This window comes from Scophthalmus maximus, chromosome 2 (genome assembly GCF_022379125.1).
Source record: "Scophthalmus maximus strain ysfricsl-2021 chromosome 2, ASM2237912v1, whole genome shotgun sequence".
Lineage (NCBI taxonomy): Eukaryota > Metazoa > Chordata > Actinopteri > Pleuronectiformes > Scophthalmidae > Scophthalmus > Scophthalmus maximus.
The window spans coordinates 3,476,310-3,536,762 of record NC_061516.1 but is presented as its reverse complement, the minus strand read 5'-3'; the positions used below and the strand labels follow the sequence as shown (position 1 = coordinate 3,536,762).

General features: G+C 41.1%; 3 protein-coding genes across 5 annotated transcripts; 1 reads left to right on the top strand and 2 right to left on the bottom strand.

Moving 5' to 3' along the window:
- Positions 1-640: 640 nt before the first annotated feature.
- zfyve16 (zinc finger, FYVE domain containing 16) lies at positions 641-33,860 on the bottom strand. Of its 2 annotated transcripts, XM_047337268.1 has the most exons (18): positions 33,503-33,859; positions 28,556-28,666; positions 23,476-25,577; positions 21,154-21,250; positions 13,878-14,054; positions 13,631-13,770; positions 13,152-13,365; positions 7,917-8,039; positions 7,637-7,792; positions 7,310-7,534; positions 6,620-6,702; positions 5,277-5,381; positions 4,766-4,916; positions 4,528-4,608; positions 4,225-4,387; positions 3,925-4,030; positions 1,497-1,673; positions 641-1,398 (listed from the first exon to the last, which is right to left on the bottom strand). In XM_047337268.1, exons 2-18 carry the CDS (start codon positions 28,623-28,625, stop codon positions 1,240-1,242), a joined length of 4,329 nt encoding a protein of 1,442 aa, XP_047193224.1. In that variant the 5' UTR covers positions 28,626-28,666; positions 33,503-33,859; the 3' UTR covers positions 641-1,239. The 2 variants fall into 2 exon arrangements, with proteins under 2 accessions (XP_047193224.1, XP_047193225.1); XM_047337269.1 differs by lacking the exon at positions 13,878-14,054 and having other exon boundaries at positions 33,503-33,860.
- Positions 33,861-38,018: 4,158 nt separating this feature from the next.
- LOC118300119 (ubiquitin-conjugating enzyme E2 L3) lies at positions 38,019-49,516 on the top strand. Its single transcript, XM_035624223.2, has 4 exons — positions 38,019-38,172; positions 40,475-40,570; positions 47,936-48,122; positions 48,320-49,516. The coding sequence occupies exons 1-4, from the start codon at positions 38,146-38,148 to the stop codon at positions 48,472-48,474; spliced, it is 465 nt and encodes a 154-aa protein (XP_035480116.1). The 5' UTR covers positions 38,019-38,145; the 3' UTR covers positions 48,475-49,516.
- A 290-nt stretch (positions 49,517-49,806) lies between these two features.
- On the bottom strand, positions 49,807-59,357 carry ckmt2a (creatine kinase, mitochondrial 2a (sarcomeric)). Of its 2 annotated transcripts, XM_035624221.2 has the most exons (10): positions 59,251-59,357; positions 56,942-57,131; positions 55,724-55,922; positions 55,218-55,313; positions 54,878-55,099; positions 53,813-53,898; positions 52,426-52,549; positions 51,808-51,942; positions 50,357-50,482; positions 49,807-50,185 (listed from the first exon to the last, which is right to left on the bottom strand). In XM_035624221.2, the coding sequence occupies exons 2-10, from the start codon at positions 57,088-57,090 to the stop codon at positions 50,069-50,071; spliced, it is 1,254 nt and encodes a 417-aa protein (XP_035480114.2). In that variant the 5' UTR covers positions 57,091-57,131; positions 59,251-59,357; the 3' UTR covers positions 49,807-50,068. The 2 variants fall into 2 exon arrangements, with proteins under 2 accessions (XP_035480114.2, XP_035480115.2); XM_035624222.2 differs by lacking the exons at positions 53,813-53,898; positions 59,251-59,357 and adding an exon at positions 52,982-53,067 and having other exon boundaries at positions 56,942-57,471.
- Between the last annotated feature and the right edge of the window lie 1,096 nt (positions 59,358-60,453).

The following is a 60,453-nucleotide window of genomic DNA, read 5'->3' as shown; positions in this document are numbered from 1 at the left end:
GTTTGTGAATACAAATCACCCACAGCGCTGACCATATTTTTGTGAAAGAGACAGGCCAACAAAGAGGGCTATAGCGAAACAACCCCCCCCCCCCCCCCCCCCCCCCCAAAAAAAAAAAACAGGATCATTCAGCAAAAAAGTTCAATCTGGACAAAACTGTTCTGCGTTGGTCACAGTATTGGTAGATTACTTTGTACTGTGAACGCTAAATTCCTACTGTTTGGGCAATCGTTTGGGGGTCAAATGACTGCTGCTGTGATAACTCTCCAGAGTGACTACAAAGAGCTGTGCGGAGATTCGGTATCTGAGCTGGATTGATTTCTTACTCAATCTGGACGTCGTGGGTCGTATTTCATGCCAAACCGGTCCCTGAAACAACACACCCACATCAACACAGCCTCTTGCTTTGTTTCACGCAGCACATGGCAATTTGTGGGCGTCATTTAAGCCAATGATCACATATCACAAAGGGGCACGTCCTCGTGATCAGGAGGGATTGATTGTGTTAAAAACAACAATTTACTGCAGGTTCGTGGAGAGTCTGGTGACTCGGACTTCAACACATCAGGGGAATAAGGATTCAGGATTAGAAAAGGAAGAAAATGCATAAGGCCCATTTTTTTTCCTGTGCAGTTTCATCATAAACCAGCATGTGAAATGACAACAGAGGAGCTTGGTGAACTTTTTTTTTTTTCTTTAAAGAACGGGGCCAGCTACGAATGGGAAGTGACTGTACAGAAGCACCTGATACTGTACTGCAGTCAGCAATGTTCTTCTCTTTAATATCATCATTTCATTCAATACACCCATAATAAAATATAATAAATGAGACATTTCGATAGTGTGTCTGGGGGAAACATTCACTGAGGTGCTCTGAGCTGACAGAGGCCAGCAGGAAGCCTGGAAGGCAGATCCGAGGAAAACGGTTTGAAAAGTTTGGTGTATTTGGTTTATATGGTGGTGGTTGTCGCATCCCTTGTTTAGTGTTTGGCTTCTTGTATTAAAGCAGCTTTGGTGAGCACGAAAACGCACAAACAACGGTTCCTTAGCCGATGGACAGTATTATATCAGTTTACATCCCCAACCTCAGAGCGGGAATGTTGTGCCAGCTGCTACATGTCCTCTGTGACTGGCTGCAAGTCGAAGTTAGCGGCTACTTTAGCATCTCCTGCCACAGTCAACAGCCTCTCCTCCTGTACTTGATACTTTGTATCACTTTGGGACACTGTCTGATTGTGCTTAGATGGCGTGTGAGATGTAGAAGATGAACTCCATATCCATGGCTGTCTGTGGTACACTAGCGCTACCTCCATGTATGACAGGAATCAGAGCGCTGTCCAGCTCATTCATGTAGCGCTGAGGGAGGAGCCTGCCTCCAGAGCCAGCCTGGTACTCCACCTGACAGAAAACACATACAGATATTCTCACCGCACTGGAATTTAACTGAACGGAAGACATTCTAAATGCTGCACTGGGACACAAAAATAGTTTAGTACCATGTCAGCCTGCGTGGAGATGCGAAGTGAGACGGAGTTGATGCCACTGGAGGTGAGAACAGCCAGGTGAGGAGTCAGAGCGCTGCAGGTGGCCAAAGCCATCTCCTTCTGAAAGACGCTGCACGACGACAGCACTGACGAAAGGCTACAGTCAGGACTCTTCAGCTGGTAGAAAACCTGGGGGGGGGGGCATTCAGGTAAGTTTACGCCCCCTGGGACTAGTTCTTCGTACTGTACGTGGATGACAGAGTCATCTAGATTAGAATGTCGGTGAATTGTTTTGGTTCTTCAAAGCAGGTTTAACTGTTTCCAGAGCAACACTGTCCTTGGGTGCAGCTTATTGATAGATTGCTGGATCATGACCATTACATATATAAAGGCCTCAGTTTTGTAGATTTATGATGAAAGTGTGTTGATATAATTATGAACAGAACATAGTGACATATGATGAGAACATAAGGCTGTTAATTAAATATGGGAATTTTTCACTTGAACACAAACTTATTCTACTTAAATTACTGCAGAAATCGCTTAATTCATTAAAAGCTGTTTTTGTCCACCCGTCACCCTGAGGTCCTCAGACCAAAACTTGATGGCTGTCCCTGTGCTAAGATTTAAGACTAAAAGTGGTCGTACCAGTCTATGGGCCGTACCTTTGCAGTTGGGGCACGTAGGCTCTGGGATGACCTGCATGAGGCGCTCAGACTTTATGTTCTCTTAAAGTGCATAAAAATACTCTGCTCTGATTAATATTTAGATTTAATATGATTTTCACATATGATTTTCACATATAGGTTAACAAAAAGTCTGGAACCACATCTAACACTCTCTCACACTTCCTCATTGACAAACTCTGGATCAGGCCTCCACCACCACTACTTGTGATTGGTTGACCAGTGAAAGAGCAGCACATCTCAAAATGGCTAAAAACATTTCAGCCAAACATCTCAAAGGGAGAGAGATATGTTCACACAGCGCAGAGCCAGAGTTTGTGTGAGTGTATATGATTGAAATTGCATGAGAGGGTTTATTATTGCATGTAAATATGGAATGGTTTACATGCAAATACATTAATTGAGCAAACAATAGATTTTTATTTTGCTAAAACAAAAATATAATTTTGTGCTTACATATAATATATTTTCCTGTGCTCTGTTTCTCAAGTTTCTCCCTCAGGAAAGAGGCACAAAAATAATGCCATACATTACTTGTTAACTTATGCAAACTCTTACTCGATGTACTGACAAGCTTGCTCTGCGCTGGTGATTTCTGGATTTCTCTTGGCCTTGCCTGCAAGGTGTCGAGATTGGTTTCTTAGGTTATGTGTTGTATGTGACCCTGTTTTTAAGACTGGTAATGGTTACCTGCAGTAAATGAAGCTGGTTGCTTTTTTTGTTCATGTCTTGTATCATATAAAAAAAAACACCATGCCATCATGGTAATAAGTTTAAGAACTTCATTTTCTTTGGGAGGGATCTATTAAAGGTCCAGTGTGGAGGATGTAAGAGGACCAATCTGCAGAAAAAGAACATTCATAATAATATTTCCATTTGTGTTTTAATAACCTGAATCTAAGAATGATTGTACTTTTTGTTTTGTTTCTGAGAATGAGCCCTATATATCTACGTCAGGAGCGGGTCGCCTTCCAAGGAGTCCACCATGTTGCATCGCCATGTTTCCACAGTAGCTCGGAATGGACGAACCAATCACTGGCTCTAGAGGACCTTTGACGTTATTATATTACCTGCAGGCCACCATAGGTTCTTGGACACACTTTGAGGGGCAGTTGGCTGTAATCTGCACCCTCGCCGCTAGATGTCACTAAATCCTAAACACTGAACCTTAAACAAATCACACATATTTTGCATCTGCACTTGATATTTAACATGTTCTGTATGTTGTGTATAAATCAATTTGTAACATTAGTGCTGATAGGGGCTTAATTAATACACTTACTTTATTTTTAGATTTCATTTTCATAGAGGGCTTTATGATTATCATATAAAAGTCTCTTACATGTCCATTGGAAGGAACCTTACCAGTCATGTGAGAGAGTGTGTATGACCCAATCCTGAAGCAGGGGGAACAATAATTTTGCCATGGGACAAAATGCATGAATGCTGTCAATGTTTTTAACCCTACTTGTTTTGCCTTAATTTCAAAGTAAGAGTGACTTCAGTATCATCATCCAGAAATAACAGATCAATCCTCAAATTTTGATTCAAAGAAACAAATTAGCTGGATGGGAATTAAAAGGATAATTTTCTAACCTCTCATGATGTTAGTGAATTAGTTAAGCCACATCTGAAGAACAGTGTCATGGACTGTTAGATAAACCTAAAGCTCAGCCTGGAAATGAGACCAATGCCTGGTATATGCAGTGCGGGAAGTAGGAGAGAACAATCATTTAATGAAAAGTGAAGTTCACCTCAGTGCATCTGATGGTGCGACCATCCAACTTGAATTCTGTGTCCTGCTGCGTCCTCACACTGCGGACGCCATCCAGAGGTCTCCCATCAACACCACTTTTTTTGCTGTAGAGGAACATTGTAAGAGTGCTGTTAATATGTACATTAAAGTACATTAAAGGCTTAAAAAATGCCCCCCCCTCTGTCGATTTGTAAACCCAGGAAAAACATCTGATATTACTATTGGAAACTCTACAGCACAAACAGCTACTCCCTGAATGAAGAGCAGGATTAGAGAAGTTGTGTGGCACTGCCATTACCCTGTGTTGACAGGTGAACTCCAGTCAACCCAGCGGACAGTGACGTTCTCTCGGAGCTCCCCACCATCATTCCTGCCGCAGGGTATGTGAAAATCTGTCTGCTCCCTCAGGGCAGAGCGCAGAGACTCCATGGTCTCTGGAGGGATTTGAACCATCAAACCATCTGACACACAAAGACAAAATCCACTTATTCTGGGCCAGCAACAGTCAAGTATTCTACAATATGAATTAGGCACGTTGCTATGTTCTAGCTTGATTCACAGATTTGATGTGATGAAATGAGACTCAACAAATCAACGTTACCTTCAACAATGCTGGACTTTGCGATGAAGCCTGAGGAGGCTTTCAGTGCTCCATTAAACACCACAAAACTGGCCCCAGTCACTGCAACAAAACACAAACCTCCACAGAATTAACATTCTTCATAATATACAGAGAGTCAAAAGACAAGTTAAATGTCTTTATTGAGCTTATTCATCCACAAACAGTAGACAGAGGAGTATTTCATTGAAAGCAGCATTTCATTACTGATGCCCTTCACCTGTGCGGGTCTTCCCGGGCATGCTGTTAGCCTGGGTCTGATAGTTCCCCTCCTCGTTCTGGATACACACCAGGTGAGAGTCGGCCTCCGAGCTGAAACTTGCTCCAATACTGATGACGTGCTCGTTAGATGCATTTACCACCTTCTGCATCTGTAAAACAGAAACCATATAATTCATAATGAACCTCTGTACTACACCGGTGTGTTTGCTGGTATTTCAAATTTGTTGTTTTCACGTAAAGCCGCATTAAACTTGAAAACCATCCCATGCTCACAGTTCTCCTGAATTTGAATAATTTATATATATAGTAAATTTTCTTTCAGACATTATTTAAATATGCTCTGCTTTATTAATTATATTCTGCAATAGCGTTGTTGCCTTCTTGTCAATGTCAGATGAAATGTCTGGCTATTAAATATGAAAACATTTGAGGGGTATTGATCTTCTCAGTGAAGAAGTGAAATTCTTTTCCGCAGAAGTTAGAATCATTCCTTTAAGGCTCCTTCATACCTCATTGAAGCTACTTTTGGGAATGTTGATGTAACTGTGGCCCATCTCCATGTGGATCCTCAGGCCCTCCACCACTGATAGGCTGTACTGGTAGTTCCTCAGGTCCTGGGGGCAAACAGTTTAGAGAAAATTAATCTTGTCTGTAAAGTAATTTATATTTCATGTTAGGTACCACAACGTGCAGCTGCTGTTATAACTAATAGAATTCAAGATTGATTCCTAAGGTAATCATAGGAATCCTTATGCTACTTATATCGGCTTTCATCCAAACCTCTAAACTGTCTGGGAAACAAATATTTTTTTATCTTTAGAAGAATCAACTGCATCAAATTCAGAATTTTTCATTAGAGGTGGCTTAAAAATATGTACTTATTTATAATTTTACACTTGCACAGTGAAAGTTATTTTCTATTTAACTTCACTAGTCTTCCATGTCATTTGGGAAGTTATGGGGAACCTGATTTAAAGGAAGGGAATAAAACAGTCTTAAAGAATGTGCTACCGGTGGGATTACTCCCACTCTGCTAATAGTCACGTTTCCATACAAATCTGTAGCAAATTCGAACAGAAATCACTAAAATGGCAAAATTAAAATGGACATTTACACAAATTCCAACTGTGTATATTAGGAGACAAGTGCATCAAGATAATCACAGGGTGGAGACAATTCTCAGGTGCCATAAAACCACTGCAGAAGAAGAGGACACAGGGAGATTATGTGAATTGGACTTATCCCTTTGTATAAAATCTATTCACACTCACATTCAAACTCACACCTAGAGTCAATTTGGAGTCTCCAATTATCCTAAACTTCTTGTCTTGGGACTGTTGGAGGAAGTCGAAGTACCCAGTGAAAAGCCACATACGGTAGACACGTGGAGAATGTGCAAACTCCACACACAAAGGCTGGTTCGAACCTAACACCATCCTGCTGTGATGCGACAAGTGCTAACAACTGTACCATGAGGGCTCCAGCTCCTCCATGACCCACAAAAGATAACTGGTATAGTCGATGGATAGATAGATGGATGGATGTTCCAGTCTTCTCTTGCTTAAGATAGATCTGATATTTTGGTCTCTTCAGTAAAAAGATTCAGAGCACATTTAAGTCACGTTTCATAAGATGAGTCTGTTTGGGTTACACTTGTCACATTTTGCTTTTATCGATAACATTTCCATCTCAGGCAACAGTAAAAATTTGTGATTTTTTTTTTTCTGGAGTCTTTTCAGAGTTATTGACATTTCCAGTTTTCTCTGCAAATTAAAAATTTGCATAAAACTGTTGAAGAAAATGCACCTATTACACTGTCAACAAGGGCATCTGGTGGTGTTATAGTACTTACAGCCAGTAAATTCATAATGGTGTGTCCTGTCTCTCGATACACAGAGTCCCGAAAACGAGCACTAGTCAATGTCGTGGGATACACTGAAAAAGAAAAGCTTTAGTAAATTATCACTACATAAAGGTATTAAATTACTAGTTAGCAACACTGTAATTAATCCTTATTATTTGCAACGTATAAACAGCATAAGAATGAAGTTTGTCGGTTTGTTTGTTTGTTTGTCAGCAGGATTACACAAAAACTACTAAAAGGATTTCCGCAAAATTTTGTGGAAGGATGGAACGGAAGAAATAATACAATTTTGATAACACCGTGAGGCATTGTTTTTTGTGTTTTTGGTTTTTTTTACATCTTCACTGATTTCCCGGGGAATAATTGATGGATCTTGAAGAAAAAAAATCTGGCATATTAAGGGGACTGATATCTGAGTGTGTGCAATTTGATGCAGCTCGATTGGATTGGTGGGGCTTGGCAGAGGTATGCGCTCTACTGAGTGCCATCTAGTTTGGTCTATAAAATTGCAGTAAATAATTTTTGCAGTAATAATTTCTCAAATCCAGACATTACATCTTTAATTTGCTTCTTTTATCCGACCAACAGAATATTTTCCGACTTAGAATATACAGAAATACACATGATTGGGTTTTTGTTGGTTCTTGTATGTGATGGGAAAGACAACATTTAACACACCACTGTATTTAGCTCCAAGCCGCAGGAGCAGCCTGAGTGGAAAGACTTTGGCCCAGGGCACCTCCAGTTTTTGGATGAGCAGGCCAAACAGGAAAGGCTGAGGGGGGAGAGTGAGGTCATCTAGAGGCTGACAGGTGTGAGAGAAGAAGAGGATCCCAGCGTGATCCTTACTGCCCAGGAAACTGCTTGTGAATGTGATGTTGTCAAGTTCCTCCACAAACCTTCCTGTAACAGAGAATACTGAACCTGTAGTCCTTTTTTTTTCATGAGTAAAACATTCTGTTATTAAAAGCTAAATAAATGGCCCATATAGAGCTCTTTGACTACCTTTCTGGGCATCTTGGTAAATAGTGAGATACAGTGTGAAGAGGTCTTTTGGAAGAGTTTTTTCCTCTGGCAAACACTCCAACAAAAACACCAACTCTTTCTGTCCCAGAGCCTGCAGACCATTAGAACCAAAACACCAGCACTGACGACTGGAGTCTGACAGATGAAGCAAAAACAGAGTTAACGGCGTTTTTTTTGTTGTTTTTTTTACATACGTACGTCCAAAATACGACGTACGTATGTGCAACACCAACATTTTATATATATATATTCTACTCACATGTTACCAATTTGACGTTGATAAGCATGTTGGCGTTCAGGACAAATGTCAGAGGTCGGGGTCCTCCTTCCTCTAATAAGTGTAGAATCTGGCATGGGGCAGGACTTTCCTCAACCAAAACATCTGAAATAAAAACAGCAGACAGGGGCCATGTTACTAGGATATGATTTAAATTAGAATATGTCATCACATTACTGTTTTTATCAAACCGTTAAGGAGATGGCATGACCAAATTCTCTTTTTAAGACCTTTTTAATAGCACAAAGAATCCAATTCTAAAAACTAGTCCATGCATTTGGCACTTCTAGACTAGACTACTGTAATTCGTTACTGCTAGGATGCCCCAATAAGTCTGTGAAAAGCCGCCAGTTAATCCAAAATGCCGCAGCACAAATTCTGACAGGAACTAGAAAAAGAGATCATATTTCTCCAGTGTTAGAATCTCTGCATTGGCTTCCTGTAAAATTCAGAATAGAGTTCAAAATCCTGAACCTAACCTACAAAGCCCTTAATAATCAATCTCCATCATATCTTACAGAGCTCATAGTTTCATATCATCCCACTTCGCTCTGTAAATGCAGGACTACTTGTGGTTCCCAGAGTCTGTAAAAGTAGAATGGGAGGCAGAGCCTTCAGCCACCAGGCTCCTCTCCTCTGGAACCAGCTCTCAGTTTATGTCAGGGAGGCAGATACCCTCGCTACATTTAAAGTTAAACTTAAAACCTTCCTCTTTGATAAAGCTTATAGTTAGAGCTGCTCAGGTGTTTAATAAACCATTTCTTTTTTCAGCTGCTATAGGCCTAGACTGCTGGGGGAACTTATAGCATGAGCATCTCTCTCCCTCTCCAACTCTCTCCTTCTCCCTCTCTCTCTTTATATCTCTCTCCTTCTCCCTCTTTTTCTCTCTCTCCCCATGTATTTACATTACACGTCACTAACTCTGTTTTCTCTCTCTCCTAGTAGATCTCTGACCCCAGAGCTGCAGGATCCAAACCCATCAATCAATTTTATTATTATTATTACTAATATTATTATTAATAACATCATTGCATTTATAAGTGTCAGTTTTCCCTTATATAAGTTATATATAATATAATAATATATATATATATAATATATCAGTCTGGTGCAGATTAAAGCAACTGTTATACAAATCCCCCCCCCGATATGTTTACATTACATGTCACTAACCCTGTTGGTGTTTTCTATCTCTCCTAGTGTATCTCTGAACCCAGAGCTGCAGGAGCCAAACCTGTCATTATTATTATTATTATTATTACTATTATTATCATCATCACTAATAATAACAACACCTTAATTGTATTTTTTAATTATAAGTATCAGTCTGGTAGAGATTAAAGCGGCAGTTGTACAACTGTCCTCTCTCTCTCTCTCTTCTCTCCTACTGTCTCTCCTCCCACCCTCTTTCTGCCCACCTCTCCTCTCTTCCCCATTTCTCTCCTCACCCCAACCGGTCGAGACAGACGACCGCCCACAACTGAGTCCGGTTCTGTCAGAGATTTCTTCCTCTTAAAAGGGAGTTTTTTCTCTCCACCGTCGCCAAGTGCTTTGCTCATTGTGGGATCTGTTGGATTTTCCCTGTAATATTGTAATATTGACCTCACTATGTAAAGTGCCTTGAGACAATGTATGTTGTGATGTGGCGCTATACAAATAAAATTGAATTGAATAACTTTTTTCAACGTAAGGATGGGAAAATAAGGCCTACAATCATTTATTTAGTAGAAACATCTATTGAAATTTATAGCACACTTTTTGTGAGTACTTCCCTGCCATATATAACAATATATTCTAGTGATATAATCAATAATTCAACTTGACTTTTGGACACCTGGCAGATAATGGAGTGATGTATTAACAAATTAATAATCAAATGAATTAAATTTCTTAATGGTATGTGTTTGCAGTATATATGGCCCTGGTATGCAAGTGGGCGCAGTACCACTGGGGAAAGCGTTTGTGATTCTCCTACCTACTTTGAGGCCCAACAGTACAGAAGCATTAAATGACATTAAGTTGTGACTCATTTAATTCACTCATTTGCTCATAGGCTGCATCTGATTTTTTTTCTGTATGTTTACAGATTGCACAGTTCAAAGTTGAAGATATAAGATGGAGACTGATCTCAGATGTTTCCTCAGCCAAATGCTTGTGATCAGATCAGTCAGGACGGATGTTAATACTACGAGAAAGTTAAACATACCCAGGATATCTTTTCACTATCTAGGCTGACCAAGCCTAACATTATCCGTGCTGATAATCTGTACTATGAAGCTACTGGGCTTTCCCTTCAAACTTCGAGCATGTTCATGTGGAAGAGGCAGAGACGTCAATTACTAGCGACATCGTCAGAACCGTGTATAAGCACAGAAATTTCATTACGTTTTTTTATTTAGTATTTTAGCTTTTTTGTCTGATGATGAACAAAAAGATTTGTATATGTGAATATACATCGATCAGCCATAACATTATGACATGTATCAGGAATAACATTGATTATCTGGTGTTGCTGCGTGCACACCGGACGCGACGCAGACGCAACTTGACGCAAATTTCGCTTCATTGAGTCGGGCGACGCGAATGGCAAGCATAGGAATGGCACAGCGCGAAGGAGCAAGATCTGCTCGAGTTGAAATATTTGAACTCGGGCGATATATTCGCTTGAAGTGTTGACGAGATGAGCCAATGAGTGTTGAGATCCTCCCTCCGTCACTGTCGTCAGAGGGCCTCTCATTGTATCAGGCATGGAGGATCACTACAGTCGTTGTGTGTGTGCAGCCCGACTGGGTTGCTGTTTGCATCGTGACTGAGTGAAGGAGAGGGTTCGGCAGAAAGTGAACGAGGAAGTTGGACGCTAGGTTTAGCTCAAGTTAGCACAACCGCTTTGTGTAGCTTTGCCATGGGCACTCAGGGTCTGCCTTTTTTTTCCTACAACAGTTCATGTTGACCTGCATGTATGTGTTTGTCTTTGTTCGCGTGTGTTTGTTCAGATGAGGTTTGTCGGAGAAAGTGGAAGGAAGAACGGGCAAATTTTTGCGTGAATGACACAAATAAGCACACGTTTGCTTGTGACCAAACTCGCGTAAATGGACAGTTTTTTTTGTCATATAGACCACTCAAAGCACTTTACAGTAAAGTCACATTCAACCACTCTCACAAATTCGAACATTGCTGCTATTAACCGCGCATTTTTCTGTCACATTCATACACTGTCGGAAGAGCCGTCAGAGGCAAGTTAGGGTTAAGTGCCCAAGGACATGACGGCATGTGGACTGGCCGAAGCTGGGATGGAACCACCAACCTTCGGGTTGGTGGACGAACTCTACGTCCTGAGCCACAGCCGCCCCTGAGCAAAGCAACGTGAAAATTTGCATCGCATCCAGTGTGAACTCACCATTACAATGGCACCTGTCAGGGTGTGGGATATATTAGGCAGCAAGTGACTATTTAGCCCTCTAAGTGGATGTGCTGGAAGCAACAAAATGGCCAACGTAAGGCTCCCAAAAGAGCTACTGTCTCCTCAATACCTGCCTAATGGTCATAATGTTATGGCTGACTGGTGTATACATGTGCGCAGAGCTCCAGACAAAAAAAATGATGAAAAAATGAAATGATGAAAAAATGAAATTTTCAGGAGCCAAAATATATCGATGTCAGAGTACAATGTCTTAGGTCTCCCTTACCTTTTCTTTCCCCTCTGTACTGTCTGCCTTTGTCTGCCCTGCTTCCCATAGTGTGCACAATGTATTCTTTGCACAGTATGTCCCATGTCCTATATGCTTCAATCTTGTTACCATACATACATAAATATCCAAAAATAAATAAACTAAAATGAGAATTTGAATGTTGAAATATTTATATACTCTATTGGTAATGCACTTTTAGGTAATATATTCATGGTTGAATGCACTTATTGTAAGTCGCTTTGGACAAAAACGTCTGCTAAATGAATTTATTAATATTTTTTCGTTTACGTATTTCTTTTTATGGCCAACGTTATCAAACTTTGTGGTTAGCTACATTTAACTTATAAATCAAAACTCTAGACAAAATTATATCGAAATAGCCTAAATAAAACACCTATGACACCACTTCAAAGTTGTAAAATGAAAAGTGATTTTAAACCGTCCTCCCGGTGTTGCGCAATAGCGACGGGAGACAAACAGCGGTTGATTTCAGGCTGGTAACGTTACAGACTGACCGTAATGTATGTGAAACCAAAACCAAAGCCAGTCACGCACGGCAGGTAGATGCAGGCACGAGGAAATAAGAGTTTAGCGGGTAACACAATGAAAAACATGACCATTTCTATTTTAATTATTTATTTCTATGAATTGTATATTTGCGTCTTGATAGTCGAGGTTAGTGACCATTTTAGTCGCCATCTGGAGCCCTGGTGTTATGAGCTGACTAAAAAGGTTCATTTATAATCATGGGGTATATTTAACAGTGTCTGGATAATTTTTCTAATAAAAGACATCAGAGGCTTAAGTATTTATCCTCATGTTGTTCTGAACTGGAGTGACAGAATAAGAGTAAAAGCATTAACACTGTGAGGGATCAAATAATCTTTGTTGAATTCAAATTTAAATATAATAGATCTGATTTATTCATATAGTGTGATTGACTCTCTCAGTTTGTTAGAAGCTCTATTTTAAAAACAGCGTGGTCACATGATGAGACTAGAACAGCAACATGACTCAACTCATCAATTACAAATATCTATTGAACTTTATTATTCATCACTTTACTGTAAATTATTTTGTCCTCACCAGGATCCTGTAGAAGGACTGTTTTTCCAGTGATCTGATTGGTCAGTAGTTTGACTGTTGATAGTTATTTGATCTGTCATCTTGAACACAACCTTCTCCGGAGCAGATTAGCAGCATAAATTACCATGGTGATTGACCCCGTTAAGAGGAGAACCCACTTTAGCACTAAAAGCCCAAGTTAAACCTGAAGTTACCTCTAAACCGCAGATCCTGCTGCATAGAACAGGCCCCTGGTCTGAACAGGGCCTCAGACATGTGGTGTGCTGCAAGTGTTGCAAAAGTGATAAAGGAGAAGTTTGCAGTCTATTCACCTTTACCTAAAATAGACTTGGATGTTTGTTCAAACATGAGACCAACATGCCAACACATTTACACAAAGAGGGGCATGTCTAAATGAGTTATAAAAAACACTCGAACCATGGCAACACAAATGAACACACACCTCCTCCTTCATCCTCGCCGGTGGTGAAGAGCAGTGGAGGGAGCTCTTCCTCGTTGTCTGGCAGTAGACTGGGAACCCTCCTAACTGAAGAACTGATTGCAGTAAGCAGGGCATAATCCCAGGGTCCAGACATCGGAGGTCGAACCACTTCTACAGCGACAGAAGCTTCGGAAGTGGAGCCACCGACTCCAACCTCTGACCCTGCTGGCCCAGTCTGAAATGAGAGGATCATTCACTGTGGTACCATTCGCACCAAACATCAGTGGATTGAGTCACTTTTACTGCAGACAATTATAAAATATTTGTAAACTATTTTTAGACAGTTTAGTGAAGCAGCTAAATTGCGTATTAAACACATCAGAGCCACTTTGACTCAAACCAACTTTCTCAAAATAAGGTTATGGTGAATAAGTCATAAAAACTGAGTAACTAGTGATTCCCTGTAGCCTGGCCTTGTGGATGACATATCCATGACTTACTGTTGTTTGGTCTGGGGTGACACTGCCAAACTCCTGGGAGCTCCTGCGGCTCGTCACCGACAGCATGCTTGTGTCAGCCACCTCTCCGTTGGGCAAGATGCCATCTGCAAACCACACACGCTTCTGCTCTCGAGGACAACCTGACAACGCACGGAAAACAGAGGTCTTTTCAAGGGTACAGTTCAGGAAGGAAAAACCTAGCAACGGCAAACTGCAGACTGAGTACATTATATAAGAGTGACCATACTGTCGTTGTTAGGGTGTTTGAGAACGGACACAGGCACCATGACGGTGGGTGGAGGCGAGTTTAGAGTGCCAGCGGCACGAGCCTGCTGCAAAGGGGGGATGGTGCTGCAGTACTCAGATGGGATGTTGGGGTTTGGGCTGGGACCCGTAGGACTCATCATCCGCTCCAGGGCCTGGGCTACAAGGAGATAGATGTAATTAGACCTATTTTCATTTTAAACCTGACTTTAATCTCTTAATTTAAATATAATTTCCAAAGCTAGTTCTCTTCCCTCAACTGATTTTCTAGCCATGCTGGTTACATGGAAATGGGGAAGGCAATGTCAGCTGTTCAGAAGATAGAAAATATGAAGCATGATGCCTTTGGTACACCTCTGACTTTGAGGTTTATCATGAACAACTATTGGATTGGCTGTCATGACATTTGGTGGCAGTATTTATCAATTTTGACTAATTCTGTAAAATATCTGTACTCTACTGGTCCCAAGATGATGTATGTATTTTAGTGAATTATATCTCAACAACTACAGGATGGACGGCCACAAAGTATATTTCACTAATTCACTCAGGATGAATTATAACAGCTTTAATGATCCCTTCATTTAGTCATCGTCAGGTCTTCATCACATCTTTACCTGTTTAATTCTTTATTGCAATTTTTTTTTAAATTGCACGCTGACATTCTGACTAAGACCATGTTCAAACCAGGTATTTGCATACATTTCCAGTAGTGTCAGTTCACACCTTGCATTAGAATGTGTGTGCAGTGACCACTTGTGACTGGACATCACTTCCCTACTCTACATGCAAATGCTGAACACGGCCAAAGACCATGTTAGCATTTAGATCAAAACATCAGTGTCTAAAAAAGCAGTGTCACAGAACGTCTTTGTATGGCTGTAAACTTTTAGTTTTTACTGTTGAAGAAAGAAACTCAGTCATGTACCTATAGGTGTTGTTTTGGTGAAGTTTCTCTTAGCTTAGATAGACCAGTTGTACACTGGGAAGAGAAACTCTTTGCCAACACTAATGGGAACAGCTGCTTCTTTTGGATGTGTATGAAAAATTGTTAGGCAGGTTTGCTTACATGTGACTTTTGAAAACTAGATCATTTGATAGAGCGGTAGATAAGGTCTTGTTGCTGTGTGGTAGTTGTACTTTTTATGAAGGCCACAGGCTTTACAATAAAAAACAAAGTCAGTTCTTTAGAGACTCAAAACCATATTACATCCTAGCCAATTCCTTCATTATATTCAACTAAGCGCTCGGGCCCCATTAATTCATAAAAACTTAGTTTTATTAATTCTCGTGTCAGTGTCAAGTATCAACATTGTTGGGAGTCAGATCTTTTAATATATTTCTCAAAGAACTTTAAAGTTCATTAAAAAGAAGATATAAAGTATGCAAGAGTGTTTTTGTTGTTTTCCCGGTAAGCAGGTAATTTGGGTTTTTCATGGTCTCATCTTATGTCTGTTTTCAGCAAACTGAAACAAGAGTGTGACAACACTCACTCAGGTGACCTAAACAGTACACACCCGCCGTGTTACAGTGACCAAAAGACAGTGACTGTGATTTGTGCTTGCAATGTTAATGACTAATTTGTGTTTGGGAACTGCCGGTCATTGAGCTTTAACAGTAGCCCGTGTCTAACACAACACATTATATTTGTATATTCCTAGAGCAGCGTTTTGCCTTTTACAATAACTGTAATTGAAAAGGCTCATTTTGTGTCGTTCAGTCCTGAACAAAATGAGACATTTGAATTTGATGAAAAACAGTGAAGAAGCTTGTTGAAAACTGGACAATTAATTACTGTAGATAAATTGGTGCAGATGAATTAAAGTTATAGCAAACAGTAACAGGAAAGCTGGTTACGACTGTGACGCTTTCTCAACGCCTTCCCCTTGCACTCCCAGAGCATGCTGATGTGGCACTCTTCTACATTATATTGATTAAACGTCGTAGATCTTTATCGATCTGGTGTGTACTGACAATGACTACAACGTGACAGAAGCACAAGAACACAGCCACATCAGGAGGTAGGTGGCATGCACAGCACAAAGACATGTGTTCAGACCCTTGTTTATGGGGGGGGGGGGGGGGGGGGGGGGGGGGGGGCTCTAGACAGTAACACAGGATCATTATGAGGATAGAGGTTTCACCTTGTTTTGCAAGGAAAGGATGACATGGCACAAAAAGTCATCCTGGGCTCGAGGCAAGCTGCTTCAAGTACAAGTAAAAATATATTGATCACGCCATATTTAATAGTGCACTAACAGAAAAAAATATCCCTCTTAAACCAAGTCAAAATTGCCTTTTGCATGTTTTGCAATGAAAGTAAATAAACCAGCAAAACACAATAGCAGTACACAGTTGCAAGTCTACTTATTAATAAGGCAACTACATCTTACCTCATCCTCATCATCCCATTGACTAAAACCCAACCGGTCCAAATCATTGCAAGTCTATTCCTTAGTCTGACATTACACACTCGCATCACAGGCTCTCCTCAAGTGAACCCTTCGCTTATTTCCACCCGTCTACATCTGTTGTTATTCGTGATAGCCTGTTAGCTTTCAGCTGGGGTGCGTGTGATAAGCTGTGAGAGATGGAGAGGGAAGAGGGAGGGAAGGAGAGAAAGAGGTGACAGAGGAGAGGAGAATCGCATCACACTGCTCAAGCACCCTGCAGCCACCTAAAGTGGATCACCTCTTTTCTTCTTAATTTAGACAGTGTGAGCGTCACATGTCTCCTGCGTTAGGCGGGTCCTGTATCACACACACACAATCAAGGACAAATGCCAGCATCCTGCTATAATTCTCCTCCCTCTCTCCCTCCATTTCCCCCTCCACTTACACTCTGCGGTCTTTAACTATGAAAAGGTGCCTCTGTCTTTTGTCATCAAAACAGACAAGCAAACCACAGAAATAGAAATAAAAGACATTTTATACAGTTTCTTATTTATACTGCTTAAAATGGGAGACAATGACACAATTTGTTTATGGATTTTCAGTGGGAGAAGAGAAAGAAAGCCCCTGAGCCATTTTGTACAGGACATTTTTCTTGTTACGTTTCTTAAATATTTATCAGCTGCATAATGTAAAAATGTAAGTGTGATGTTATTAGGTCTTGACTAGTGAATTAAGGTTTTGTCTGTTCCTGAGAGGGAATGAAAAGCTCACACTTGGACCACTAATATAACGAATATGACCCTTAGTAAAACAAATTTAGTTATATTCACCACCAAACAGAAACAAAGCAATCTAATGAAAAAAGTTTAAATGAAAAAACATGAAATATTAAAGCTGCTAGAATTATTCCTTTGGTAGTATTTTGGATTTGAACTATAATTATAAGATTGAAATCATCTAAAGTTGTTACAGCATTAATTAATTAATCAGCATTAATTTGGAGTTTTGTTTGTGTCCCCCCTTCTACTCTTTCGACTTGGCAAACTACCATTTGGTTGGTGCAAGACAGGTAGGGTAGCTAAATGATTCTATTTTTTTTTTTAATGAGAGGAGTTTGGGCTTCGTCTTATCTAGGGGTGGTAACAGAAAGCGCCGATGTTGTCGGTGCTGCTTACGGTATTGAAGAAATGAATGCATTCGTCTATGATTAATTATCGCTTTTCCCAATCCTGAGGTGAGGTCTGAGTCCTTGTGCTGTGCAGGGGGCGTGGCCATCTTCCACTGTGCCGACACACGCAGCACAGACACAGCAGAGAGTTAAGTCTATTTGAACTTCACCAAAATCAATAGAGACTGAGAAGAGGATGACTGAGAAGAGAGTGAATGAGTTCCACCTCGCTGTGAACAAGTTTATAGTGAAAGACCTACACCCTTTCCAACAGTAAAGTCCAGGTTTAGGTCTGTCTGTATATACTGAGTTGTGTTACCCTTTTCCTCTGACAGGCTTTATGTTAGTCTCGTCACTCAACACACGACAACATCATGTACTTTATATTAATTATACGTTCAAAATAGTGCTGTTCATTGTTCAACAATGTACTGAGTACAGTATGAGAAACAAAACATTGTTCCAGTGTTCATTTTGGCAGCCATTTTAGTCTAAGTCGTTAGACGAAAATGCTTATTAGTTTAAGTCATATTTTAGTCGTTTATTCTTCATAGTTTTAGTCGACGAAAACTGAAAATATTTTAGTCGACGAAAAGCCATGACATTTTAGTCAACTTTTAGTCAAACTGTTTCTCTCCTTAAAATCAATAAAATTAGACTGATACAACTATCGGAAATTGCAATCAAGGTGACAGTGTTGAATTTCGTAAAATAAAATTTCACTCTGAACACTTTTACTTATGTAATATCTGAAGTCTTCCCCTTCTTCAACATATTAAATATATAAGGCTGCCCTCCACTGCTGGATATATCTTACTAATCCTGCAAGAAGTGTGTGTGTAAAAGTGTGTGTGTGTGTGTGTGTGTGTGTGTGTGTGTGTGTGTGTGTGTGTGTGTGTGTGTGTGTGTGTGTGTGTGTGTATACAAAGAAAGCACATTGCTGGACACGCGTTACGTTCAGTGTTGAATCAACAGCTGATCAGCTGACAGCAAAGACGTCAACCGCGTATGTTCACAACAACAGCGATAACAACTGAGTTTCCGGTTCGGGTTCTGTGTCCTGAGTCGAGATTCACCGAAACGGTTTGTTATCCGCGCGTGTGAACGTATAACGTGAGCGGAGGGGAGCGAGGCTGCAGTCTGAGAGCTCTGCTAATGATTACTAACGCTTAACACAAACACACAAGTCACACAGGAGCAGCCAGAGAGCCGCATGTCGACGCATGTTGTTTCGTTAACGCATTGCATTGTTCATTCCATTCTATTCACATTTTGTATTTTTTTTCTACTAAAAGGGAAACAACAACCGACTGCCACTACTGTTAAAGTACTGGATCGATAAGCACATTAAGCTGTATCGGTAAGCGTACCGGCTCATCATTGTTTTGCCCGCACGCACGCTTCACCTCCTCTGCTACAACTCCATCCTAAGGGAAACACTGCAGTGTGCAGTGTACAGTGGTTTTAACAAATATGTTTCTGCTGGGTACTGACAGCTCTTAGACTAATCCACAACAGTAAACCTACAGGCTGTAAAATCAAAAGTATGAGCTGAAAGAAGCTGAAATACTCTGGAGAGCTGTGGGGAACATATCCAATTTTCTTGTAAAAATGTTGATTAGTGCAACTTGAAAGTGCGAGTACAGCTTCAGTCAGACAGTGACAAAACTTGTTTTCACTGACGCAGTCCCCTCAAAACTTCTTGATACATCACAGCCAATTGCTTGCTCATATCTGAGGCACGGGGAGTGTTAATTTCGTTGACAAAAACTATGAAGAAAAATTGTCAACTACCTTTTTTCCATGACTAAGAGGAGACACCGATGAGCTAAAAATAGATCTTCGATAATAAAATGTTTTGTTTTCGTTTACGAGGCGAGACGGAAATAATTAAGTCCCCCTCTACTCAAAAAAGAGCGTTTCTTTTGTTTGAAATTTAAAAGGCACTGAATTTCTGCTACTGAATATTTTTGTATTAAAAATAATGAAATTTTTGCATCTGAATTCAACACTTTAAAATTTTCACTTGTGGTTTTCAATGATAAAAAAATGTCAGTGTAAATAAATTCAGTGTATAAAAAAATTCAGCATAAAATAATTCCGACAAACAACTAATTGATTTGATAGTGGTCAGATTAATTGATAATGAAAATAATAGTTAGTTGCAGCCCTACACAGAACCCTGAACCGGAGAATCTGTTGTTGTCGCACGCACTTCTTGACTTATTAGCAGGATTTGTAAGAAGATGTCTCCAGCAGTGGAGAGTACTGTAGCCTCTCTGCTGCCCTTATATATAAAATATATATGAACATTTGCTTCATTTCTTTGAAGAAGAGGAAGACCAATAATGAATCCAGACAATACATAAGTAAAAGTGCTTACACTTGATAAAACCTGTAAGCTTGATTTCAATTTCCGATACTCGTATTAGCTTAATTTACTTTCTTTTAAAGAGAAAACATCTTGACTAAACGTAGACTAAGATGTAATGACTTTTTGTCAACCCCAGTTTTCGTCTTCTAAAACTATAAAGGATAAACATGACTTAAATGTGACAAACTAATAAGTATTTTTGTCTAAAGACTAAGACAAAATCTAAAATAGCTGCCAAAATTAACACTGCGGAGGAGGCGGTGTCATGGCTGCTTCTGGAACGGGCTCTCTAATCTTTATTGATGATGTAACTCTTGATGGTGGGAACAAAGTGAATTCAGAAGTCTATAGTAACACTTTTCCAGCCACTTTACAGAGAAATGCATCCCAACTTAATCATGCAGCAAAACAATGACCCAAAACCCACTGCCAACACAACACAGGGCTTCATCGAGCCCAAGTCAATCACTGCACCTTAACCCAACAGAGCAGCATTTCACCGGAACCCAGCAGAGACAAAGCAAAAGTGAAAGAGGCTGCATAAAAAGGCTGGAAAACATCACAAATGAAGAATGCAGCAGTTCAGTGATGTCAGGGATTTCCAACCATATATTAAGTGTTAGCCGATTTAAGTTACTTTAAGACTTTCTGTATCTGTTCCCACAAGTCTTGTGTACTACAGACACAAAGGAATTGACAATGATGTTCCAATAGGACTGTACCTGACCTTTTACTTACTGATGTACCTATATTCATTACTTCTATTTAATCCTCTATCAGCAAGCAAAACGCAAATGAAAAGGATGCACATGCACTTTACAATGGAGGCAAATAAAAACACATCCTATAAATGTGCAGGCTTACTAGAAATTGTGCAAAGGTAATCACCTGTACACTCAAGATTTTAGCAAATCAAAAATTATAATATTTAATTCCAAACATAACAAAAAGTTTGTTTACACTTTTACTTGAAGAATCACAGTCCTCTGATACTATATCCTATTATATCATATTAATAAATTAAGCTCACACAACAGTTTTGTTCCATTTTAGAGTTTGTCAACAGTACACGTCTAATGAGAACTCAAGTGAAAAGAATAAATCTTCACCATTGTCTCTTGAAATGATAATCATCCATCAAACAACTCTGGAATGACCACATTCTTGCGTCATGTTAAATAAAAATCCTTTTATAATATTGAAAACATATTTTCATGTTGGGGAATCAATTTGGTGTTAGTCTTTTCTCATGTGTCTGTAGAAACATACTGTGAAACCACAGTGGTTGAACCAGATCTATGATCAGACCAAACTAGGTTCTTACCTCTGTGTATGGTATCGAAGCAGATGACGCACACACGAGCCTCTCTCTCCAGGTACTTCAGCTTACACTTCCTGTTGCAGCACACAGCACAGTAAACCTGCGACAGCAGAGGGAGGATGGGATTGATGAAAGAGATGTGCGTAAAAGCATCCAGCGTGGAAAGTAGGTCCTCATAAATAAGGACAAGGGTACAGCAATACACAGGACCTCACATCATGTTTATCTATCTAATTGTTTAAGTAGCAGTAATCATGCTGTGAACAATAACACATCCTAAAACAGTCTAATGCTGTTTTAATCACAGGCTTTTAAAGGACTTAGTTCCAGCTTTAGAACACACGGCTCAGTGGAGATCTATAGAGGAGCTGGAAAAAGAAGTGCTGACTCACGCTCTTTGTTTCCATGAATTCATGATGCTATATTTGGTCCTGGGGATTTAATCTGAATTATTTAACCATCTCTGAAACACAGAGTCTTCATAAGAACTTTCATTTACTTTACAGTTTAAAATAAAAAGGAATGTACATTCTCATTACATTACTACAATTATACAATAACAAAAAAAGGAATACCTGCTGATTATATATTATAAACATTAGGTACATTTATTCAAACCATATGTAAAGACAACATGAAGGTTCCTAAAAAGAACTGCAGATGCTTAACCCTGATGGTTTAAAATACATCTGAATGTAGAACAGAAGCAATTAGTAGCTTAACCCATTAGTTGTTAGACAAGATTAATCAGCAACTATTTTGATAATAGAATTGATTCATTCAAAAAAGAAAATGACAAATAATCTCTATTTGCAGCTTCTTAAATATGAGGACTAGCTGTTTGCTTTGTCATACAGGATAATGAATCAAAAATCTTTCACTGGTGAGCTACACTGTGGTAACAAAATGAAGCAAGCAAGAGTCAAGACAGTTAGGGCCTGACTGAACATTTCAGGAGCAGATATTGGCCCATCACTGATCTATCGCTATCAGCATCGCTGATTTGAACATAATGCAGAGAGAGAAGCTTGGAGTAAAGTAGAAATGCAGAGATCACACAGTTTCTCCAGCTGAGCACAATCTGAACCCAGTGTTTACAATCTCTTACAGTGGTGCTAATACAAGAGATGACATAAGGGCATTTTTGCAGTTTTCTGATGTTTACAAACTAAATAATTAATCGTGGACAAAATATTGCTGTACAGCTATAGCTGTTCAAAATGTCAAGATACTTAACACTTACTACTAGGGATGCACCAATTGTGAAGTTCTGGGCCGAAACTGATACCAATGTTTACAATAATAATTTGGCCGAAAAACAATGTTTTTTGAATGAGAACAAATTCAACCATACTAATTTATGAAACTTGTGAAAAATGACAAAAGAATGGACGATTGTTTTGTTTCTCGACTGTACTCAGTACATTGTTGAACAATGAACAGCACTATTTTGAACAAATAACTACTACTAAGTACAGATGTTTTGTGTTGAGTGATGGGACTAACAAAGCCCATCAAATAAATAAAATAACACCACTCAATATCTACAGACTGTTACATAATGCCTGTGGACTCTACTGCTGTAAAGGGTAGTAGGACTTTCACTATGAACCAGGTCACAGCGAGGTGTCACTCATTCACCCTCTTCTCAGTCATCCTCCCACTAGCTGCAGCGGTAAAGGAGATTTGGGCTTTGGGCTTAGATGTACTTTCACTTTCACTAAATGTTTCGACAGATCGTTCATGTTACCGCCTTTACTTGCAAAATTTTGATTTTGGTTTAGTACAGCCAGACTATTCGACCGATTCACTCTCTGCCACCGTCAGAGTGAGGTCTCTGCCTGCAATGCGTGTGTGAGAGCTGGCCATGCCCCCTTCACAGCACACGCTCCGACAGAGAAACGGATCTTAACTGGGCTGTTGTCAGAGTCAGACCGCAATTAACCAACAGAACATGTAGTCGGCGCAAAATTAATGCGATGGAACAGATAAACATCAGCCACTGCCATCTTCTTCCATATCTTACTTGCCGATAGCCGATAGCAGTCAAAAAGGCGACAATTGAGTCAAAATGCCCCAAATATATGACTTTCAACTTCTGAATGTTTTGTGGTCCATGACAACAACATTTGTGATTTAAGAGTAATCGTAAATATTAAAAGATTCATAGATTTTTGAGAACATAACTGGCAGATTACTTCTAACCTGCAGCCCTGGTGTTTTTCACAGCAGACCATAGATTTCAAAAGGTCTTTACACAGCAGTGAAACAAGCCTTAAAAAACAAATTATTTCAATTAAAATGAAAGATTGTTGATTAACATACCTTCCCACATGCTCGACAGTGATGTCGCCTCTTGGTGAAAGTGAACCTCTGGTAGCAGTTCATACAGTTGGGGGCTTCAGAGTCTGGCACCCAAGCAGGCTGCCTGCTCCCCAGCTCCTCAACTCCCTCTATGTTCCAATTCACCGTCCTGGCACCCTCTGCGGGGGGCTCCCCAGGGTAGGGTGGAGGCTCTGAGAGTTCATCATAACCCACACTGTAATCATTATTCTGCTGCATGGCATATATAGGGCTCGAACCCCTTATGTTGGAATTCTCTTCTGTAGGACTAGGGCTTATGGGTGAACTGTCTTCATCCTCCGCTGCATTTGGCCATTTTGAAAGTGTTGAAGGCTGCTCCCCTTCTTCTTCCCCTGATGGTGGAGGTCTTGCAGTTTGGCAGTGTAGCTGTTTAGGTCTTGCGCCTCCATAGGAGGGCTGCTGATCAGGACTACTACTATGATGGGACTGGAAAGTGTTGCTGGTCAAAGAAGGTCTTGCACCAGAGGAAAGTTCTGGCTCTTCTTGACAAGGTCTGCAAGAGTCCTGCGATTGTGATGGAGCACCAGGGTTACAACTTCCCTCCACATACACACACATTGTTCCGTCACTTTCTGGGGAAGCCAGACCCTCCAGTTCCTCCTGTCGAGCTCGACCACAGCTTCTCAGTTCCTCTTCCGGAAGCCTGTCCTTAAGATCACCATTTGGTTCTAGCAGACTTACATATTGAGTACAATCTCCACTACTGCTGCAATAAGAGATGCTTCTGGCCTGCTCTGCTTCTGTGTGTGCCTGCAGGAATGCATCCAGCTCTTCGTCAGTAACCAACAGCTCAGGCTGGTCACTCTCAGGCAGATACTCAAAGCCATACCCCGGAGGATCCACAGGACTGGGTTCTGAGCGCTCAGAGGGGGTATGGTCTGTGAAAGGGGCAGCAGCGGCAGAAGCAGCTGGTTCAACAGAGACATGCTGCCCCTCTGGTGACAGCCTCCCCTCTGCTATCTGTGGGGATGGGTAAACAGGGTCCTTTGAACAGGACCTAGCGTCCCCGGCCTCCAGTGCTGACAGGGAGTTTGCCTCTGTGCTCTCAGACACGTCTGGCTCTTCACACTGCTCTGTCAATTGTCCTGACTCTTCTTCTGTGGTCTTTGGTTGCACAAGAGCTCCACATATGGACACTGCAATGGGCAAGCATGATAAACCCACCGGTTCTCTACCTGAGGCCCCAGACTTTAGACCTACAGAAGACTCTGCCTCACCTTTATCTGAGGCTTCTTGCGACTCATCCTGTTTATTCACCAAGGTTGCTGCTGTTGTTTCTTTGTCGCCTGCAGCAGGCGGGGTTTCTTCTGGTTCACAGTGGCCTGAACAGTTATCCACCACATGGTTTATAGAAAAAGCCGCCTCCTCCCAGTCCCTCTCCTCTCTGTCAGCTGACTCAATGGTCCTCTGTAATGGTGAATCATCTGTAGACTCAAAGCCCCTCTCCACTGCTGCAGGAAGAATGACATCCAGCAGACTGAGCGAGAAGTAGGCACCACTGTGCTCATGGAAATCAAGACTCAGCAGTTCATCTCTACCAGCAGAGGCTTGCTCTTGCTTCGTGTCTCCATAGCCAATGCTCTGGCTTAGCGTCCCTCGTTCCTCCATGAGCACGGGGGTGTCAAAGTCAACAAGTAGTGCTTCCTCCTCCTCCTCCTCCTCCCCCTCCTCCATTTGCTTTTCCACCATGTCCAGTTCGCTGAAAGCATCGTGGCTGCTGGCCCTCACCAGGATGGCCGAGCTTGTGTCATTCACAAGGTCACACACTGGCTTCAGAGCTCGATCAGGGCAGGGAGGGGCAGAGCTTTTAGCTGGCCTATGATCCACAGAGGAGAGAAGGTCCACCCCAGTAATAGGCTGACTTTTGACATCCCTGTCATCTGTGCTGCAGTTGTGGCTGCTGGGGGGGTCAGGACAGCTGGCGGCAGAACCATAATGAAGAGAATTAAGGTCAGGGAGGCTTGGAGGGACAGTGGATGCCTCTGAGGATAAAGACTGAGAGCCCAGTGAGGAGAAGGGGTACGCAGAGGGCTTCAGGAACACAGATTTGCAATCGAGTTCCTCTGCAATCAAAAAAAAGAACAAAACAAGTTAAGATCAGACACATTTAAAAAAGATCATACAGATACTGTACTAAATTATGTGTAGGGATGGGCGTGAGTGATCGATTCCTCGAGTAACCCTTCTTTCAATTGAACTTGATTGGTGAACAACGACACTCAAGTTTGTTTTTTGTGGGTGTGTGTGTGTCTGCCAGCATGTAGCACTCATTGCTTCTGCGATTGACCCGAGACACAAACACCATCATTTTTGGAACCAGCACTTCGGCTCACCATCCGAGAAGTTGTCTGACCTACACGACGGGGTTACAGTGCAAGACCGCAGTGTTGCAAGCGTAGAGGCACTGGACACCCAGCACCTGCTGATACCTGCCACCCCTGTGCCAGCAGAGCGCGTCTTTTCCGCAGTGGGACTGATCATAAACAGAATGCGTTCTCACCTTTCTCCAGAACACGTTGACATGGGCGTTTTCCTGAGCAAGAATTTAATTCATATTCGTTTTTCAGAAAAACTGTTTCCAAAATTTTGGTTGAGCCTCAGTTTTTTTTTTTACCGTAACAGGCCGACAGCGTTTGTTTGACGTTAAGTTTGACCCGAGAATTAAATTACGTTTTTGTAAGTTGTGGTTGTGAAAAATAAATCCTTAAAGGGTAACTGTGATTGTTTTGATTGAGAATAAGCATTAAGTGTTGGGTAGGCTGTATTGCTGTGCATAATTATTCCTACAGAAAGATGTGTTGTATTCTAAAAATAGATTTAGCCCTCGAGGAATTGATGCGATCCCTCGATCTTGGAATTTACCACTCGTGCCCATCCCTAGTTATGTGTTATGTTATGTTATGTTACTCCTGTGGAACAGATTTCCACGAATCTTGAAAGGATGGAACATGGGCCAAGAAAGAGCCCATTCAATAATGGCACGGATATGGACAAAGGTGCGGATGCAGAAAATTTTCTTCACTTTTCTTTAACATTGTGAGTAGGTGTCTCACAAAATCTGAGGATTTTATACTGTGGATGATCTTAATTTGGCATATGATCTGCTTTTCAGACAAATCATACAGATCGCGGGAAAGATGCTCTTGTTACAGAAAACTCTGCGTTCATTCATTACAACCAACAGATATCATTTTTTTATTATATATTATCATATTCGGCGCTGCTAACTGTATTGAAGAAATTAACGCATTTGTGTATGATGAATCTTCCTCAATCTTGCCCGCTGCAGGGGACGTGTCCAGCTCTCACTGACCGCCCCGACATGCAGCACGTGGCCCTTTTCCACAGGCACGTTTGGCCGCGCCGAGCCAAAAGGGGGCCGGGTTGACTTGCTTTTCCGTTAACACTATTACTGCGCTACGTTGCGCCACGCCGAGCCCGGGATGGACCTTCTCTGAAGTGGGGCCAAAGCAAGCCGGCCCCTCTTCCAAGCGGACTGCGCTGACGTCAGGGGACGTTGTCAATATTAATAATAGCGAGGTATCAGCATCATCACTCTTTACTTTACTTTACGCCGCTGAGCTATTTTTGCTTTCATTTAAACATGGCTACTACTATGGGGACCCAGTACAGTCCCCAGGTTTTTGATGTTGATCGATATCGATATATATCACGATTTAAGTCTTTTGAGGCTTGGGCCGTGTCCGTCAGGATGTCTTCTTCTGTAACGCTGCTGCTCGAACTAACATTCCTGTCGTCATTTTCTTTTATTTGCTCTCACTCCTGACGGACTGATGAGCACGCTGCAGAAACTCAAACATAAACAGAGTTGCTGCAGCAGCCGGCTGCTTCTGCTACGCTCTGTGCTGTGTGCGTCAACCTAACTTGACCTGGCTGTAACTCTATTCCAGTCAAATGATTGGTTCGGCATGGCGCTACTCTCATTCTCATTATCATTGGCTGTTCGTGTTGTCAGTTAAAACATGGATTAGCTCAATCAAAGTTTCTACGACGTGTCTTAAATTTCTATCGAAGAAAAGTTATGTCGTGATAATTATTGTTATTGTTTTATCGCCCAGCCCTACGTGGACCAATGACTATTGTTGCTCTATTTCGTCATCCCCTCTTCAGTTTTCCACCTATAAGCGGTAGATGCCGAGCAAAATCAAAACAACAGCCTGGAAATCCATCATGAGACGTACCAACAACCGTTGAACACAGCAAAAAGTAAAAAGCAAGAGTGGGCATTGGCTTTATACGCCATCAACTCAGGATGGCGCATCATCAGTTGAGAGCACACCCACAACTAGGATGCCCTGCTGTAATGGAAAAGCAAACCCCTGCCGCGGTGGGCAGTCGAGCCGAGCCACACCATGCCGAATCGAGCCAGAACTGTATATGGAAAAACGCCAATGGAGACACAGATACAGACTGGCTGCTCCATGTAGCAGAGTGAACCAGTCGAAAATCTGGTTGTAAAATGTTGCAAAAAATGTTTAGCATTAAAGTCGGTAACATGAAGCATCTGTCGAAGCCTTAAGTGAAAATGGATGTACCCTTTACTTCTGCTGGTCATAGTCAAAGACCTTTTGGATAGCCTTAAAGGTGAGAAAAATCGTTATTCATATCGTGGATTGTGATTCTATCCAAAAAGATCATCATATGATTATCATATGATCTTTCGGCCAGATCGCCCACCCCTAATTGTGAGATACTTTATTTTTTTGACATTTTCACAAATTTACCAGGAAATAATCCATGGATCTTGATGACAAAAAAATATATGTATTTTGGGGACTTATGTCTGTGTGCAATTTGGTGCAGATCTAAACATAATCGAGATTATTACCCCATTACCTGGCAGTTTAATAAATACTATCACTGGTCTCTGGACTGTTGGTCAGAAATAAACAGAAATTTAAAAAAGTCAACCTGGGCATTCTCTCTTTACTTCATTTTTAATTGACCAAACAAATCAACTACATCAACCAAACAATACACACATAAAAAACAAATCAGCAGTTGCAGCCCTAAAGCTTACCAGTATTGAGCTCAAAGTCATCAAGCAGTTTGTCTAGATCACATACAGCTGCCTTGAAGAAGCTGTCCATGCTGGGGCTAAAACAAAAGAGCCCTTACTCCCCTTCAACTCCTGAAAAGAAAAAAGAAAAGACATTCTAAGGGAAATAGAAAGTATTATTACAAAAACCACGCACTTACAGTCATGTCAGACATGTCTTTGTTCTTTAACTGTAAAAAAAATCCTTAAAGGGCCCATATTATGCTCCAGGCACCTTTTCAGCCTGCCTCCACCTATATTTGGTTATCTGGGGTGTCTGCCAGCCCACGGAGAATGAAAAATTCATTGTTGATGGAAATGTTCCAGCCACAGTTGGTAAAAACCTTCGGGTTTGTACCAAGCACTCTTCGTCGGGTAATTTTTCAACCTAGGCCAGTACAACGCCGAACTGGCAACCCATCTCTTTTTGAAAGAGACTGTCCGAGGCGAAGCCCCGGAGGAGGCAAATGTACGTTTTCAAGATCGTATGTGCTCTAGGGCTGGGCGATATGGCTGAAAACTGTATCACGATATAAGTGTTCCGGCCGGGGTAGCTCGCGGCCGGCCTGCGTAGCTCTTGGTCGGCCGGCCGGCCGGCCACGACATACGCGTAGCCGGCGTAGCTAGACTCTTTGCTCCGGTTTATTCCAACGAGGACAAAAAAATTATCGAAACGTTCTATCGAACGCATTTTCTATTGATAACGTGTCTATTGCGATACATATCGTTATCGTTCTATCGCCCAGCCCTCATGTACTCTGTGTGTAATTATGGAGAACGTGTTCGCTGTGCCTCCCGGGTCTCTACGTCGTGTTTCTGCCTTGTCACGTGCGACTGTTGTCATGGCAGCGCAACGCCATAGTTGCGCAGCAGACCCGAGGCGGAGCGAGGCGGGGCTTTGCGGTACACAAAGGGAGGGGGGCGAGATGTGAGCAGGAAAGCGCTGGAATCGACCGTTGTCTCACAGGGCTGTTTGTACAGAAAGCGGAGGGTGCTGTGTGGCTTGATCGTTGAGGTGTTTTGACATAGAATGGCAAAGACATGTAGTGCACACACCTGAAAACCAATGTAACTTGTGTAAAAGGGGGCATAATATGGGCCCTTTAAGAGGCAAGAATATAGGTCACTTAATCCATTGTGACTTGTGTTTACACTGATGTAGCAAGGCAGTACATCTTTCAGAGATAAAGCAAACAATATGAGACAGATGTGACACATTACAGTAACACCAGCTAATATGACTGTTACAGCCTGATGAAGTGAAACTAATTATTCCGCCTTAGTTACTAAAGCAAGAGTTCATGTCAGTAATTCTGACCAGTAGAGGACATAATAACATAATTAGATTTACCAAGCCAGCTCAGGAGTAGTTTTTAAATAACAAAAGTTCCTAACACTGACTTAACACACAGTTTCTCATAAAGATAAAAAATGATGGGATGGTTGAGGGAGCTTTCACGGATATTTATCCTGTATCTTTAGTGGTAATTCAATCAATCAATTAAGAGAAAAAAATATTGAAAACTAGGGATGTTGCAATTTAAATTCCAATTAAAATTGATTGAAATCATCTATCAATGTTCAACCTTCAAAAATAAAAAGTGGATTCATCCAGTCTCCCAGTTTGTTTTCTCTCTCTACCCTTGCCTTCTTGGTCATGTCCTGCATGTGTCTAGGAATAAGTAAATATCAAAGTCAACACCGTGCAGCTGCACCTCTGAGACACCATAGTTGCTGCCAAAGGCGGAGATAACTCACTAAACAGCAACCTAACTGGAAAATCCTCTTGCCTCTCCCAAGTCACCAGTGTGAGAATATTTTGCATTCCCTGTAAATGATGACTGTGACAACAATTGGAATGGCACCTGGGGACTGTACTACGAAGCTCAACATAGCCAGGATATGTTTTCGTTATTTGGTTTGACTTAACGTAAAATTGATCAAACTATTATGAAGAGAAGATGAAGTGATGTCAGACAGAGAAATAACTTAACGCGTTACTATGTGGTTGCGAATTAAAGCCAGCTCGAAGTTATGGTCATCTGTTGCAGTGAAAACACACAACATGACAGAAAAAAGACCCACATATAGTCTGTGAGATGATTTTTTTCATCATGCTACATTTCCTCCCCCAGGTTTAGAGGTTGACGCTCTCACTGCCTGTCACATCAGAGCTCACGCTGCAGGAGATGGGTTCCACGACTGGTCCAGATATTTAGCCTATTAGATATAACTTTGATCATTGGCAGTTCACACATAGCAATGGAGTGCCGATTTGCGTGCCCCGATTTCACGCTGATTTTTCTTCGGTTTGCTGCAACTCCAAGATTTGTCTGTGAGCTGAAAATCAGGCTTAAAATCGTGTCGCGTGAACTCGCCATTAGCTGTTCAGCATGAGTTCTAGGTAAGATAAGCAGCTTCGTAGGATGGAAAACGCGGGGTTAAACCTGAAGTTACCGCAATAACTGCAAATCCTGCTTCGTAGGACAAGCCTCTGTTGTTGTTTGATGGGAAGTGTGCACACTGCAATAAAGAAGACTAGAAAGTCCAACAAGTAAAACGGCCACGTGTACCGTATTGCTGTTTTATACTGTCACTGTGAAACATACAGACTAATGGTAGTTTATTTTTTCGGAACTGCGGCTGCACGTTAATAGTTTTTTTAAAAGGAATTTTAGTGTAATACCTAGATTTATCAAGTCTTGAAGTTGCTATTGCTCTGTTTTATACTGTTACTGTTCTGTTTAAACCATTAAAGGTATTCTATCTTTATAAGCCGTGGCTGTAAGTTAACAGCTATTAAAAGGAAGTAACCGTTGTTTAATCCTATATTGATTGATTTGTGTTCTTTTTTAGTTATGACTGTCAAACTTGATAATAAGTTCTATAGCTTCATTGTCTGTATGTTTTCTAGCGGATTTAACCTGAGCCAGGCCAAACAACAATGACAGCAATCATCCCTTCCATACAGGATAAGTAGCATACAGCTGTTAAAATACATTATATAAGTTTTTTGTTTTTGTTTTTTAAATGCACTGGTATCGAAGCGGTACTCGGTATCTGCCGATACGCAGAGACCAGGTATAGGAATCAGTATCGGGAAGAGAAAATTATATCAAAACTTAGCTAATCATATAACCCTCTTGTCAAGAAGAGGAATTTAGTCTTTTTTAGAAAATCCTCTCTTGTCAGTCAACACATATGAATTAGAATTAGTGACTACTGTCAATACCAACTAATTAAGTTTCATCTGTTGGGTAGGAAAATAGTTTACACTTAATTAGTATCTTTTAACTGGAAAATGACACACTTGTCAAAGCTGTATTATCAACAACACAATTTCTATTCCCACTACCACCTGAGGGAACTGTCATAACTTTCCACCCCATGTGCACAGGAGTCACACCCTATAATTTCATATTGCCTGCAGCTCTTCAACTGAACAAGATACAGAAAAGCTCAACGCCACTGAGATCAACTTTTAGCAAAGGGGAAATATTAACATAAAAGTATGTTTTTGTCACCTGATGACCGTGATAACATTGTGACATTAAAGTCATACATGTCCAAAACTACTGTGCAACAACACAAGGAAGAAACCGGCTCAAGCAACTCAGAGCGCGAAAGCAATGTGTAATGACACTATGTTGTTGTGGTTCAGTGGGTCTCTGGCAGCTAACTGCCTGCAAAAACATACAGTGCTAACACAACAACACCCATGGTGCCTTAAAGCCGTGGAGTTGCAGACTGATAATATAGTTTCCCTCCCAATGATTTGAGCTTCAACTTCATATACAATAGAAACGATAATAATAATAATAATAATAAAAATACACAGAAATCTCTGGGCCAAATCATAACGTAATCTGCATGATACGGATCATCCCACAATAACATGTAAAGCCAAGTTTTCCAACTTTGTCTCACTTCTCACCTCTTTATGTGAGCTTCCATGGAACGAATAAATCCCCGAAGCCTTTGAAATATATCTAATTAACTAACACACCTCCTTTCACGAATCAGAGCAAATTTCTTACAAATCTCTAATTAAAAATGAGGGCAAATAACAAATACTTTGTAAAAGTGAGCTGCTTGAAAAAGGGGAGAAATACACCCTCTTCTCTTCAATAATACAAATATAATTCAACATTTTTTTCTTGTTTCCTGTCCCAATTGTAAAAAAAAAAACAACAAAAACAAAAAAAACACCTGACTTAATATCAATCCCCAAACATTCAGACATCCCAACGATCCACATCTCGTTAAGATCCCTTTGCTGTTTCTCTGACCAATAATATTGATACATCTTTCAAATGAAGGGGGGCCTTTTTCTGAACTGACTGCATTCGTCGGTCGTCTTGTTTCGGAGCCATGCTTTGGAAAACGTGTCCCTGAAATTCCTCTTGCCTGTAAGGCGGTCTCGTTGCCTGCGTTTCGCAGCTCCGCAAATGAGGCCGCTGTTAACATTGGACTCCCCTCGCACCGAGCGTGACGAGCAGGTGACAGGGTTGGGTCGGACATTGTTCTCCTGGCGTGCGATCACAATGACATCGTTGACGCCGCTAACTGGCGGCGACGCAGCTAACGGAACCCCGGACGCAACGGGTCGCAGGCATCGCTGTGACACAGACCGTGACAGTGCTGAGCGCGGAGCTGCAGATCACCAACGCGACTTTGCCGGACTGGTGTCAGCCAAGGAGCGCCAGCAGGGCCACGTTGGAAAGGGAGGCTAGCCTGGACGTCCTGTTCAGGCGAACTGTTCTTGACACACAACTAGCAAACAAGCTAACCGACCCCGGGCAGCCCCGCGGCGCGCCGGTGACAGCCGGCGACAGCCGGCGACGTCGGCGAGTCACGTCGCCGCGCAACCAGCACGCGTTAGCGCGAGTGTTCTCCGCACGCCGGCTATCGACAACGGACGTGATTTACCTGCAGCAGGTGTGGCTACAGCTAGCCCGTTAGCGGCTACTGAACGCGAGCTAACGGCAGCTAGCTCGCGGTGGGTTGGCCCCGGTTCGTTTCGGAATTCCTTGCCCGGCGGCGTCTTATTCCACAGGTCCGACGTGGCCTTCGACGGGGCTCGGCTCATATTCGGTTTTCAAAGTGCCGGCAGAAGTGGTCGTCTCATCCTCCGAGGGGACGGGTACAGTTGGCACCGTCGGGGGAGTTTGTGCTGGAGATGTGTGAATTCGCCACTCAGGCGGCCATCTTGAGCAGGCTGCCGTCGGGGGGGGAGGTCACTTGGCTGCGCTCGCTCACGCCGCCTGCCAGCCAGTTATTCAGCCGCACGAGTGGGTGGGCGATGTGCTTATGATGTGTTATTGTGAAGTTTGGACTGGGCCAATTACATTTTTATTTTTTTTAAGTAAAACAAAGCCAAACTTTATTTATACAGTACAGCTGTCACTTTTTTATTTCCTGATCTTAAAAAAAACACTAATATGCGTGTAAAAGACACAGCTTGCAAACACTCTTTGCACTTTTTCTTTTTATTGACTGATGGATTTCCAGCTTATCCTCTAGCAGACCACTTCAGGTCAATTAGACAATAGATTATTATAGACGGTATATATCTGTGATCGTGCAAAAACAGCAAATGTGAACCCAACAGTGGGATGCGCTATAACCTGAGCATGACAAATTATGTATATGTGTATGTATTTTTTGATTATACTATCTAAAATGTTAACCAAGAGTCATATTAATAAAGGTTAATTCATAATTATATTATTAATATATAGATCATTTTACTTTATTGTTGTAAATTCTGGAAGTAAACTATTATTTACAATATGATTTCAGAAATGTTGCTTGAAAAACGTTTTGAAAAGTGAACGTTTTTTTAAAAATTAATTATTTAAGCAACCGGCTAGTTTATATTTCTTTCAAATCATTATATTTCTTAAGATTGAGTTTATTTACTGATGCACTTTGCTTGGACACATTGGGTGCGGTCGAATTGTGCTTTTCTATCTACTATTCCTTGACCTCAGTGGAAAACGTCATGAGGGCTGTGACCCAATCCAGGGGCTGCATACTTCAAGGACGTAGCGCACGCGGCCGACAGAGGTGATACCATAGATTTACTAATAATACCGGGTGATTCTCCTTCGTCCGCCAGGTAGACACAGACAGGCGAACCGAAACGAGAGGGCCCGGTCTACGGAAGAGTTCCTTCTTCTTCATGTTTCATGTTTCACTGGCGAGTCGCTTTATCGCCACCAACTGACTGAAGTAGGTATTACATATATCCTCGAGAGGAGAGCGTGGTTAAAATACACTGGTTAATCTTTGTAATATAAATTAACAACGGTTTATTAATGTATGGTTTATTTCATTTCACTTTGATGATATAATTCCATATCTAATATTTAACTACAAACTCAAGGTACTTGTACTTTCACATTAGTATTTTCCATTTAATGCAAAGTTAAACTTCTATTCCAATACATCTCAGGCAAATGTACTCAGATTACAATTTTCTCACCTTTCATGTCCACTGAAAGCTTAATATGATGATTTTATAGAATACGTTGCATTGCTATAGGATTAAGTACCAACAGAGTAGAAAGTAGGTAGAATCAGCTAAACTTCTAAATGCCAGCACCAGTAAAGTGCATCATGCTCATGAATGTATAAATAATATTATTTAAAAAACAACAACTATATATATAATATTAAAACACTGACAGGGAACATTAGAACAAGATGAGACTTTAATAATCCCACACCGGGGAAATCCATTGTTACAGCAGCAGCAAGAGTCAAAGGTATCAGGGAGCTGGTTAGTAAAATATAGAAAAAATAAATAAATAAATGAAAAAACAACAAACGAGGCTAAAATGCGCAGTTGTCTATAAAAATATGACTAATAAATACAGTGTTCTATGGATGTGCAGTAAAACAATAATACAAATAAATATGTATATACACACATATCTACATGTATTCATATACACTACCATACATAGATGTATTGCACAGGATGAGAAAAATCGCTCAGGTGAAAAAGACAGAAATTAATATCTGGCAATTGTTTATTGAAAAGTTTTTCTTCTCCTTTCTTTAAAGCAGTCCAGTTGTATGAAGTAATAATAATACTAATACATTTCATTTATAGAGCACTTTTCATTGATAAAGCAATGCTCCCTGAAACAATATGGCAGACGTCAATAACATCTGTCATCATGCGATGGTGGGGTGTCTTATCCTTTCGTATTGGGCCAATTTGACATTTCGACTGTACCCTCGGTGTCAAAAGACCTATCTTTAAATTTGACGCATGCCCACACAGTGGTGATTTTACAAATAAAAGAAAAACAATTTCCAAATTATCATGAAAGTAACTCTTGAAAGTATCTCCCAATACTTTAAATAAAACTTTGACAATTAAAATCAAAATAATTTATATATATATATATATATCATTTGAAAAAGAATAATTGTTTTACTCACACAGATACAAGTGTATTTTAATATTTAGTAACATTAGGTTAAACGGTAACATAGTTTCTACTTTTTAGGTAGCTTAGTGTGTATGTATTCTGTGACTTTTTTGTTAAATGTTCTATCACGTCCAGATAGGGGCAGACTCTTGTTATTCAGAGTCTGCCCCTCATTTTACCGTAAGTAGAGGAGTAAAACAAGGTGCAACATTTCCCCATTTCTATTCACCTGGCGGCATTAACACTCAATCGCAACAAATGGGAATTAATAGCCATTAATGACTGCAACCTTACAGAGGCTTATAATATTCCCATCAAATCTTCTGTGAAATATCTTGGAATCTATGTAACAAAGGATACAAAAACCAGCCAAACCTTAAATATTCAAGACAAAATTCTTGAATGTAAATCAAAATTGAACATGTGGCTACAAAGAGACCTGACAGTTTTTAGAAGGACATATTTAACTAAAATGGAGTCCTTAGCTTGATGCATTTATCCTGCATATTCAATGGCCATACCTGATAAATTCATAAAAACCATCAACCAATTTAACTTTAATTTAATTTGGAAAAATCTAGTTCATTACATAAAGAAATCAGAAATAGTTAAAGAGTACAAAGAAGGTGGTTTTCAAGCTATTGATTTTGAACGTTGGCTAAATGGCTAAAATCTTTCCTGCTGAACAATAACTGTATTTGGTACTGTCTCCCCAGGGGTTTGTTTAAAAAAATGGGAGGTATCGAGTTGGTGCTTCAATGTGACTTCCAGGTTGAAAAATTACCAATCAAACTGTCAATATTTCACAAACAGGTATTGTTATGTTGGAAACTCCTGTACACTCATAATTTCTCCCCACATCAAACCCCCATTTAGAATAACAGATATGTGCTTTGCAATCGCAAATCTCTCTTCTTCAGTGGATGGATAGAAATATCTGGTCAGTAAAACATCTAATTAATGATCAGGGACACTGTCTTTCTTATGAAAACTTCTGCTTGAAATATGACATAGCTTGCACACGTGCTCAATTTTATAAAGTGATCAAAGCGATCCCTAACTCAGTTAAAATATTAGTCCAAAACATAGATAACCAATTGTATGTGACAGATTTACCAAGAATTCAAGTTAACGACAATGACTTTCTGACTGAGGGAATTTCAAACAAACTCTTACCTTATCACTTGACTACTATCCTGTACCCAATACGACCAAATAGAAACTCCATCACTCAATTGTTTTCTGATGTAGAAATTAAGAAGATTAGAACTCACTACATTACTTATCCTGTAGCCCCAAGACAAAAGAAGTGCATTTTAAAATCCTATATAATATCTACCCATCCAATGAACTGCTAAGAAGGAGATTTAATGTTGACCATAATAACTGCACCTTCTGTGATAATGAAATAGAATCCACTGATCATCTGTTTTTCCACTGTCTGTACTCTTCAACATTATGGGAGGATTTGCAGGACTGGTTGTCGACCAAGATTCTTCTGTCCACTCCTCTCACAAGAGAGAACAGTCTTTGGAGTCAACATAACGGACATGGGAGTGACTCTATATTGAACAATCTGATTCTACAAGCAAAATTCTTTATCCACAAATCAAAATAGATGAAAATGAAACCACTTTTCTCTGTTTTTAAAAGGGACCTTGTTGAAAATGAGTTCCTTAAAGCTCATGAAAAGGAAACAGGCCAAATCGCTCCTCGGAGCTTATGATTCTTTGAAATTATTTGAAGACTGACCTCTATGACCTCTTATGCACTCAGGGAATCTACCTTTAATCATTATTTATGTTATTATTTTATCATTATGAATTTTGCATATTATTTATGCATGTTATTATTTGACACTCTTATTTAATGTAACCTTATGTGCCTTGAATGTTTTGTAAGGGTTAATCTAAAGATCTAAATGCCAAATATTCTGTAAAATGATCTTTGTTCATGAACTAAAAAAAAAAAGAAGAAGAAAATATGAGTCTGCCCTGCAGACTTCCAGGCCGGTAGGGGGCGGTAGTGTGCCTGGGAGCCAGCTGTCACCCTCTCAGGACCAAAATCAAAAGAAGTCGAGAAAGGACCGGAAAGTAACAGGAAGAACAAGAAGCGATCGGTTCCGCGATGACTTCGACCATGAGACTCGACAAGGTAAACATGAATATTAATACAAATGTGTCCGATTCATTTGAGTTCGGGACTACCAACTCGTCAGCCGAGGGCCTCGTGTCCGACCTAACACATTAGTAAGGATACGACCGAGGTAACTAGTTCGTCAGTTGGCGCCGTCGGCGGCGAGTGACTCAGCTCGACCGCCGATCTGTCAGACAGGTGCGGCTCGCGCGACGCCCCGGACCGCCCGTACCGGTAAAGGGAGCCCCAAACACGGGGCGATAGTTGGACGTGTAGCCGCTGGTTTAACGATCCGTCACCGTCTGAAATCAGCGGCTGTACCGAAAACATGGAGACTGTGGGGGTGCGGCGGGCCGATTAGTCCTACCCCCCCCCAAAGAGCAAAAACATAACTGCAATTACTCCATCAATCGACTTGTGAGTCGGCAAAAAAAAAGAATGTTTAATTTTTGATTTCATTTAAACTATATCATTTAGTCATATTTTGATTGAAATGTCAAAAAAAATAGTTCAAGAAAAAAGTTACCCACTCTTGTGTTTGTTATGTCTGAGCAAATTATGTTATTCATTTTTGTTATGTCACTATGAAGTGACAAGAGCCCCTAGAGCCAGCATACGTTACAAAGCGTCTTCAAATATTAATGCATTGTTCACAAAAAAGACAATAGATAAAAAAAAAAAGTCGTTATGCTTTTTGTTGCTCACTAATTTCATTGTAATTGCTGAAAAATACCTCCGGTTGCATTAAAACATTTGGAATAGAATTATGATGGGATCCTTGGGATACTGTACTAACTTACTCCCCACCACTGTGTGTAATGTTTAAATATGTATTTTTTAACTGATAAAAAACTTGGTTGACTGGAGTGTGATGGACTTCCTGTTTTGCTGCCCAGCCCCTCAGTCTCACACTTTCAGTTTCACTATGAAACACCAGGATTTTGGTTTGACTTGTTCATGTCTGTAACAAGGCCATGTGAGAACACTTCTGAATTCCCCTGACAGATGCCGTCAGGAAGTGGAAGAGTTCGTACAGATTTACTCAGTTAACATTAGTATAAGTATTAGCCCAGTTGCTCTTATTTAGGTAATGAAACCAGTAAAATGACTTTGGCTGATTTACAGAAAATGAGTTGGCAAATAGTGAATAATAAATTGTTACTTTTCAAGTCAAAATCAATAAATAATTGCTGTTTCCAGCTTCTCCAATGTGAGGAATTTGTCTGCTTCTGTCCATTTCACATTATAGTCAATTACATATTTTCATATGTTTCACTGTTTTTCCGGACGAAACGGTTAATAGATTGATTAAAATGGCACTCAGTACAGCACATACCCCCGCCAAGGCCAAACAATTCCACATGTCTATCAGATGTCTTTCTCATATCAAAATCCAAGTATTTGCTGAAAATGACAACATTTTTATTAGCAAATAATATCCCAAATTTCCTGATTCATTGTGAAGTGTATAAAACAATCCGAAAACGATTTTTGAATGACCATCACAACGTTTTAAAGTCCAAGGCAATGTCATCAGGTGTCTTCTTTTGTCCAAAACCATGACACATTCCTTTCACCATAACGTGAGATAGGGCTGGGTGATATGGACCAAAAATTATTTCTCGATATTTTTTAGCTGAATGGCGATACTTGATATATATCTCAATATTTTTTTCCGGTAAAGAAATAGCCAAAACAAAGTCTGTTCCAAGTCAAATCAACATGTGACAATGTCACATAATAACCAGCTGCACAATATCAAACATGGACATGAAATTGACACAAAAATAAACGTGGACTTGTGTGTGAGTGAGTGGGTAGAGCCTAATACTCCAATATGTATTAGTCTGGGACCTCTTGGTTTACTTTTGATTCCCAAGAGGCGTTACCAACGGACGCAGAGGAATCTTGTGACACCTGTTTAGCGACGCGAAAATGTCAACAGACTAGAGCTGACAGAGAGATGTCTGTGATGATGATTCGACTATGTCTGTGAATGAGTGCTGACGTTTTTGTGGGAGAAATTTGAAAATATGGGGTACTTTTAGTCAATTGCTCGTTCATAAGCGGCAGCCTTGTTTGTTTACAAAAGTTGCTTCCGTCCGCGTCGTGGTATAAACCCAGCCCATTATCAGATAATTGGTTGTGATTGGGGGAAATCAATTCTCAATCGAGGGGATCTAGACCTTATTCTGGCAGAGCACATTTAAATGAGCTCCCAGAATTAGTCTGGGTCCCAGGCTAGCACCCTCCATGAATCAGTGCTTTCTTTGTAATCACATGATTTTATCCCATTTTAAATAGATTTCTCTTCTTCCAGGAGCTCAATGACATCCGCAATTCTGGGATGAAGCATTTCCGCAACATTCTAGTCGACGAATCAAATATCTTCACCTGGCAAGGGCTCATTGTTCCTGTAAGTATGCAACTGATGCTTAAAGTTGTGAAATTATTTTGTTTCCTGCTACAGCATTAAAGCTACAGTGTGTAATATTTAGAAGAACTTATTCACAGAAATTGAATATTTTGTCCATAACTATGTGTTCATATATGTTTTATCACCTACAATAAAGAACCAATGTTTTTTCATCAACTTTGAATAAGTTAAAAATAGTTACATTAGGTGGACCCCACTTCGTGTTGAATACGGTTGCACAAAACGGTCCAGAATATGTGCATTCGCGTTGAATTTTCAATACTGACGGAAATGTAATTAGCAGTGCACCACCATGAAGTGTCTCTGTTGGGTGCTCAGTTGGTTGCAGTTTGCAACTTTACCACCAGATGCCACCAGAAAACTACAAAAATTACACACTGGGTTTTCAATCACAATTCAATTTTATTTGTATAGCGCCAAATCACAACATACATTGTCTCAAGGCACTTTACATAGTGAGCTCAATATTACAATATTAAAGGGAAAAGCCAACAAATCCCACAATGAGCAAGCATTTGGTAACTGTGGAGGAGTTAAAAACTCCCTTTTAACAGGAAGAACCCGACTCAGATGTGGGTAGTCATTTGTCTCGACCGGTTGGGTGAGGTGAAAATGGGGGAGAGAGGAGAGGTGGGCAGAAAGAGGGGGAGAGGAGAGACAGGATGAGAGAAATAGAGAGAGAGAGAGAACATATGTACAACTGCCGCTTTAATCTCTACTAGACTGATACTTATAATTACAGAAATAATACTGACACTTGTAAAGGCAATGATGTAGGGCTGCTTCGACGTAAACGATTATGTAAATTCGTCGAAGACAAATGAGAAGTAAACGGGGTGAGTCCCGGCCGGAGCGAGACACTTCAGCCCTAGATTAAGTGAAAGCATAAACTAGGTCTTACTTTTAATGCTATGTCACGGTAAGTTTTGTTTTGATCCATAAATCCGCTCCCGTTAGCACAAAGGCTACCTGTCACTACCCTACCGGCAGGTCTGACGTCATCGCAACACTACAGAGATTGTCGGTAGAGAGAGATAAACACTCGTCTTTGTTATAAAACCGCTGTATTTAGATGGAATTAGAATACTTAAAAACACATAAGTGAAATGAAATGAGTTTTAGGTGAGAAACCTCAAATGGAACAGCTGACCGTGTCCCAATCAAGCCTGTAACTTTGCTCTGCTTCACTTTTTTCAGCATGAAATTTGTCAGAGATAATAAAAAAAAATCTTTTTGCTTAATCTGCATTATTACATAGAGAATAATATGTTTTCTTTTTTTAGGCGAAACATTTATTTATGTTGTTTCATCTTCATTTACTCTGACTCATATTTGAGATAGATATATATATATATATATATATATATATATATATATATATATATATAAAATATTTATTGGTAAGTTAACCAAAGGATGAATTGACTAAACAGAAAATAATCAATCGACTAATCGAAAAAATAATCAATTAAAAAAAATAATCGTTAGCTGCAGCCCTACAATTTACTTTATTAATAATAATAATAGTAATAATAATAATAACTAAGTTTCACAATATAACATCATCAATGTCATACAACGTAGCTGACCAAACTTTGCTGTGTTGTATTATTAAAGCACAGGATGTAAACGTACACAATTTTGATTTCCTGTTGCCGGTAGGTGGCGCTTGACCATGGTTCAATATTGACATGCAAATGTGTTGAGTGCGTGACTGTTATCATTCCTGAGGAATTTGGTGAAGATATGACCACATATTAAGGATTCACAGATCCGATATTAGTATCAGACGAAAACTCACAGATTTGTCTACATCACATCATCAAAGTGTTTTAGCTTTTCTGAGATGTTCTTCTGGTGGATCTGGTCTGTGTGGCCCCCGAAGAGAGGCAGGGAGAAAGACAGTGAGGACGGAGTAGGGTTAGGGATTTTACCGGGTACCCGTAAGTTGAATTTCGGTTCTGATTATTGGTTATTTTTAAGGACGTGACTTCCTGCCAGGACGTTTTTATTCATCTGCCAGGACCTGCAGTGTTTTGAAATGAGCTAGAGCTTCACCAATAGAGTGAAACACACCATGGTGAACAGTCAAAAGTTTGACGCGTCAAGCAACGTGCAATAAATGCGGGTCATAGCTGCAAGTCTGGTTGCAAGTCGAATCTGGACAAACAGCACATTGATGTGGAGCAATGCACAGTTTGATGTCCTGCGGGAGTGTGACTGTCAGCCTGATCACCAGCACAAGCACCTCAAGTAAAGATCTTTAACATGCAGTACTTTAGTTCACATTTTGCCCCTGTTGCTTTTTTGATGAACTGCTCCGCACACAACCAAACGACCAATAGGCCCTAATAAAAGCTCACATGATTCGGTTGCAAAAATAATATTGTATGCAATAATTCTGGTCAAATATATAATTTGACAAAAAGTAGTTGGTTGTGATTGTCGCACTGCCTTGCAGGCAGGCCTGTCACGATACCAAGCAGGTGGCGGTATGGCGTTCAGTTAATATTGACATGTAGATGTGGTGAGGGCAGGACCATTATCATGCCTGAGAAGTTTGGGTGAGATCGTCCCATGTACCTTTGATTAAGAGCAACTTCCAGTTTCATGGCGAAGATCAAAAATCGCCACGCCGTCACTGCAAAGGCCTCTGACGAAAAGTCAGGATTTTGAAACTTTTAATGTCATACGTGCTTAGATGACACCAAATTTGAAGTTGCATATGTGTACGTCTTGACATGATACATGTGCCACGCACATTTTGTACATGACGGATCAACACAAATATCGGGGCTACACTTTAGAGGGCGCTGTCGAGCCATTTTGCCATTCTCAAGCTAAAGCTTAATTTTTCAAAAAGATATCCAACATTTATGTAACTATTAAATTTTGGGGACTTTTCATGCATGAAAAACTGTTGTGGCAGTGAAAACAGGCAAAATAGGAGCACATAATGATAATCCTTACAAATACAAGAGGGCCTTCGCCAGCCTCCTGCTGGTCGGCACTTGGGCCCTAAAAAGAAATGAAGCAAACACAAGAGGGCCTTCGCCAGCCTCATGCTGGTCGGCGCTCCTTACGGAAACAATAGGGCCTGTGCATGGCTGCACCTTCATACTCGGGCCCTAATAATTTTTTCTGCAGTGTAAACATCTGTCATTTTGCAATCTGTCCATAAAGAATGGACAAACTGCAAGATGACACCATTTCCAGTTTTTCTGCATTACATCGGCGCATATCCGCAAACATAAAAGCTGTTACGATATGTCTGTTCAGTGTTTGCCCTAGGATGGAGTTGTAGTAGCGGAGTAGTAGTAACGGTGAAGCACGAGTGCAGGTGGAAAAATTAGTACTCTTACCGATACTGCTTATCAATCCAGGACTGGTTCCTTTTTAGTAGAAAAAATTTAACTTAGACTGAGAAGCAACTGTGGATTCCTTCATTTAAACACAACGCAGAGTTCACATTTGTTATAATGGTGCAAGCATTTATCAAACGGAAGTCATTACAGAGTCTTAGATCGCCAGACTTCTTCAAAACAAGGACTTAGGGTGAAGCATAGTCACTGCTGGACTTCCGTATGATCACCCTTTCCTCCATTTCATCCAAAGCCAGCTTGAGCTTCTCATACTGGTTTGGTGGAATGCGTAGGTATGGCATTCGAAAAGGCTTTTCGTCACTGAGTCGATTTCTATGAAGCAGCCTGTAGCCTTTCCACAGTCCAACTTATCCTTTGAAGATGGATTGGTAGTGGGTAAACAGGTGAACAAGTTTCTCTCTACAGGAGGCAGACACATCACATGAATCTACATGTATGTCTGCCAATCCTAAGTCACGTAAAACAGAGCTGGGACTGCCAAGATGCCCACTGGATCCGCCATTTCTGGGACAGCCATCAGTTATGGTGTGAGCATCAGATGTCAGGCTCGACAAAACCTGCCTTTCAGACGATATGTCAGATGCCTCCTGTGTCTGCTGCTGCACACAGTGCTGTGAGGTATCACTCACGTCAAAGTCCTCCAATGCCATGCAGGGATATGCGTCTGCTAGCTTGGCATTACGTTTAAGTGTCCCATGCTTCTCTAAGGGGTTTATTACCTTCAGGGGAAGCCATCCATCGCTGCGCAGCAGGGCCACTGTCTTTCCAACCAGAACTGACTTGGGTCTTGACCTTGCGGTTGTGGGCTCTACAATGCCAGCACTGCCAACTGAGAGGTCTCCCACGCTCTGCAGCCTTCCCCTAGGACAAGTGCTCAGTTTGAGGCTCCAGCGTCACAGCTCTTTTTATTCTCACAGTCCCAACTTTGTCAGGGACATCACTGCCTGCCCACGTCTCCACGTTAGCGAGCTGAATCAACAGTTGGTGCTTCTCGACTTCGCTGTGTTCAGAGGCGGACACGTCGTCACACAAGTTATGGCACGTCTTCAACTGGCAAATCAAGTATCTCAAGAGGTTACTGCCAGCAATGAGGTCATCCCCCTGATTTTCAACGAGTGTGGGGTAGGGATGGGTATCGTTAGGATTTTATCGATACCCATACCGATACCGATACTGCTTGTCGATACCGATACTTAACGATACTCTTATCGATACTACTCTCTATAATTTGGTGCAAAAAAAACAGACATGATGACATGAAAAGATGCTTAGTGATTCAACTGTTATTTTATTACTGCTAGAGGGGTAACATCATGAAACAAGTCATTGTCACAGGGCAATCTTTGTTGCTTCTCTTCTGAGAAATATCTGACTTTTAAGCCTTAAGAGGGGGTGAGGGAGAGAGGGGGGGGGGGGGGGGGGTGAGGCGAGCTTGTCAGGACAGCTCACAGTACTCACGCCTTGCCTGGGCGATATGGGAAAAAAAATCTTATCTCAATATTTTTTTTTTCATATTGGTTGATATATTCCTCGTGGCTGCACTGAGGACGTATAAGCGTTGCTAGTGCTAGCCGCTTTGCTAAAGCTACTATGTTTGATTTGTAAGTGTTTCGTGAGGTTGCTGGTGTCGCCAGCTTTGCTCCCGACTACAGTTGTTTGCAAATGCACCATTTAGCTGCATTGTCGTTGCATCTAGTAAAGTGAGCCCACACTTTTCGCTGAGTGTCAGCGGCTCCTTCGTCATCATTAGGGGGCGGTGAAATAACGTAAATACCAATAGCGGGACCATTTGTCCTGGAGCCTATCGGTACTCCGGTACTGACCCAATTATGTACCGGTAACAAAAATGACCGGCTCTCGGTACCCATCCCTAGTGTGGGGACGGCCACACAACAGCCATACACCTCCATCTCCAGCTCACACACTCCTAAAGGCTTCGTTCTTGACCCACCGCATTCAATCAAAACTACATCTGAAGGTGTCAATGAAGGGCTTTTTAACACTCCCTCCTCCAACAGCCTGGGCAATATCTTGGAGCTTAAAGAACAAGCCATTGAACCGCTGTCTAGCATAGCCCTCACTTCAACTTTGCCACCAAGTAATACTCTTTCATAGAAGAGATCAGCGTGAGGGTGCAGTTTTTGTGTGTTCTGCATTATTACTTGACTCTTTAACTTTAACTCTTCACACACACACTGTTGTAAACTGATTCAATATCTTCTTTCGTTACTGGGGGATCAATAGAAGGCCCAACACGTGGTGTGGCTGGTCCTGTGGGCACCATGCCGGCTGGCTTTAAGGCTGTTGACTTAGGGCATACTGCACTTTTGTGATCAGGCGCAAAACACAGAAAGCAAAGATGGTTGGCCCTACAGTGAAAACGGGTATCATGGCCTACGACCCCACACACCTCACAGACCAATGACGGCCTGGCTCTGTTCTTTTGGCCTCCCTAGAAATGAGGGTTTGACCTGCCCTGAAACTGGGCCTGCTGCAATCTCTGCTCAAGAACACGCTCCAACATAGCAATTATGTGCTCTAGTTGCCCGGCGGACCCCTGAGTCGCCTGATTGGATATGGGGGCTAGGCCGGCCTCATTGTTAAGCACACCAGCATCCCCACTCTCACTAGTTCCCGTGCCTTTCCCCTGAACATATTTTTTTTTTCATCATTTATTGTACTTAATTATTTATTGATTATTTGATTGATTATTATTACTATTTGTTTATTTTTATTATTTTCTTTTATTAGAAACCTTAAAATTCTCCAAGAAAGGCAAGAAATTACCAAAAAAGCTCTAGCACAGCTCTATTTTAACACTCAAAGTGAGAAAACACTGTCATTAAACCAGTGGTAAATAAAACAATATGTAGTTCTGCGCTACAGGCAGATCAATGCGCGCAAGTGAGCTGACTCACTTGCTGCTACGCAACACCAGCTGACTTCTGGAACAGGCGAATCCTCCAGCGATGCAATAATTCCAGAGGCAAGGTCACGGCACCATTGTAACCACCATGTGAACTCTGTGTTGTGTTGTAATGAAAGAATCCACACTTGATTCTCAGTCTGGTCTGGTTTATTTCTGGTGAACAAAGGAATTATCCTGGTCAGCCACGCAGGACAGAGCGTACACACCCAGTCATTCACAGGCACGCTCCTCGTGCACTGGCACAGATCAGTCACGTACAAGGGCATACAGTATATCTACAGAGGAGACTTCCAACTGCTGCAGCTGTTGTCTCTGACTGGGACCAGTTTAAGTAGAGTTTACTTTCATTTTCACTAGATATTTCACATATTACTCATGCCTCCGCATGTACTTGCAAAACATTTGTTACGGTTGTGGAAACAAGAGTTTTCTCCATTAATTTTTTTTTTCCAAGTACAACGAGATGTTCACTCTCTGCCACCGTCACACGGAGGAGGTGAGTGTCTCTGTTTGTGCTCCGTGTGTCGCACACAGACCTGGCCACATCCCCTGCACACGGCTTCAACAGAGACTCAGGATTGGGAATAGCGAAAATTCATTCTGTATGAATGAACGAATTTCTTCAATACCGTTAGCAGCACTGATAACGTCGGATCTTATTGATACTACGGTCTTTCATAATTCAGCACTGGGGCCGTTTAATCGCGAGTTTCTGTTCCCACCCCTGGACAAGGCGGAGCCAAATCTCCTCTCGTTAAAAAAACCCATAAATAATAATAATCCAGGAGCGGCGGTCGAAATCCAACAACGGCGCATCGCCGCTCCTGAATGCATGTAGGGGAAACACAGCTGAGAAAGGCTTATATCAGCTGATAAATCGGTCGGGCTCTACTATTTATGTTATTTTAGTTTATATTTTAACGATCAAATTTAATAGCCTTTTTGCAAGGTTTTAATTGTAAAAAAAAAAAGTTAATGGAATGTGCTTTTTTTTTTGTCTCCCCATTCTACACATTCTTATTTCTGCTCAAGGACCGTACTCCATATGACAAAGGAGCATTTCGGATTGAGATCATCTTCCCTGCCGAGTATCCCTTCAAGCCGCCCAAGATCGCCTTCAAGACAAAGATCTACCATCCCAACATTGACGAGAAGGGTCAGGTCTGCCTGCCTATCATCAGTGTGGATAACTGGAAGCCAGCAACAAAGGCATGCCAAGGTAAGAGAGGAGACAGTGGTGTACTGGTGTTCACAGCGCGTTCCTGCTAGAAATCAGTTATTGCCGGTTAACTGGTGAAAAAAAATAATTCCTCACTGCTATTTGTGAAAATCTTGATTTTTTTTCCCCCCACCAATATGAAAAGAGGGGATTTCAGTGCATAATTCACGTGTACTCCCATTCCTTCTCTCCTCCAGTGATCCAGTCTCTCATTACACTTGTGAACAACCCTCAGCCAGAGCATCCGCTGAGGGCAGACCTGGCAGAAGAATACACTAAAGACCCCGCAAAATTCATTAAGAATGCCGAAGAGTTCACAAAGAAGCACAGTGAAAAGCGACCTGTGGACTAACGATACAGCTCTGACACTTACAGCTGTTGGCCTCCTTTCTGTTTCCTGTTCAAAGAGCTAACGCTGACACTCTGTTCTTATCTCGAAACCACAGAGATGCTCTGATATCTCATACCTGCATTGTTTTAGCACTCTGCAACCACTCCTTAATAGAGGCATTTGTTTTTGTTTCACATTGCCAAGAAAAAAAAGCTGGACTTTTTGGTAAATAGGCAGGCTCAGGACTTGAGGTGTCACCTTTTGTTCTTCAATGACTTATTTCAACTAATTTCTTTTTAGAAAAGCAAGAAAATTGTCAAAGGTGTGGGGTCCTGGGAAGTAAAATGTGTGAAATAATTGAAACGCTCTTCTGCTTACTTAAATGTTGAATGTGTTCTCAGATTATTAATTAGTTTGATTAGTTAATGTAGACCTGTTGACTTATTTTTAAGCTTCCTTTTGCAAAGGTTAAAATTGCACAGCATTTAATGGTGTTCTTTATATCTGTTCTCTTTCATTTTCCTCTTGGTTCTGTTTTTCCCTGAAGATGCACTGTACTCTGTGGAATGATGCAGAATTTCACAAGTAAAAACAGAAGTTTATGAAAATGCAACATTCACAAGTCTTTTTTTAATTGTCTTTTTATTTTGAGTAGTTGTGGGAGGGGGGGGGGTCCTCAGACCTCAACGAGTTGATGAGCATAACAATTATGTTAAGTAATATTGATATTAAAATTATGGAGCCTCAACACTGATAAAACGAACAATGAAATTGTTCCAAAACCGAACTGAATACATCAACAAACCCTGTTGTCATAATCATATCGCAGTAGAAGTGGGGAAAAAGGAATTATTGTCTGAATTTTCCTGTAGTTTTGTTATTAACAGCTTTTGATACCCCCCACCCCATTTATATTGATAGATCTTGGTAATTCCTACACACTGGTCATTTAATGAGTGAAGCTACTGATGTATTTCACACTACAGTAAGTGAGCTGTAAAACATTGGCTTTCTCCCCTTTTTACTCTTAAATTACATAATAAAGGTTGACAGCACAATATTACCCAAATGTCTGTTTTGTTTCCCAGTCTTGTGCCTTGAGGGTTCTGCAGCATTAAACATTTCTCCGGAAGTTTTAATTTTTTTCTCCTTTGTGTTCCACCCTTTTCTTCTTCCGCCATTAAGATCCAGTTTGTATTTTTTTGGCCAACGTGTAAACTGTGCTGCATTATAAAGTATTTTTAAGAAACAACATCAGTAGACAAACATTTAACACAAGACCCTGTCGGGTCTTTGTGAGACAGGGTGAAATAACATATCCGTGAGTCATAGTAAAGACAGAGTAGTCATAAATATTTTCTTTACTGTTGGCTTTATTGAAAGTCAGGATTACAGTGAAGATTTTAACTTGAGGTAGAATTTTCCCCTTACAGCAGATCTTGTCTAAGATTAGGCTACCCAAAAAATTTGCAATCTGTGGGAGGCGTAAAGAAACATCCTCTACAGTAGTGGACAGATGTCGTTCTTAGTTGTCTCCACAGGCTCGGAGTGGTAGGGAACACCAGGCAAAGAACTGACCGCCATATAACACCGATAGCAAGGTTGCTTCCAGCTTTTATTTCCTAAACTGAGCAATGGGAGCCGGGACTTTGATGTCCTGGCCCCTTTCCAGTCTCTTCTCACACTCAATCAGGTAGTTGACCCCGTCGACTACCAGCTGGACCAACTCCACCTACAAACACACATGCACCAAAGTTAATTTCTGCAGCAAAGCAGTGACTCAGATCAGTTTTTGATGAGGCCGATGATGGAGAAGAAGTGCCTGAAAACATATAAACAAATAAACACACCAACAGCAGGAAAGAAAATCATTTTTAAGACGACACGACCGACTGATCCTCACTTCAGATTTGCCCAGACGGTCGTTGTTGGATATGTCAAAGGTGTCTCCAGTAGCAGCCGTGTCCACTCCTCCTGTGCCTCTTTTCTGCAGCCGCAGGTTGTCGAGGATTTTGGAGAAACGTTGGTCCTGCACAGTGTTTTAAATCATTATTTACATGGTGGAAATTTTACATTTTTGTATATGGTGAACGTTTTGGCCGAAAGTTGAGAATTAATGTTGATTCTTGTAAAGAGTGGTGGAAAAAAAAACCCTGCTGCTGTGTTCATGGCGATGAAGGGACATGTGAGCCAGTGCAACAGTGTGGTCCAAGCCAGAAGGGGCTGGGATCCCGCGTTGGCAAGGCAACGTTTTTGGGTGTAATAGGCCATGCCCATTTTTACAAATCAGTACAACGTTGTTGGCATGGCCTCAGGAGCAGCCCTAGATCGTGCCCTCCAAGTTTCGTAAAAGTTGCATTAGTCCTTAATGAACTTTAATTTTTTCGCATTTGTAGCGCCCCGTAATGGCCGATCTTTGCCAAATTTGGACCAGAGCCTAACAGTAACACGGAAAACAAGAATGTCATGTCGTGTTTTGGCCATTTTGTAAAATCTAATGAGCCCTTCATTAAAAATAAACTATTTGTATTTGTAGCACCCCTAAAAGCCAATGTTTGCCAAATTTGTTGGCAAACCTCAGTGTCATAGCATTTAATTTGGCTGAGATATGCAAAAGTTGGTGTTTTCACAGCTAGATACACAAATATTTTCATACATATTTTCCGCATTTTTGAGTGGAGCTAAATTCTTTCAATAACTTTTTGTCAGCTCCGTCTGGAGATGCTACGTGCAAAGTCTTGTGCAGATCGAATGTACGGCCTAGGAGGAGTTTGAAAAAATAGGTTTCAGATAAATCGCGATTTTGTGGCAAAAAAACTTCCATTCAGGGAACGCGTGGATATAAGGTTTATAAATGTGCGATGTACGGTATGGAAGTTACGGGCCAAAATAAGTTTTTAATATAGCGCCCCCTAGCGGCAGAAGTGTGTCAATTTTTGTGCTTGAGGAGTGGCAGGGTTCGGGACCAGTCCTGAAAATTGCACCGCTCCACCATGCACGGTTTAGGCTGTGGCAGGACTTTTATCTCCTGAAAAATAAGAATAATCTTTACAAAAACAATAGGGTTGTTCAAAAACCAGTGCGTTGCCTTGCAAACGCGGGATCCCAGCCCTCTTTGGCTTGGACCCCTAAATATCCCCAAACATATACATTTTTCAGAAAAATTTCACGTTGATCCTCTACAGTTCCATGAGAAACCGACAAACTCCCTTTGCTGATGATGATTGCGGGAGCTGAAATGCCACAGTGAGACTATTCTAGTCAACTTGGTTAAATTGTCTCTGTGTTTTCCTACAGGGTTGTAACTGTTATGTCGTATTCAAGTGAGACTGTCGGAACAAGTGCATGTGTTACCTTGCTGAGTTTTGGCAGGCGAACGTGCACGCCTGCCCTGAGGCCAGTGCCCAGGTTGGAGGGACATGTGAGGACATAGCCCAGATGCTCGTTCCACATGAACTCCCAGCCTCTCTCTTGGATCAGATGCTCCACCTATGGGACGTGACAGGCAGAGTTGGCCAGTCACATGCAATGTATTGTTGCTGTTAAGTGAACTCTCCGTCCAGTAATGTCCAGTATTTGGAAAGTTTGAATTTTTCAAATAAAAATGTTTGTGTAAGGGCTAAAAAAATAAAATAAATCTGAAATATATATTTGACATAATTTTAACAGGTATCCTACTTCAGGGTTCAAGTACACAGTGAAAGTAAAGACTTTCCAGTGTTCATAGTGGAAAAGGATATTTAAATAGTGCACCTATAGTTATTTCTTATCAAAATACATTGTGTGTGTCCTTTAGGTCGGATCAAACATGTATTGTCTTAGTTTGGTTGTTAGCTGCTTCTCTGCCTTTGTTACCATATTGCCTGCTGCATTACCACCACAAAATCCATCAACTCATGGCACTACAAATAAACACTGGCCCTATCTTATCATCCTACTTCTGCGTTTAAGTTTGTGTGCGTTCCTCTCTACCTGTTTGAGTCCTCTGCAGAATCTCTCAAACACTCTCTTCATGTTGCCTCCCTTCTCCATGGAGATGACTCTGGTGTGGTCCTCCTCATTCACCCAGATCAGGAAGGTCTTCTCATTGTTGTGCCTGTGGAGAGGCAGCTACAGTAACTACATAACCAGCCACTCAGGTGAAATAGTTGCTTACAGGAGATGACTCACGAAGGTCAAGAAAACCCTGACATCTTCATGCTGCCTGTTTATTTATTATTTATTATTATATTTATTTGAGCACCAGTGTTGTTAAGGGCACACACATTTTTTAAACAGATAGCACACACACACAATCACACATATAAATATATATATATTATTTTTTTCTTTCATTTTTATTTATTTATGTATGTGTGTGTACATATATATATATACTTAAATAATCAAACTTCCTATTCTTTTAGCTGTGCTTCCCATGATGTGGAAAGATATTTGAAAGTTGACCATCACTGACAGTCAGCATGTGCAGGTTAGTGTGTAAATGGTCACAGCAGAAACGCAGGCAGGAGAGCTGAACAAAGCCTACCAGATGCCCCTGGCGTCTGGCCAGTCTCTGGCCATAAAGGCACATGTCAACAATGGAGAGACAGGCTTGTCAAACAGGAAGTGGTCCTGAAGGTGGGAGGAGCACAGGGAGGCAAAGACAGGTTGGAGAAGAAAACACAAGTTGGGGACGTTAAAGGGGAGGATTCTTCCCTAAATCGGTGAAGGAAAGCAGGTGGAAGGAGTATTTAGATGCTTAACTTAAGTACCATTACGTCAATGTACTGATACTCCATTACAAGTAAGAGTCTGACATAAAATTAATACTGAAAATACATATTAGCAGTGTTAAAATTATAGTCTCCACACCGTAAAATCTTCAGCTTAAAAGTAACTAGTAACTAAGGCTGTCATATAAATGTTGAGGAGTGGAAGTGAATTGTAACAGGGAAATGAATGGAAATAACCAAGTAAAGTACAAGTACCTCAAATGTCACATTATGACAGACTGAATGTTTTCAGTTATGTGGCTGATTGGACCTGCTCAGGTTACTGTTGTGCAGAGCTTTGCTGAGATTTATCTGAGATCCTGAGAAAATGTCTTATTTTAAACTGATTTTACAAGATAATAATCTGAACTGCTACATTTCTTTAAGTGAAGGATCTGAGAACTTCTTCCTCAACCAATGGAAGAAACTATTGCATAACCTCCACCTACAGTGGAGAGGAAGAGAACAGAGTAAAGGAGAGGACTTCACAGATCAGGAACTCTAGGACAGGAAAAGGGCGTGGGTCAGTTATGTTCAAGGTGGAAATGCTTTGAACTGCATTTTCTGTCTTCCTTATGTATTGTACAGAACAATGTCAGCCTTACCAGATGCCCCTGGCGTCAGGCCAGTCTCGGGCCATGAAGGCCGAGGTGAGTAATGGAGAAACAGGCTTGTCAAACAGGAAGTGATCCTTATGTGGGCGCAGCGTGAAATGGTCAGAGCAAAAACACAAGTAAACCTACATCATCTCCAGAGACAACTGGACTATGTGCATGTATTTGGCAAACTGTGGGATTTGAGCCAAAGAAAAACCAAAGAATGGTCAAAAGCTATACAGAAGATATTGTGATATTTGTTGACAAAGAGAAAAAAAAGCTTGTATTGTGTATACGATGACTTTTAGTCCTTGGTATGGCTCATGCTCCAAAACTGTTGCTTCCCACCGTTCTCAAAATTAAATTGCTGGAGCCTCTCCATCTTGTCAATACCAACATATAAACTCCAACCTCCAGTTTCTAATGCAGGCTTTCTGTTATTTTTCTGTTTTCTGTTAATGAGTAGATTGATACTACTCTCCTTCTGTTCGCTAAATATGAAGCTGCAGCCACTTAGCTTAGCTTAGCTTAGCACGAAGTGTGGAAAACAGTAACAAAATCAACCTCTGGCTCATTGTTGTTATATCTCATTCATATTGTCTGTAGACAGTTGTATTTTGAGAAATAGTCTGGCTTAATGTATACACCTTTATATCTTAGGTTCTGTCTTGTACATGGTTATCCCAAACATGCTGAACTTTCACACCTTGTTTGATAGGGAAATATTTCTATGCAAATTGTGATGGTAAATTGTGATGAGTGGTTTCTATTCTTTTATTATGTTCTAATTAGTAAAATGTTCCTGCAAACGGTTCCTGGGGGAAATTTCCTGCAGTGGAAATGACAGTCATAGTCATACGTCACTTTAAGGGATCACAAGCCTTATATAATAATAATTTATATAATAATATATAAAATTAAACCATAAAGCTGATATCAATCAATGGAAAAATTAAGATTCCCCAATTAAGAGCTCCTTTTTTTTCACATCAAATTTGAGTGCTCCAAGATCACAGGGACATTCAAAGTAATTTTGTTTTCTTGTTTCTATGTATGCGCCTGGATGAAACTCACATCAATGAGCTGCTGTTGCTCCCGCTCCGTCATCTCACCCAGGCTGTAATAACGTCCAGCCAGGTCTTCCTTCAGGCCGGCCAGAGCCGTTACAACCACCCGCTCCACCTCACGACGCTCGGCCCTCGAACAAGCCGGGGGGAGGCTCAGCCCGCGGATACTGCGGCCGGTCCGGACACGGGACGAAAGGACATAATTGTCGTCAAACACACCCTGGGTTATCTGGCGAGTAGAAAAGAAAAGTTAAAATACTTATTTATATTTATTATTAATATTACCGCCGTAGGAACATTGTGGATGGAGGGATAAAGGAGTCACGGGGGTGTTATGGTGTAGACACCTTGGAGGCATCCAGGTCAGTGGGGTGTGTCATGGTTCTGGGGTCGTAGCCGTTGTGCCTGTCTTTGATAATAGGGTCAAAGAGCTCAGCAAACACCTGCAGGGAACAGTTAACAGAATCAAGTTTGTGTGAGTGTGTGCGCGTGTGCTTGTGTGTGCGTGTGTGTGTGTGTGTGTGTGTGTGATCAAACATGAACTTTTAATCTTTGGTGTCATTCATTGATTAATTCATTGATGGATTTATTCATTAATTTGTAGATTCATCATTGGGCAAGAAATAATGTTCAGTACTCGCTGCAGTCAGTGCGGTAGCTGTTGATTCATTAACATCACACTGTGCATACAATAATAAGTGAATTAGGAGTAGAACATTAACATTTGTATCATCTCTTTTTTTGACTTTGGCAAAAGGGAAGGGTTCAAGACTGTTTCGAGATATTTTAACAGGGAAATTGAAGTTTTGAAACATACGCTAGAAAAAAACCTGTGACCTCTGATCGCTCCTACCTCATAGGTCTCCTCGTCACCAGCCACACAGCCCACCGTCTTGATGAAAGGGTGCCCTGGGTTGTCGACTCCAGTTTGGATGCACTGGTCTAGGGTCCAGTTGTTCGGGGTGACCTTGTCCCTCAGTCTGGCGTAAATAGCTGGAGTCAGAGCGGAGGCCATGCAGTTGTTGTGTTTCCTCAGGTCAGGGAAGTCAGAGCTACGGGAGGGGAAGTATTGGAAAGATGTTTTGCTTTCAAAGCAGAGCTGCTTACAAAGGGTTATTGCATCCAGTCCATAACGTGCTATACACCATTCCCATTAACTCCATTAAAGAAACTGCATAAATCACATCAAAGCTTTCTCTTTCAACAGGAAATATGTATTAAGATAGTAAGGCGCTCTCAAAATGAGTCATGAAAACCAAATTCCTGCATCCTTTGGACATGTCAACAATTATCAGTCATTACTCATTACTATTTATATGAAAAGGGGGTCCCAGAGTCCCTATTGATCCCAACATGTCAGTTCCATTATGTCCCCAGATACTCAGAAACCAACCAGTGCTCCAAAGCTGACATCATCATCATTTAGTCAATTGTTGACATTGAATTAGTTCGAAACTGTTTAGATAATTCAGTATTGTTAAAGTCATATTTTTAACCACTAATGCCAAAGATTCATTGTTGTTCAAGCTTCTCACATGTAATTATTTGCTATAGTTTTCGTTGTTCTCTGTGACAGCAACATTAACATTTTGGGGTTTTAAGACAATAAAAGCAATTTAAATACGTTAACTTAATAATGTTTCAATCACACACCCTATCAAAAAAAAAAAAAGATTGGTGACGGGGCCAGCATGGCTGCGGGGACCTCTTCATACTCTCAGATACTCACCTGCAGTGTGCTGATGTGATACACACAGTCACTGGGCCTGTTTGTAGATTCTGTGCAGTTTTGTGGGACACTCTGACGTTTAATAACACACAAATTAGCTCATGAAGTATTTCTCCTGGTGTCCCACCTCACTTGCTTCTCTTAAAGAAGGGAGTCACACTCAAATGTGCAAGTGATGTGAAGCACGTAGTCAGTTTCTGTGTTGTCAGGGTAGATAAGTATATGGCTCATCAAGGTCGTCCATCCAATGGACTCCAAAAAAACACCCAACACTTAACCCTCATTTTATATTCTGCCTTCCTTCACAATGCATCTGCGGTTTTCAAGGTCAGCCTGTTTTACCTTGGAGGATAAAGCATCTTCTTCGCCTCAGCAGCCAGTGAGCTGTTCTCGCTCAACAAGTAGCCGGTCGCCATCGTCCCTGCGCCCAAGCTGGCCAACAGCACGGCAGTGTTGCGGCCAGAGATCAAGCGTGTGAAAGAGTTTGCCATCTCTCTGCTCGTTGGAGGAGTCCTTGTCAAAAGCAAATGAGCTGGGAAAAAGAGGCAGAGTCAGTGTCAAATCATCAAATGCGGTACATGGAAAACACAGTGAGTTGGTTCAGACAGCATCTCTTAACATTAGCAGATTCAGAGTCACTGGTCACACCTTCATGGCAACTGGCAAACTGGCCTTGTCCAATCACATTATACAGGTAAAAAATCGAAATAAGTTAATTTCAGCAGAATGATTGTTATTAGCAATCGATTGCAAGAAGATTTATGTAAATATACAAAAATTACAAGCTGTACAGAGAACTGTACCGATTTTTACAGGCAGCAGAGTCCTTTCAAACCAATCCAGCTGTAAATATTCTGTTCCTGGACGCACGTCTGTGTGAATATATGCTGCCTTCAGGTGATGTCGGGTGAGTCCTTATAACACCCCCCTTTTGTAGTATTCATGACTTCGGACAACACTTTCTGGAAGCCTCTAGGTTACGATTTGTGACATGCTTGCCATGTTTTAATTTTGATTGTACAGTTTTTCTTTTAAATTTTACAATACATGGTGATATTCTCAGTCTACTCGTTGTCCTCTTTTATTATTCCTTTGCATTTACTGTATTATGTTACCCAGTGGCTAGCTTACTAAGGTGTTGGCCTCTGTGGCTTCTGGACGCCGATGGTAATGATGAAGCATCCAGGCCTTTGCCTAGCAGCGGTGCTCTCACAACTTAACCAACTGAACGCCAAGCGTGCAGTGCAGTGCACACAACTTCCCGCATTGTAACCTCGAGCTCATGCGTTCCTTTCCAAGGGCGAATTCAAGCGATAGAGTAGCTCACGCCTGCTGCTGGGACGACCCCCCTCCCGCCACAGGCTTTTTGTTCAACAGAGTAACAAGATTAGAGTCACCAGGGCCACAACAGATGCTCTTAGCCTCTTAGCATTATCACAGTCTTACAGTCCCACAGAGTGGCAGGTCTCATATGAACACTTACACTATTAACTATTTGGAGAACCAGAGACGTCCGTGTTAAACTCAGTGAGAAAGAAAAGGGGAGGCTGCGACTGGAAGGTCATTTTCCAGCTTGTCCTCAACAGAGAGTGGGTCGAGGACTGTGTCTCAATATAGAGTGAAGCTGTGAGGACATTAATACTCCTGTTAATCCTGGTCAGATGTAAATCATGGCCAATCAGTCCCCTGCTATCCGAGGGGGGAACACATTCACCCAGTAATTCATGTAATTTCAATGTACAGACTCTGTGGAGGTGAAGGACTGTGGACTCTTTGGGTCGATTGTAATATTATTTATAGATCACGGCTTGTACTGCCAGGATCCACTGCCAAGACCCGAGCTGTCTCTGGCTCACAACTCAGTGACATTATGAACTGGTCACAAGACCAGACCCCCTCGTGAGGCCACGTCAGCTGGACAGAGGGATGGAAGGAGTCAGGTGAAGAACATGGAATAGCAGAGATAGTGATAAAAAAAAATAAAAAAAAATCTAGGACAGACTAAAGGAACAAGAGAATGATCTGTACAGGAAAATAAATTGAAGTTTCAACAGGAAACATCATCGGTGGCTGCATGGTACAACTGTCCTCTGGTTGTAGTGCCTAGACTGCTTACTGACACTGTGGATCATTGGGTCTTATGGTGAGGATTACACCCAAACCACCACAGACTCAGCCTCTGCTCCCCTGACCAGTGTGACCTTTTAACTCCGGGTCAGTGGTTTATGTGCAGGACAGGCTGTAAGACCAGCTTTGTCCTCTGAAGGACACCTAGTTGACACTGCCTCCGATATTTAGAATAAAGAACCTGTAAGATAGAATAAGATTTTCATGTGAACTGAGAAAATGAAAACAAATTCATTTTGAAAATGTTTTACCTCTCTTTAGGTCTTTTTCTCAGCTAAATATATAGTCATCATCACATGCCTCTAGCTTTGATTCACCTTTCAAATCTTTAACATCTTTATGTCAGAAACGTGCACTCACCCCAGATTAACTAGAAATTCTCAAAAGTATGCAAAAGAAAATGAATCAATACACCCCAATCTCTTCTGAACAAAGGATTTTACAGACGACTTGATATGTATTTGTAAGTACTGGAAGCCAATGAGGGCTTTCCGCCAGAGAAAAGAGAAAAGAAGGTACAGTACCTGTGGGAAAGCTGCTCTGCCTCTAGCTGAAGGTCTCCTGTTAAAGAGCTTTTCACTCTCCTCTCACTGGCAGCTCCTCCCCCTCATGTGGGATTAAAAACTGGAGGCCAATCATAGAGTTTAGAAGCACTCTATTATAAACCAACAGAGGGCCACCGACAGTCGGCTGCAACAGTACAGGCCACTCATGTGGAGCCATGAGCCATGACCACCAAGGGTCTGATATCACTCTCCAGTTTGACCTAGACAATTTCAGCTGCAGCCACTCACACACACTAATACTCTCATTCTTAAATACTGTCGCCCAGTATCTATCTATCTATCTATTATAAAACATGAAACATAACCTCCTTGGAAGAAGTATATATAAACAATTAATACATGTAAATGGGTAACAAAAGAAAGGTTTCCAGGGGACATTAAAAACTTGCACATGGGTTATTTGCCCTGGTTTGTGGCTAATGGGGTGACTGGCGTCTGTGCAGTGGTATTTGCAATTTGATTCTGGGTGTGTGGTTCAGATGTTACCATAGTTATCTGCCAATCAACTACCACTAGCGTTGGTAGCCTGCAAAGTCATGGTAAGCTCATATTCCAGCACTATTGATCGGCAATCAACTCCATGAGCTGCAAACCATGGCCACAGTAACATGCATGACAGGGTGTGTTCACAAGCGTGCTGTGGAAATGTCAAGTATCATGGGACTAGCAGTGTTTCTTTTTGATTGCGTTGTATGTATTTGCAAATGTCCGTAGTTTTCCGTATGAGGTTGTCTTAGGAATATACAGTGTGAGAAATTGGACTGGTTGGAAATAGTCAATTAATTCTACTAATTCCTTCATTCCTTTATTCGTTCCTTTTTTCACTTTTATTTTTAAGCCTGGAGTGTGTAAATAACATTACACGGAGAAATGAATGGAAAAAAATACAACAGCAGATCTGGAATTTCAAAGAATACAGCAGTGCAAGAAAGTAAGGGTCATATACACCAATTTATTAAATTATAAAAGATTCCTGACATCAAGAGCGGGCCAAAATAAATGAATAAACCTAATAAAAGTCTGTAAAAGTCTCCCACCAGGATAACTGTCATCTAGAGGAAAGAGGGGAGATCATGCTATATTAATGCTATAAACAAGTTTAGAGTCTACAGACTTTCATTATAAATCAATAGTGTATGACATTACTATTTTACTACTGAG

Coding starts and splice junctions, on each gene's coding strand:
- zfyve16 (XM_047337268.1), bottom strand. CDS start 28,625: ATGGACAGCTTCTTCAAGGCAGCTGTATGTGATCTAGACAAACTGCTT. Junction 14,055..21,153: donor CTTCGATACCATACACAGAG/GTAAGAACCTAG, acceptor ATCTCCTTGTAG/CCCAGGCCCTGGAGCGGATG. Junction 4,388..4,527: donor AAAGTCCAGCATTGTTGAAG/GTAACGTTGATT, acceptor TTTGTGTGTCAG/ATGGTTTGATGGTTCAAATC.
- LOC118300119 (XM_035624223.2), top strand. CDS start 38,146: ATGACTTCGACCATGAGACTCGACAAG. Junction 38,173..40,474: donor CGACCATGAGACTCGACAAG/GTAAACATGAAT, acceptor CTCTTCTTCCAG/GAGCTCAATGACATCCGCAA. Junction 48,123..48,319: donor AGCAACAAAGGCATGCCAAG/GTAAGAGAGGAG, acceptor TCTCTCCTCCAG/TGATCCAGTCTCTCATTACA.
- ckmt2a (XM_035624221.2), bottom strand. CDS start 57,090: ATGGCAAACTCTTTCACACGCTTGATCTCTGGCCGCAACACTGCCGTG. Junction 52,550..53,812: donor CCTGACGCCAGGGGCATCTG/GTAAGGCTGACA, acceptor GCCTCTCCACAG/GCACAACAATGAGAAGACCT. Junction 50,483..51,807: donor GCCTGCCAAAACTCAGCAAG/GTAACACATGCA, acceptor AACACTGTGCAG/GACCAACGTTTCTCCAAAAT.